This window comes from Cnephaeus nilssonii (genome assembly GCF_951640355.1).
Source record: "Cnephaeus nilssonii genome assembly, chromosome: 5".
NCBI classification, from domain to species: Eukaryota; Metazoa; Chordata; class Mammalia; order Chiroptera; family Vespertilionidae; genus Cnephaeus; species Cnephaeus nilssonii.
This window is the reverse complement of record NC_137076.1, coordinates 26,602,567-26,668,581: the sequence shown is the minus strand read 5'-3', so window position 1 is coordinate 26,668,581 and position 66,015 is coordinate 26,602,567. Positions and strand designations below refer to the sequence as shown.

Here is a 66,015-nt window from a genome sequence, read left to right as displayed (position 1 = left end):
TACCCTCTTAAAAGGCCAATCCACAAAACCGCATTCAAAGACATTCACCCTGGTTTATGAAGGAGGGAGAGCAGATTGTAGTAGAATCATATGAGGAGAGACTGGGGTTTGTGGCTCTGGAAGAGAATTAATGGGATAGCAGCTGGGACCCCTGTACTGAGTCACACTCCTACACTGTACACACCATCTATCTAGGGTGCAACATGCTCATCCATGTGGTATTAGCATGGGGAAAAGCAATAGCCTGTATCCTCTGGACTCATTGTTACCCCACCCTGTGGAGGTCACACCCTGCTGAGGTGTCATCTACTGGGCTGGAGTAATAGGTCTGGGCAGAAACCCAAGTTTTCAGTGACTGAGTTGTGTGTTCTCGGGGGTGGGACCATACCCCACACTTTCCCGTGAACCTGACTGGCACCTTCACTGCATGGGACATTCACTAGCCCCACCCTAATAATACTCAGTGGCCCCAACCTTCTGAGCTTGAGCTTCTGACAAAATCTGGCATAGATTGAGTTGTGTGGCTCTAGGATGGGGGCTATTTTTTTCCTTGTAAGCCAAACCAGTGCAGAACCCCCACTTTACATGGCAATATTTTGGTCTGTGTGAGCCTGATTAACTTTGCTGGTCTTACCTTGATGACTCCATGAGACTCCATCCCACCACCAAGGTTTGTGGGCATACATCAAGAGACTAGTTCTGGTATACCCTGGGACTTTTGTTGAGTGGCCTCAGACTGAGCACTAGCACATAGTTAGACCTGCATCAATCTGGTGCACACTACTTGTTCCTACCTGGTGACTAACTGAGTACCTACTTCATGCAATTCAAGTATTGCCAAAGGCTCTTTCAGTGAGTGAGCCTAACAGAGAGCTGGACATGTGCCTGCCGGGGTCGTTCTCAGCATCTAGAAAGGTTCAGGAATCTGTAGAAGGGCTACGAGTAAATTAATAAAGAGACTAGACATGAAATATAAATATGGAATACATGGGGGAGCCAGGGAAGGCTTAGCTGTAGTAACAAAGTTCTGTCTTCAAATCTCCGAACCAAGGGCTTTTTTTTCACACACTAGAGGTCCGGTGCATGAAATTTGTGCACTCTTGGGGCTCCCTCACCCCGGCCTGCACTCTCTCACAGTCTGGGAGCCTTCAGGGGATGTCTGGCTGATGGCTTAGGCCAGTCCACCATGGGGAGCTGGCCTAAGCCGTCAGTTGAACATCCTGAGTGGTGCCGCAGAGGCAGGAGAGTCTCCTGACACTACTGCTGCACTCGCCAGCCATGAAACCAGCTTCTGGCTGAGCAGTGCTCCCCCTTCGGGAACACACTGAACACCAGGGGTCAGCTCCTGCATTGAGCGTCTGCCCCCTGGTGGTCAGTGCATGTCATAGTGATGGGTCGTTCTGCTGCTGAGCCAAAACCAGCTCTCTGACATCCCACAAGGGGTCCCGGATTGTGAGAGGGCGCAGACCCGGTCAAGGGACCCCACCAGTGCAGAATTGGGGCCAGGGAGGGAAACAGGAGATTGGCCAGCTGGGAGGGGCTGCGGGAAGGCTCCAGGGCATATCTGGCCTGACTCACTCAATCCTGATCAGCCAGACCCCAGCACCAAGCTAATCTACTGATTGGAGCATCTGCCCTGTGGTGGTCAGTACATGTCATAGTGACTGGTCGGCTAGTCGACTGTCTGCCCCCTGGTGGCCAGTGCACATCATAGCGGGCGTTTACGTAGCCTTAGCATATCATAATCATATTATGCTTTGATTAGTTGAATGGCTGACCGTACGACTGGACACTTAGCATATTAGGCTTTTATTTTATAGGATTTTTGCCCTAAAGCAAAGCAAACACACATATCAAAGGTAAAGTTTGGTAAACAGTAAATTATCAGGTTGGGGGAACTGCTCTCGGCTGTTCAGCTGTTAGGCCAGCAGCAGGTAATAACATGTATTTTAATAACAGGTAAAAGTATTTTCATGTTTGAGGAAATACTTTCAGCTATTCCAGCAGGGAATAAATTGTATCTTCAGCCCTGCTGAAGCTTCACGGTCCACCAACCTTTTGATGAACTTCTTGCATTTATGACCTGCTGGAATTAGCCCCCAGCATGTGCCCTGACTGGAAACTGAACCAGTAAATGGACTGGTGAATGGACGGATGCTCAACCACACCAGCTGGGTGCCAAATAGATTTTTTTTTATACATTCAGAGCATTTCACCCAAAAGCAACCAAATATACATTCTTTTCAAGTGCATATGTAACATTTTCTAGAATAGACCACATGTTACACACAAAACAAGTCTCAATCAATTTAAGAAGATGAAATCACATCAAGCATCTTCTCTGTCCATATGGTATGAAACTAGAAACCAATTTAAAAAAAAAAACACTGAAAACCAAACGAAGATGTGAAGGCTAAATCACATGTTATCAAACAGTGAATGGATTAACAATGAGATACGCGGAGAATAGAAAGATACCTTGAAACAAATGAAAATGACAACACAACAATCCAAAATCTATGGGACCCAGCAAAAGCAGTCCTAAGATAAGGTGACCAGACGTCCCGCTTTTGGTGGGACAGTCCCGATTTTTTAACAATTTGTCCCGCGTCCCGCGGCGTTTTAAAAAAGTCCCGATTTTTGGAAAGAATGCACAACAAGCTAGGGAATGGCAGGAGAACGGGAAGGGAATATATGGTTTTCAGTGGCCATGTGGCTATTTAGCCAGGATATGAGTTTTATATTATTTTTGTTAATTTTATAATGTTAAACTTTAATAATAACAAATAATTGTTGAGAACTGATTATTGAGAACTGCTTATCAAAGTTCGCATTGTTGATCAGTTGTTAGAATTCGACCACCATTGTTTGGACTTAATGAACAATGGCATTTTTTGGGATTGGCAACGATGAAAACATTTTGTAACTGTCTCTCAGACGATACACATCGTACTGCATGCTAGTAAGCTAGTTAAACAAGTGATGTCATTACAAATCAGCTATTCAGATAATTTAGGTAAGTAATTTATTTATTTATTTCATAAATACATAAATTTTCTTGAATTTAGCAGACAGTACTTGTATTATTTATATTTTATAGTGGCGGCAAAAAGTCTAGCGCTGGCCTTGAAAGTGACACTTATGACTTACGTTACGGCAAATTCAGAGGAAAAATAATACAAGTTAGTATTGTTATTATTTAGAAAGAAATATAAGATTAAAATAATTTTTAAAATATAGTTACTTTATAACAATCAAATTAATTTAATTTATAAACTAACAATAAAATATGTTTATGTAATTATGTACCTACTTACTGTGTTTTTAAGCAATATGTATATAATAATTTATAATATAATTTTAAATTATTTTTTTTAGATTTTTAACATAATGAGTAAGAAAAGAGGATGCAAATTCAACGATGATCTAAGAAGTGAATTTCCTTTTATTAAAAAAAAACAAAAGCGATTACAATATAGACCAAATTTTTAATCAAGAAACCCCCCTCCCCCCCCCCCCCCCCCCCCCCCCGGGCCGAAACCGGTTTGGCTCAGTGGATAAAGCGTCGGCCTGCGGACTCAAGGGTCCCAGGTTCTATTCTGGTCAAGGGCATGTACCTTGGTTGCGGGCACATCTCCAGTAGGGGGTGTGCAAGAGGCAGCTGATTGATGTTTCTCTCTCATCGATATTTCTAACTCTCTATCCCTCTCTCTTCCTCTCTGTAAAAAATCAATAAAATATATTAAAAAAAAAAAGACACACCCCCCCCCCCCAGTCAATGGTGTCCCTCTTTACCAGTGTTAAAATCTGGTCACCTTATCCTAAGAGGAAATTCATAGCACGCCTACCTGAAGCAAAAATAAAAATTTCAAATAAACAATATAACTACACTTAAAGGTACCAGAAAAAGAACATCAAACAAAATATCCCAAAATGAGTAGAAGAAAGATAATAACCAAGATCACAGTAAAAATAAATGAAATGGGGTCTAAAAACAAATAAAAACAAAACAAAAAAACAACAATAAAAAAAATTAATGAAACCAAGAAATGGTTCTTTGAAAAGATAAAGATAGACAATCATCAAGAAAAAACAAGTGGACCCAAGTAAAGAAAGTCAGAAATGAAAAACAAGAAGTAACAACTGACTCCACGGAATTACAAGATATAATAAGACAATATTACAAACAACTGTATGGTAACAAATTCAACAATCTGGATAACATGGATAAATTCATAGAAACATACCATCTTCTAAAACTGAATAAGGAAAAATATGGAAATCTAAATAGATAGATAAAAGTAATGAAATTGAAGCAGTAATGAGAAAAGCTCTCAACAAGCAAAAGTCCTGGAACTGACGGCTTCACAAGTGAATTTAACCAAAAACATTAAAAAAGAACTAATACCTAACCTCAGACTATTCCAAAAACATCAAGAGGAGGGAAGACATTGAAGCTCATTTTACAATGCCAGCATTATCTTAATTCCAAAAGCATTTAGTGACATTACAAAGAAAGAAAATTATAGCCAATATCTCTGGTAAACACAGATGCTAAAATCCTCAACAAAATATTACCCAACTGAACCTAGCAATACATTGAAAAGTCTATGCATCATGACTAAGTGGGATTTATTCCAAGGATGCAAGGTAGGTACAATAAATAAAACAATGTGATACATCACATAAATTAAATGGGGTATAAAAATCACATGATCATATGAAGAGATAAAGAATAAAACATTTGATAAAATCTAACACCCATCTATGATATAAACTCTCAGCGAAGTGGAATAGAGGGAACATACCTCAACACAATAAAGGCTATATATGACAAAACCAGAGCCAACCTTATACTCAACAGGCAAAAACTAAAAGTGTTTCCCTGGAGATCAGGAAGAAGACAGGGATGTCCACTTTCACCAGTTTATCAGCATAGTACTGGGAGTCCTAGCCACAGCAATCGGACATGTAGAAGAAATAAAAGACATCTGAATTGGAAAGGAAAATGTAAAACTGTCATTATTTGCTCAACACATGATACTGTATATAGAGAAACCTAAGGATTCCACCAAAACACCACTAGAACTGATAAATAAGTGCAGTAAATTAGAAGGGGAAAATAAATATCCAGAAATCAGTTGCATTTTTATATATCAACAATGAACTATTAGAAAGGAAAACGAAGAAAACAATCTGATTTACAATTGCATAAAAAAATCCATAGGAATAAATTTAACCAAGGATATAAAAGACCTCTACTCAGAAAATTATGAGATACTTAAGAAAGAAATGGAAGAAGATACAAATAAATGGAAGCATATACGGTGTTTTGGGTAGGAAGAATTAAGATCATTAAAATGTCCAAATTAGCCAAAGCAATGTATAAATACAACATCATTCCTATCAAGATACCAATGGCGTAGTTCACAGAACTAGAACAAATATTTCCAAAATGTATATGGAAGAACAAAAGACCCAAATAGAGCAATCTTGATAAAGAAGAACAAAGTTAAAGTAATCATGTTACCTGATATAAACTTATACTGCAAGGCTATAGTAATCAAAACAGCATGGTACTGGCCTAAAAACAGACATAAAGGTCAATGGAAAAGAATAAAGAGCCCAGAAGTAAACTCATGCCTTTATGGTCAATTAACACTTCTTAGTTCTTGACAAAGAAGGCAAGGACATAAAATAGAATAAAGATAATCTATTCAGAAATGGTGTTGAAGAAATGGGACAGATACCTGCAAAAATCAAAACCAGACCTCCTTCTCACTTATACAGAAGAATAAACTCAAATTGATTAAGGACTTTAATTTCAGACTCAAAACCATAAAAATCCTTGAAGAAAACATAGACAATAAAATCTCGGACACTTTTTTGAGCAATATTTTTTTCTGATATGTCTCCTCAGGCAAGGGAATTAACAGAAAAAATAAATAAACAAATGAGACTACATAAAACTAAAAAGTTTTTGTACAGCCAAGTATATCATCAAGAAAATGAAAAGACAACCCACTGACTGAGAGAACATACTCACCAATGATAGGTCTGATAAGGTTTACTAACCAAAATTTATAAACAACTTAACTCAACAGCAAAAAGAAAACAAAAACAATCCAATTAAAAAACAGGCAAAGGACCTGAATAGATACTTCTCCATAGAGGACATAAGATGGGCGGTAGACTTGAAAAGATGCTCAATGTTATTAATCATCAGATAAATGCAAATCAAAACCACAATGAGTATATCACTTCACATCTGTCAGAATGACTATTATCAATAAATCAACAAACAATAAGTGTTGGCGAGGATGTGTAGAAAAGGGAATGCAGGTTGGTACAGGCACTGTGGGAAACAGTATGGACTTACCACAAAAAATTTAAACTGGAACTGTCTGATGGCCCAGTGATTCCACTTCTGGAAGTGTATCTGAAGAAACCCAAAACACTAATTTGAAAGATACTTATGTTCATTGCCACATTATTTACAATAGCCAAGACTTGGTAGCAGCCCAAATGCCATTAATATATGAGTGGATAAAAAAGCTATGGTACACTTATATAATGGAATATTACTCTGTTATATTAAAAAAGAAAAGGAAATCTTACCTCTTGGCTATTTTTTCTTTCTTTTTTTTTAAATAAATTTTTTTTTGTTGCTAGAGAGTATTATGCTAAGTGAAAAACAAGTACCATATAAGTCAGAGAAAGACAAGTAATTATATAATTTCACTTTTATGTGGAATCTAATGAACAAAATAAACTAACAAACAAATTAAGAACCTACTCACAGATATAGAGAACAGACTGACAGTTGTTAAAGAAGAAGGGGGCCAGAGGTGCGTGTGAAAAAGGTGAAGGGATTAAGAAAACAACAACAACACACAACCTCATAGACAGACAACAGAATAGTGATTACCAGAGGGAAAGCGTTGTGGGGGGCGGTAGAAGAGGGTAAAGGGTCCCGGCATAAATGGTGATGGAAGGAGACTTGACCTGCGGTGGTGAGCACACAATTCAATATACAGATGATGCACTACAGAATTGCACACCTGAAACCTATGTAATGTTATTAAGAAATGTCACCCCAAGAAATTCAATTAAAAAAAAAAAAGACACAATGACTGCAGCCCTACATTTAGAACAGGCATCTATAAAATTCCCTGCAGGATTTAAGAAAATTGTCAATTGGATATATCAAAATAGGTGGTTGTCTAATGTAACAACATCCATAATTTCTCCAGAAAAAGTAGAACTCTGGCTGTCTTTTAAAATAAGAAAAGAAAAACAACATCTCAACACGTGAAATCCAAAATTTCTTGTAGAAAAAAAGGAGGGAGTTTTTATTTAGAAACATAAATCTTAAATGACAAACTAGAAATTAAATATTATCCTTGGTATAGAAAACATAGTTATCCCTACATAGAATGATCAATTCAATGAATCTGTAGACATACAAATACACATTGCATTCGTTAATTGAAAAAAAAAATTGTTTGAGTTTATAAAATCTCTGCAATTTAGATGTTGGAAATGAGAAGTACAGGGGAGCTTTCTCCTTAGAAGAGGAAGGGCCCAAACCCGTAAAAAGTACATTCCCTTTTCCTCTTCTATTAACAACAGCAAGTCCTCAGAGATTGGGATAACCCGGACCCATTAGACTAATTATGAGCTCTGTGCATTGAGCTCCCAGGGCCATGCAGCAGTTGATAATCAGCTGTGCCTCCAGCCCTTCAGCTTCCCGTCTCAGTCCAGGGGCTTCACATCTGAGTCTTCTCCTCTCGCATCCACTGCACCAGGAGCCCATGACTAACTCTGACGTCCTTCCAGTCTTGATGGAACCTGAACCTTCATTGCTTGCCAGGCAGGATAGGGGCAGTAGATTCCCACTCCCTGGTCAGACTCCAGCAGAGACAGACCTGCCCAGTGAGTACTGTGGAGGCGATGGATGGAGAAGGGACTTCAGAAACTTACTTTTTTCATCATTAGGACAAATAGGAGAGTTGGGACAAACAGCTGGGAGGGCACCCATATAGAAAGGTTCAGGTATTTTTGACCTTATAGGTAGAATCTGAATAGCTGGAGGGCAACAACTGAGTCTCATTCATTTCTGATCCCCCAGGGCCTAGCAGAGAACAACAATCTCTGCTAAATATTGAATAGACTCTTCTTTGGATCTCAGAAATAGTGCGTGGGTGATAAGGCTTCCACCTGCCCAGTGCTTTCTTTTCAGTAATTTCCCCCCTTCCAGCAATGCCTCCTGGGGCTAGCAGAAGATAAAAGTGTTTATATGCATCTTTGTCAGGGATTGTCTAAGAAACCTCTCATTTTCCATTTAATAGAATCAAGAGCATTTAAATACAAATAAAAATGGTGGAGATTTTCATAAAAGTTAAAAAAAAGAGAGAGAAAAAGAGAAAAGGAAGTAAATCTTATTGTGTGGACTGAGACACATTTCAGGATTTCCACTCATTCCATGAGTGAATTACCTGGGACGTGATAGGCTTCTACCTCTCTCTGTTGTATCTACAATAATAAAAGCATAATATGCAAATCGACTGAACGACTGAACAGCAGGATGACTATCTGGACAACCTTCCAGACGACCACGCTATAACACGCACTGGCACCAGACCAGCCAAGGCAGGTGCAATGAGATTGATGGGGGGCCCGCCATTGCCCCACAATGGCCCCGGAGAGGGAGACCCAAACCACTAGCCAGTGGGGTGAACAATCAGGGGGCTCTGCCATCACCCCAAAGAGGGAGGCCCAGGCCACCCTCTGCAGGGTGATCGATGGGGAGGTGGCTCTGCAATCGATCGCCCAACAGAGGGAGGCCCATGCCACTGCCCGGGGGGTGATCAATCGGGGGGACTCTGTGGGGCAATCATTGGGGGGCTCTGTGGAACCGGGGAACCGGGGGTGTGTGGTGGCGGACGTGGGCAGTGCCAGGCCAAGGTGGGTACAGAAGGGGGGTGGGGCTGGGAAGCACCAGGGCTGGGAGGCAGCCGGGGCTGTGAAGGCCTACCCTTGCACAAATTTCATTCATCGGGCCTCTAGTAATAGAATAAAATGTCATCCTTCAGCCTTTCTTGGATTGTTTTTCATCAACAAACCCACTATTCCAATCTGATTTAAAAATTGTCAATGAACGTTTATTAAGGGCAAACTATTTGGTGCCACACATTTGCCAGAGATGGGTGATATTCTTCCATTTCTATGTAAGAGATACCAGCACAGAGAGGTGGAAGGATTTACATACACTTTCCATTTAGTGGGTGACAGCTGTGGGACTCAGACACAGGCCTCCTGATTCCCAGCCCAGGCTCTGTCCCCTCCACTGCAGCACAATGATTGTTTCTTTCCAAACAAGGGCATCACCACCAAGTACTTCTCTTGGGATTTGGCAAGTTCATCTGTGGTTTGCAGGGACCTATATTGCATGAATGTTGCGGATCGAAGGGTTTCCTATAGATAGTAATGCATTTTTCAGCACTTTTTGTAAACCTGAGATATGAAAACATCATTCCCTATAGAAGATGGGTGTTTTCATGGCTCTATCATGAAAAGACTATTGTTAGTCAGACTTTTGGGAACTTCCTAATTTTATAACTTGGCAATCAGAGCATGGAGTTGATTTTGTGTAATTATTATATTGGGAAAACAAGTGTAGATAATTAATAGTAAAGTTGCCCATATGCCAATTTTTTCAACTTAAACAATTATCTTTTATGCATATGTCTTTAGAAAATTCTCACTTGTGTGATATGGAGAAGAGGCTTTAGAATTTTCTTAGTGCTGTCATAATAAAAAATTGAAAATAAAATGAAGTTTATTCCTCAGGTGACACTAAGCATCACTTAAAGTGCTGAAATTGAAGTATGTATTTCACAGAGACTTGAAAGCAATGCTGTGGTAAATGAGAACTTAGGCAATAGTATACGTAGGATGAGAATATTTAGGTAAGTTTTTAAGAAAACTGTTCATGAATACATAACTCAATACTAATGTTATGAAAATATTGAAAGGAAAATGCATCCACCAAATGACAGTGTTTGCCTTTGGACAACTAAGTGCAGAGGAAGATCATGCAGGGATAGCAAAATACCCTCAAGTTTTATCAATGATAAATGAGTTCCTCAGCACGTATTATTAAATATTCATATTTTAATATGGGTAGTGGGTAATATGGTATTGATAGCAATTGATAACATTAATACATCATTTATTAATAGCCTGGCAATGGTTCCCTGCATTGGCTCTATGTTAGTAGGCCCAAAGGACTTATGTAAATTTTAAAGGATGCATTTTAAAAGGTAATTATAATAATCAACTAGTATTGATAACCAATGTTTAAGTATTTTTATACTTATAATTTAATTTTACTTCTTACAGCAATCCTATAAGGTCAGTTGAATTAATATAACCATTTTACAGATGAGCACACTACCTAGGTGTTTGTCATAGTAGTCTTTGTTCTTTTTTCACTTTTGATTTTTCCCAAATTACATCATTTTTAGGCGAAAAATAGTTTATTATGATATGGCTTATGTAAAGTTAGGTAGTATTACAAAATAGAAATGATCAGATATATCCATAGGAATCTAGCATGTCACACAAAGGAATAACTATTTTGACAAAGTAATTCCTCAGTAATTGCCTCATATTTTGACCTGTCAAGAGAAATAACCCAAGTTGCCTTCAGGAGACTGATTTAGGAGAAATGCAATCCCTCTTTAAGGAAGAACTGACCTGGAAAGCTCTTAAACTGGCATAAGAAGGACAACTTAAGGTTTGAGGTCTTGTTTGGTCCTCAATTTCTCAACTGTTCATTGTAAAGTTGGTTTTGATGAGAAATCAATTCTTCAGAAATGTTTGTGATTAGAGACAAATTTAAGAAGTATTACCAATACACTATAAACCAAAACAATAAGTACAAACTCAAGCTCAAATGTTTCTCTGAGATTGTGTATCACTTAATTGGAAATAACTTTTCAAAAATAAAAGTAAGTACAGAATTTTTATTAATTATTATTTGATCATTGGTTATTGTAAATTAATACCATCTTCAGGATCAGTGGTGCTTTATGATTTGTGCATTTAACAAAAACATGCTTTTCAAAATATGAAGTCTACCAAGGTCAACTATTTATAATTTGAATTATATTTGAGAGGCTTTGACCAGACAACCCACATATTTGAGTGAGCACTTATCTCTATGGAAGATTGATGTCATAAAACCAAATAAAGATGTAAACCCTTCAATATAATTGCCCTGTAAATCTGATTATGAACATTTTATTTTAAGTTAGAGTACAGTTAATGTGGTTTTAATTCTTCTCGATTACATTCCAAATTAAAGAATTTCTTATACTGCATTTGGGTAAGGTAAAGTACTTTCAATTGTTTCTTAGTGTCTTTCAATTGGAATGATTTGTTTTTTAGAAAAGAATATTTCTCATTCCATATTTTCCTTCAAAGGTAGAAGGGTGATAGTTTATTCTGTTTATGGATTTCTTATTTCAAAATGTCATTTCTTCTCTAATATTCTGTGACCAGTGACTCTAAAGTGGGTATATATAGAAACAGATGAATAGCCCAGACATCAATAAGGAAAGAGTTCTAAAAAGAATTAACGACTGAGACATGTTGCTGAAGGTAATGGGGCAATTGTATGTGATCCTCAAGTGTAAATAATGTGTGAATTGCTTGAATCCAATATATGGATGCCTCTAGACTTGTTTCAGTTATTTAACTCTCTCTCTCTCTCTCTCTCTTTTTCCAAAAATGTGTCCTATCTGCATAGAACCACAGAATCAAACAGGTGATTCAGAATTCTTCCTCCTGGGACTCTCAGATGATCCAGAACTGCAGCCTCTTCTGTTTGGGCTGTTCCTGTCCATGTACCTGGTGACCATGCTCGGGAACCTACTCATTATCCTGGCTGTCATCTCTGACTCCCACCTCCACACACCTATGTACTTCTTCCTTTCCAATTTGTCCTTGGCTGACATCAGTTTCAGCACCACTACAGTTCCCAAGATGCTGGTGAACCTCCAGACACATAGCAAATCCATCACCTATGCAGGCTGCCTAATTCAGGTTACCCTTTTTCCTCTTTTTACATGTATGGACAGTCTACTCCTGGCTGTGATGGCCTATGACCGGTTGGTGGCCATTTGTCAGCCCCTACACTACCTGGTCATCATGAGCCCTCGCCGCTGTGGCTTGTTGGTCCTGCTGTCATTTTTCTTCAGCCTTTTGGTCTCCCAGCTGCACTACTTGATGGTGTCACAACTTAGCTTCTGTGCAGATGTGGAAATCCCTCATTTCTTATGTGAACCTTCTCAACTCTTCAAACTTGCCTGTTCTGACACCTCCACCAATGACATATTGATCTACTTTATTGGAGCCATCTTTGGTGGTGTCCCACTCTCAGGGGTCCTTTTCTCTTATTATAGAATTGTGTCCTCCATTCTGAGAATGCCATCATCAGGTTCAAAATATAAAGCCTTCTCCACTTGCGGCTCTCACTTGTCAGTTGTTTGCTTATTTTATGGAACAGGCCTTGGTGTGTACCTCAGTTCTGCTGTCTCATCTTCCCCAAGGAAGGATGCGGTGGCCTCACTGATGTACACTGTGGTCACCCCCATGCTGAACCCCTTCATCTACAGCCTGAGGAACAGAGACATCAAGAGTGCCCTATGGAGGATGGTCCAAAGAATAGGCTGATCTCAATGCTTGTGCTATCATTTTGGTTCACAGGACTGGGAAAAGCAGCAAAATCAAACATGTGCAACCAGAAATTCTGAATCAGCAGTCACACAGTGAAGTTGTGTCTATATGAGTCTTTGCTTTCTGTTTACACACTTTTCCCTCTTAGCACAGCTGTAATGAAATTGGGAGATTATTTTGAACTCCTACTTAAGTTGTAACCCCTCCAGGATTATGCATAGTACATAGGTATAGCCTTCTCACTTTCCTTATGCATTACCCAGGACTCTCGGTCATAAGGAGTCTTGCTTCTATCATTATAAATAGAGAGCAAGTAAACAGATATGGGGGGCATATTGGTGGTGTGTGTGTGTGTGTGGTGGGGGTGGTTTGAGCAAAAAAGAGGGAGAACTCATTGACATGGACAACAATGTGGAAAGTATGTGGTGAAGGGGTGTGGATGGAGATGATAGAGTGCATTTGGGGGATAAGTGCTGATGGAAAAAATAAAAGAAATGAAAAAGAAAAAAATCATAGCTCTCTCTTTCTTGTTATTTATTCTTTCTATACTTTCCTCATGATTCTTCTCTCTTCTTCCATATTTTTCTTCCTTCATGATCTTGGTCATATCCTTGAGAAAAATGGGATGTCTATTTAATTTCTTGTCCAAACCATGGTATTTTTAAATTAAAATGGGACAGCATCAGTAGTGAGTTTGAATAAATAGTTATCAACTGGGACTTTCTTAGCAAAACTGGGATATATGATTCCTAATATTCCTTTTTCCTATTCCATCTAACATCTTCTCAATCAATTACATAGCCAAGCATGAAAGGACAAATGCTGTATACTTCCACTTATTTGAGGCACCTAAAGTAGTCAGATTCATCCTATCTAATAAAGAGGGAATATGCTAATTGACCCTCATGCTGTTGCAAAGTTGGCAGCGCCCACAGCCAATAAAAAGGAATATGCTAATTGACTGTCATGCCCCCAAAGATGGCGACACCCACAGCCACAAGATTGCGGCGCCCAGTCCCCTCAGCCCCCCAGCTGCCCAGGGCCAGCCCGAGGCACAGGCAAGCCTACGATGGTGTCTGCCCAGCTGCCCAGGGTCAGCCCTAGGAGCAAGCAAGCCTTGGATGGTGGCTGCCCAGCCACCCAGGGTTGCCTGAGGCTCAGGTAACCAAGGGCAGCTGAGGCTTGTGCTGCAGAAGTGGCAGCAACAGAGGTGTGATGGGGGCATTGCCTTCCCCTGATTGCCAGGTCACCTCCCGCCCCTGAGGGCTCCCTGACTGTGAGGGGGCAGGCAGGGCTGAGGGACCCCCACTCCAGTGCATGAATTTTCATGCACCGGGCCTCTAGTAGAGACATAAAGTAGAATGGTGGTTGCCAGAGTTTGGGAGATGAAGGGAATAGGGAGTTAGTGTTTAATTGGAAAATAAAGAGTTTCATTTTTGTAAGATGAAAAGAGTTCTGGAGATGGATGGTGGTGATGGTTTCACAGCAATGTGAATATAGTTAATACCACTGAACTCAACATTTAAAATGGCAAATTTTACATTAGATTATTTTCCACAATAAATGAAAACATATCCTATAGCAGTGATGGGCAACCTTTTGAGCTTGGTGTGTCAAACTTCACCAAAAAACTGAGCATAACTTGGGTAGTGTGTCACTTTGAGGAAAAAACATTATTTCGCAAATGTTTCATCCTCAGGAGCAGCAAATGTTTCATCCTCGGCATGTGGCTGCCTCAGCGGCTGCGTGTCATCAGAAATGGCTACGCGTGTCAGTGCTGACACGCGTGTCATAGGTTCGCCATCACTGTCCTATAGGAATGAGGGACATGTTGCCAGATGTTGAGTATACCACTTCGCCCTCAGCATAAGCCCCCACAGGGATCTGCCTCAGCTGCAGAGACCCAACTTAACCAAGGTCATATCTACTTCTGGAACAGCCCACTACTATGACATATGCCCCCTTGTCACCAATTCCAGAAAATACTACAAGATCATCCTAGATCCAGACCTTCCTGGTGATTTTAGGAGGCCTTTGATGGATTTCAACTTGGCTTGACTTCCACTAGCCTTCCTTGCTATAAAGAGTTTGCCAAACCACAAAGTCTGAGGGAAGAGACCCTGTAAGACTGTCTTCACTTCAGACACCAGCCACAAGTTCAGGAGTCCCCAGGGCCACCTTTACTTCAGACCAGTAGGCCCTAAATTCAGGGACTGCCTCACATTAAAAAAAATTTGCTAGAATGACTCACACTGAGGCAATTTCTTCAGGTTCAATAATTCACCTGGATGAGTCACAGAACTTAGGATAGTGCTATACTTATGATTACAGTTTTATTATAGCAAAATAAAACAAATTAGGACTAGTCAAAGAAGATACACATTGGGAAATAACTGAAAGGTCCCATATGTATAACTTGTTGTACTCTCCCCATGAATTTCTGATCCATTACCTCCTCCTGGCCACAATGTGACACAATACTCAGAGTCTTGCCAACCAGGTAGCACACCTGAGATTCAATGTCCAGAGTTGTTATTGAGGGTTCATTACATAGGTTTGACTAATTGAATTATTGCCCATTTTGTTAAATTCATATTACAACTCTCCTGCCCAGGGATGACATCAATTCACCTAAAGCTCTGTCAGAGCCAGCAAGAGCCCTGCTCAGCACTGTTGCTCTGTGTTGCTCTGAGTTCATGTATTCCTCTAAATTCTTCCTGATCATCATTAGGTGTTTTCTTGAACCCTGCCCACTGTACTAACTGTTGGGAACTTAGTCCAAGTTCCTCCTTTATCCTCTGCTCAGTAGTTACAGGTGTCGGATCCAAGCCCCTCTACCTAGGGCTGGACCTCCTTGGCAGCCGGGTCTTATATGAAGAAGCCATGAGAAGTTGTGGGTGTATAAGAATGAGTCTTTATTGCAGAAGCTAGTGGCCACATAGCCATCAGACAAGACAGTCTTTTATAGCAGTCCTATTCAGGCAGGCAGTGTCCCAATGAGACAGGAAGCTGGACACAGGCTGGTTAACAGGTACATCTTTCCCACAAAGCAGCATTAGTCTCTGCACCCACAGCTATTATCTGAGCAGCCAAACGCTACCCCCTAGACCTGTGGTCAGCAAACTGCGGCTTGCGAGCCACATGCGGCTCTTTGGCCCCTTGAGCGTGGCTCTTCCACAAAATACCACGGCCTGGGCGAGTCTATTTTGAAGACGTGGTGTTAGAAGAAGTTTAATTTTAAAAAATTTGGCTCTCAAAAGAAATTTCAATCATTGTACTGTTGATATTTGGCTCTGTTGACTAATGAGCTTGGCAACCACTGGCCTAGACTCACCGCCTTACATCGTAGCTGTACCTAAGCTTTCTGCCTCAGCAGCTTCTCTAGCCTCTCTGGCTCAGCAGCTTCTCCTATCTCACCTGCCCAGCACACAGGCTGGTCTCTGTAGCCTCACATAGTAACCACCTCCGAGCTTGTCTCCCAGCACACTGGCTAATTAACATGGTAGCTATATCTGAGCTCTCTCTGAGCTCTTAGCCTTACATCATAGCAGTATCAGCTCTTAGCTGCATCTGAGCTCTCCTCTCTTCTGCACACATGGGAGCTACATTCTCTGTGCCATCAGCCTCTGCTTCTCACACTAGCTGGTCAATAATGTATATTACCACTTAGACAAAGAAGGCTGGTTGTCAACAGTGACATCAATCATTTGACTATAGAAGGGCACAATGCACTGTGAGATCGCTGTGGCCTTGCAGCTATGTATGGTATCTTAGCCTAGGCACAGAGTGGCCTTGGACAGTCCGGTGTATTGACAACAAGGCCTCTGTGCTTTAATTGGCCTTGACTATCAGGCACCTCTGGCATGGTTCCCACAAGCTCCATCTCTCCATTTACATGGTTGGGCTTTTTGGCATGACCAATCCCCTTTTTCAGACATCTCATTAGCATAAACTCTCAGCTATGCTCCATGGGGCCCACCACAAATAAGCAATCAATAACTCCTATCACTAGGGAAATTTCAAGGGCTTAAAAGTTACTTCCATGGACCTAAGATGAAGGTCATATTTCTCTGTAAGTGGGGCCAAATTCATGACTACTGATCTGCTCTTCCACAGGTGTTGATTCCAGGAGCACTGGCTGGTAAACGCCCTGCATGCTAATCACTGTCACAGAGTCTGCTGTGCAAGGAAGCCACCTTGGGATATCTTCTTACTAATAAAATTATTTGGGGTAAATTTTAAAGACAATTCCACGGAGTTCTTTAAACAGTCAGAAATGATCTGCAAATTACAAACCTAAAGTTGGATCAGTGATGGGAAATTTCAAGGCGAAGAGATGAAGTATTGAATTTGGGGCAGTAGAGAGGTCACCATAGAAAATCTTAATGAATTTACTCATCCAACCTCAAAGATGTTAGAAAGAAAGGGAGTGAAGAGTCTGAAATAATAAAGTAAAATAACATCTGCATGAGTATAATACTTCAAAAATTTTATTTTAAAATATGAAACCCTAGAGTGTAAATAAAATATGAGTCAAGAATGATAATTTATTTGGCCTCTGTCATCCTCTTCAAACTTCTAGATGCCCTATGGTCCAATCATAAGCACCCGCCTGCCCCTGATTTTTTGTTACAAGTTTGACCAGGTTCCCTTGATTCCTCTGTGGTATAGATTTGGAAGTCACTGAGAACAGGGTTAATGACACTGTGTAATACTAAAATTATTCCTGTCATCCTGAGAAGAGGAGGTTTCTGAACAATCGAGGAACATTCCAAAGCTCGTCCATTAGAACATAGAGATACGCAGAAAGGTGACGTCAGCTAGTGGAAGGAGCTTTAACTGCGCGCTGGCAGTCATCCTATTTAACTCTCTTCTTGTTTCCACGGTCAACATTCACTAGCATATTGCTGCTCAGATTTTCAGGTGAGAAATAATCTGCTCTCTTCAGACCACTCAGGCCCCCCAGATTTTGTCATTTTAGCTGTCCCCCATACCAAAGCAATAAATGATCTGAGCAACATTGCCTTAGTTATATGATTTGCTTGTCCCATTCTTCAAAAACAGTTCATATAAACATTTTGTTCTTGCAAGAGTGTCCTAAATGGCTTCTCAATGTTCACTTTCTCCCCCTTTACATGGCAGCCAGATTGATTTTTTAGAAGTAATCAGAACTTGTGACTTCTCTGCTTAGAACCTTCCAACCATTTTCTGTTAGTCCTAGAATGAAATTTGAACTCCTTGCCAAGGTCTCTAAACCCTTCATAATCTAGTCTCTTCTATCACTTTCCAACTCCCTCACTGGTCCCTGGATCAACAATGTAGCATCACTTGGGAGCTTATAAATGCAAATTTTCAGGCCCTACTCCACCTGCTAAATCAGATCCTCTGCAGCTGGGACCCATTATGGGTGATTCCATTGCATGCTAAGTTTGTCTAGACATATTGGCTTTCTTGTAGTTCTTCAAGCAGACTTCTTTGTGGCCTGAAGATCATTAATCTTAATTATCAACGAATAGAATGTTCTTCCCCTTTCTTGATTAAATTTCCACTTAAATAACAGCACTTAAAGATGCCTGACCACCCACCTAAATTCTCCTGATGTTCTATCCATCAAGTTAGTCTCTATTCCTCTTTTATTAGCATGGCCTTCTGAGTGAACGCACAGAATTTGAGTGTTATGAAAGACAATCTCTGTACCAGGCTGTCTGGACTATTCTGTCTCAAGTTAAACTGATACATGTCATCAAGAAAGTGAGCTTTGCTCCTCTTCTGGTGCCATTTTTTGTGTGTGTGTGAAATGTTATATTATTGGCATAAACAAGCAAGCCATTGGGCACTTTTACTGCCAAAAAAATACTTAGGTAGAAATTTGTTATAGAGAAATTTCTAGAAAAGCTGTTGATTATGGCAAAGAAAAATTTCACGAGACATACTCAAACAGGTCAACTGTAGGAAGCAGTTATAGGGTTAAGCCTTGGACTGACCTGCTGGCAAAGTCACAAACAAGTCCTAACTTGGAGGGCACAGTCCTCTAAGCATAATTAAGCTTGATCTTGTAACTGCTCCCTAGATCCTTCCTGGGTAGCTAGTGGACTGTGGGAGGGGCAGCAAGTGCTGCCAAAACACGTGTAACTTACAAGAACATTGTCAATTGCCTTGTTTGTCCCTGATTATAAATAAAGCACCAGCTTTGCAGTCTGGATCTGTCTGTGGCCTCATCAAGGCACAGAAGATCCACCTAGACCCAGCTTTTTCTATTTGTCTATCATTTCTCCATCCTTCATTGCTCCCGCTCAGGGTCCCCGAACCCTTGGCTGTGCTGGCGTGGCTCAAGTGGCGCCCAACGTGGGGCTGAGTGCAGGTCAAGTGGTGCCCAACGCGGGGCTGAGTGTGGAACAGTAAACAATACTTTATTTAAAATTATTGCAATAGGGGTTAAAACTATTGCAATAAGGGAGAGAAATTGAACTGAGCTCCACTGAGAGAGACAGGAAGGTTTTTTTAAATTGTATGATTCCATTTATATGAAATATCCAGAATAGGAAAATGGGTAGAGACAGAAAGTAGATTTATAACTGTGAGGAGATGTGGGTGTGGGGAATAGGGAATGACTTTTAAAATTTTTTAATTACAGCTGACATTCAATATTATTTTTATATTAGTTTCTGGTGTACAGCGTAGTAGGTAGAAGTTTATATAATTTATAAAGTGATACCATAATTTACCATATATAGTTATTACAATATTATTGACTATATTTTCTATGCTGTACATTATTCCTTCCTGACTATTTAATAACTACTGATTTGTATTTCTTTTTATTTTTAATATATTTTATTGATTTTTTACAGAGAGGAAGGGAGAGGGATAGAGAGCTAGAAACATTGATCAGCTACCTCCTGCACACTCCCCACTGGGTATGTGCCCACAACCAAGGTACATGCCCTTGACCGGAATCGAACCTGGGACCCTTGAGTCTGCAGGCCGACGCTCTATCCACTGAGCCAAACCGGTTAGGGCTGATTTGTGTTTCTTAATCTCTTTACATTTTTCACCAAATCCTCCAACTCCCCTCCCATCTGGCAACTATCAGTTTGTTCTCTGTATCTATGAGTCTGTTTCTGTTTTATTTATTTATTTTGTTTCTAGGTTCCACATATAAGTGAAATCATATGGTATTTGTCTTTCTCTGACTGATTTATTTCACTTATCATAATACCCTCTAGGTTCATCCATCTATTTTATTGCCAAGTAATATTTCATTGTATACAGGGTGGGGTAAAACTAGGTTACAGTTGTGAGTATACAAAACTCAGAGTTTATTCTTGTATTGCTATTTACTAATTATTGTATTATTTTACATCTGAACAACTGTAAATCTACTTTTGCCCCACCCTGTATATGTACCACTTCCCCTTTGTCCAATTGGTCTATTGATAGGCACCCAGGCTGCTCCAAATCTTGGCTATTGAAAATAATGCTGCAATAAACATAGAAGTGCACATGTCTTTTTGAATTAGTGTTTTGGATTTCTTCGAATAAATACCCAAGTGGAATTATTGGGTCATAAGGTAGCTCTATTTTTAATTTTTGAGAAATCCACAGACTGTTCTGCACAGTAGCAGCACCAGTTTGCAATCCCAACAACAGTATACAAGCGCTGCCCTCTCCACATCCTTGCCAGCTCTCATTGTATATTTATTTCTTGATGATAGCCATCCTGACAGGTGTGAGGTGAATCTCATTGTGATTTCAATTTTCATTTCTCTGATGATTAGTGACGTTGAGCATCTTTTCATGTCTATTGCCCATCTGTGTGTCCTCTTTGGAGAAATATTTATTCAGGTCCTCAGCCTATTTTTAATTGGATTGTTTGTTTGCTTTTTTTAAGTTGTAGGAGTTCTTTATAAATTTTGTATATTAACCCCTTATCAGATGCATCTTCTCCTAATAGGTAGATTGTCTTTGCATATAATTGGTGGTTTCCTTTGACATTCAAAAACTCTTTATTTTGATATAGTCCCATTTATTTTTTCCCTGTGTTTCCCTTGCCTGAGGAGATATATCAGAAAAAAAAATTACTAAGAGCAATGATGGAGAGTTTACTGCTTGTTTTCTTCTAGGAGTTTTATGGTTTTTGGCCTTATATTCACATCTTTAATCTATTTTTAGTTTATTCTTGTATATAGTGTAAGAAGTTGGTCTAGTTTCTTTCTTTTTGTTTTGCATGTATCTCTCTAATTTAAGGCAGGGGGATTTTAAAAATATATATATATATATATTGATTTCAGAGAGGAAGGGAGAGGGAGAGAGAGAAAAAAAAAAACATCAATGATGAGAGAGAAACATTGATCTGCTGCCTCCTGCACACCAACTCTGGGGATCGAGCCTGCAACCCACGCATGGTCCCTGATCAGGAATCGAACTGTGATCTCTTGGTTCATAGTTCAACACTTTACTACTGAGTCATGCTAGCCGGTCATAGACAGGGGTATTTTTAAAGATAGAGTGAGCTAATAGAAAAGTATTGGAAGCCCTGGCTGGTGTCGCTCAGTTGATTAGAGCATCATCCCATGCACCAAAGAGTAATGGATTCGATTCCAGGTCGGGGCATGTACCCAGTTTGTGGATTTGATCCCTGTTTGGGGCACATATAGGAAGCACCAATTGATGGTTCTTTCTCTCTCTCCCTCTCTATTCCTCTCTCTGGGATCAGTGAAAAACATATCCTCGATTGAGAGCTAAAAAAACACACAATAAGAATAGTGCTATGAGATGTTAGCAGGAAGTTTGTTAATATGATTAGGCCATCTCTATTTGCTAAGTGCTACTTATTGAATTTCGGCTCTTACTCTCCTGCAGAAGATGGGAGACAGGAATGTTACTTTTCTTGATGATTACATTTCAAAGGGAAAACTCTCAGGTATTTAAGATGTTCCTAAATGCATTTACATTTCAAAGTGATACCATTGTAATTAGCTACTTATTAATAATAGGAAAGAAGCAAAGGGAAGGCCAGACATTATAGGCATGTCACTTGGGCAGCTTCACCAGGAAGCTGCAACTTTACACTCCCCAGGGAACCACCTGCCCCTTCCCTGCCAAATCACTGGGGAGGAGGAGCCAAACAATGAGAGACACATGCACAATGAAGTTGAGGTGACTAGGGAAGGCCTGTCAGTCAAGCTTGGAGAATCCTGGTTGGGCCAGAATAAGTAAAGTCAATGCAAGTCTGCAAAAATTTGGAGATACATAATCCTCTAAACAAAGGAGATCACTCTAGTCTAGGCTCCTGACTTGTGGCTTACTCTGGGCTTCCTTGCATTTGTCCGTGTTTCCTTCATAGCCATGTGTCCTTAAAGACCCCACATGCAATGGACTAATGGACTGTAGTGGGGAACACAAACTAGGCTAGCCTGATGTTGCAATGGACTCTGCCTTAACATGAAAAGGAAACTCTGGACAATGGTTCATATTCCAGCCCTATTGAAGCCACAGATACATTCTTTCTTGGTGGGACAAAGAGAAATGGGACTTTGGAAACTCAGGGGTGTGATCCTGGTAATGGGGAAGGGCATGGAATAAGAATAGAACCACAGTTGTCTAATAACTATTCACCTCACTACCTATAGATAAGAAGTTTTCTTACAGACCCTGGGAAACTGGAGGATGAAACAAGGCTGTAGAAAGATAGGATGCCTCGATGGGTCCATTACTCAGAAAAGAAATACATTTTTGAGAACAGACCAAGGACAGGACACTCTTTGATTTGGTTGCTGTGCCCGGACCCTGACCCCTTTGGGGAGTTTTTCTCAGGAACTGACCATTCTCCAGTCCCAGGAATGGGCTGAGCTGTTTGTAACATCATAGAAGATTAGCCACCTTGTTATTGGACTTTGAGCACCTGAAGGCTGGACTGCCGTCTCTATCCTCCCTTTTCCATGTTACACTTGCGACTCACAGCTGCATTTAGCTATCTTCTCCCTCCTGTGTATATAATCAGCCTACTGGTGAGGGGGGTCAGAGCAGAATTTCCAGGGTGACCGACTGCTCTCCCATACTGCCGGCATTATTGGCATTAACTCTCATATGTGATTCAACTCTGTCTCTTTAATTTGGCTCAAGTAGTGACAGGCGGCCTTGGACCCATTGTGTTTGGTTTCAGTTCCACAGAAATAAAACTTTCTATGATACCTCATCTTCCCATGGGGGCCTCTGGAAATTCTTATTTCAATGGTACCCTAGGACCTACTTCCACCAATAACAAAAGGGGCATGAAAAGAATCTGCAATGATACGTTTTCTAAAGTAAATGCTTTTAAAAAGAGAGCTCAGGGGCCTAAATCAAGGAATAAATTGGTTTCAAGTTTAGCTAAGCTGAGGTAAATGTTAAATCAATTGATATGCAAAATTTCTACTGTTGTTTTAACTTTGTAATTCTTGTGGGTTTCTTTTTTTAAATATGGTTCCATTAATGAATCTCCATACCAAAGCAGAGGTTTTAAATTATGTTTACAAGTTTCTTGAGTTCTAAAATAAAATGGCAGCAATAACTGTGAGAGGCAAGGTAGATAAATTATTGAACAACAAATCCACAATGGCAACTGGGGTCCAAGAACTACAGGGATCTGTGGTGGTGGCAACATATTATAGAGGAGCAGATATCGAAAGTATTTTTTAACTGAGAGAACCAAAAATATCAAGGGCAGAAAAAAAAAATCACATGGCAGCTATCACAATTGAAAATTATTTATTCATCTTCCAATTTCCAAACCCAAGTCTGTTTTCAGACTCAAATCCTGGAGATCAATGGGGATTTTGTTCCTGCATTTTGGAAGCCAATTATATGGTTCTTTGAAATGGTAATATCCCTCAAGGACACCACTTGGGGGTAAGATGATTCCGTTAGACTCATTCCATTCTGGAGTGGGCAGTGATTCATCTTTACCGAGATGAATATTTACACATTTTTGTTTGTTTTTCCTGTCTGCATTCCTTAGCAAACACCACCACCCAAAGACTTAAAACATCCAATTTCTTTATGGTGAGGAAGATAGGCAAATAAACATGACATATCAGGAGATCCACATGTCCTAACATACTCTGTATCACCAAAAGCCTCTCAGCATCATATACATAGATTGGCAATTCTATGGCTCAATTATTGCTCTTCTCAATTATTATTATAATACAGTGCTCTATCCTGAAATCATACTTAGAGATATGTCCCTTTCAGCCAGATTTTGTCTTGGTGAATTCACCTAAAAAATTAGACTAGACTGAATAACTTACTAGCACCTGATCAAATATAATATTCTGGATCCTATAGTTTTCCTATCTTCACTGATACATTTTTATAGCTTATTTTGGAAATGAACTAAGTAAACATATGGAGAAAAGTTCAACCTCACTAATAACCAAATAAATAATGAATCCACCAGAATATTTTCTGTTGGACATATAATGTTATATGATAAACTCTGAGACATGATTTAAGTTCTGTGAGGGCAAAGTTTTAATCTTTTTGTTTTCTTCACTGCTATATTCCCAACACCTACAACAGCATGGCACACCAAAAGTGCCCAATAATTATTGTTGAATGAGTGACTGTAGTAAGAATTAACAATGGTTCTCAATAAAATGCACTATGTTGTAATTCTTATTCAGCTGTTCCAAGTTGATTTCTGAAGTGGCTGGTCTCGACCTGCAGGGCTGGAAATCCAAGCTGAGGTGCAATAATGGGTAAGTAAAAGGAAAGCATGAGCCAAAACCAGTTTGGCTCAGTGGATAGAGCTTTGGCCTGCGGACTGAAAGGTCCCAGATTCGATTCCGGTCAAGGGCATGTACCCTGGTTGTGTGCACATCTGTGCAGGAGGCAGCTGATCGATGTTTCTCTCACATCGATGTTTCTAACTCTCTATCCCTCTCCCTTCCTCTCTGTAAAAAATCAATAAAATATATTTTTTTTTAAAAAAATTTAAATTAAAAAAAAAAGGAAAGCATGAGGAGAGTAGAACTGAGAATAACAGAGGAGTCACCATAAGAGGTTAAGGCAGAGCTTAAAAGGCAATTGTAACCAAAGTCACTTACAGAGAATTGGATGAGAGGCAAAATCCAATGTGATTAAGAGGTGGAATTTCTTTAGCCAACTGCTGCTACCACTGTCAGCCTAAAATCCCAAGACGAATGTTCCCATTTATTGAACATAGAATGTTCTCCCAAGAACTTTTTGCAGGGCCCTCTTAATGTCCCTGTTCCGCAGGCTATAGATGAAGGGGTTCAGCATTGGGGTGACCACAGTGTACATCACCGAGGCAATCATGCCCCTCCAGGAAGATGCATTAGAACCAAGATACACACCAAGGCCTGTCCCATAGAATAAAGAAACCACGGACAGGTGGGACCCACAGGTAGAAAATGCTTTATATTTCCCATCTGCTGATGGGATTCTAAGGATTGAGGAGACAATTTGAATATAGGAGAAAAGGATGCCTGAGAAGGGAATAATGCCAAGAAGGCCAGTCACCATATACAGTATGATGTGATTGATGAGTGTGTCTGAGCAGGCAAGCGTGAGGGCCCAAGCAAGTTCACAATAAAAGTGTGAAATTGCCCGGCTGGTACAGAAAGACAGCCGCAACATCAACAGACTCTGGATCAGGGAGTACGTTAAGCTGATGAACCAGGACACAAGAACCAGCTGGCCACAGAGACGGGGGTTCATGATGACTGGGTAGAGTAAGGGGTGACAGATGGCCACAAACCGGTCATAAGCCATCACAGTGAGGAGAAAAGTGTCCATACCTCCAAAAACCAAGAAAAAATATATCTGGGTGATGCAGCCTGTATAGGTGATGGCTTTGCTCTGTGTCTGGATGTTCACCAGCATTTTCGGGACGGTGGTGGAGGTGAAACAGATGTCAACAAAGGACAGGTTGGAGAGGAAGAAGTACATGGGCGTGTGGAGGTGGGGGTCAGAGCTGACGGCCAAGATAATGAGCAGGTTCCCGAGCATGGTGACCACAAACATGGACAGGAACAGCCCAAATAGGATGGGTTGATGCTCTGAGTCTTGGGAAAATCCCAGAAGTAAAAAATCTGAAACACTTGTTTGATTTCCTGGTTCCATGTTGCTGACACATCAGCTAGATGCTTGAGGAAAGAAAATAACATGAAATAGACACTGGACAGACTCTAGATTGCTTCTGCTTAATTTTTTTTTAAGTAAATGACGGGCATAAAAGCCTTACCTACAAAATTTAGGCATTCATTATTCTGCTATTTGTTACATGCAATATTTTGTAATGTGGATCAACTCTTGCCCATTATCCTCTGGAACACTCATACATCTTCTTCATCTCTGGCTTAGCATTATCTCTAAACAGTTAAGAGCAACTTTGGGCCTTAGAGAAGAAATGGTTGTCCTCACTCTAACACAAATTGTGGAACATGAGGTCTGGTGAAGCTCAGTAACTAGATCTGGGTTGTCTGCCTTCTCTGGGACTCAGAAAAGGGTCCATGTCTCAGAGGTAAGAAAATTTGATAGTATCTCAAATATCTGGACAGAGTATTGAAGGACGAGTAGATTGTAGGTTTACTTCTCAAAGGAAAAGAAAAAAGAGAAACAAAAGAAAATATTTTTACCAAATAAGAAACCATGTTCACAAATGCTTAATGCTTAATCTACCAGGGACCAGTCACTCCTTGTAGGAACAGGGCCAGATGCTTCCTGGACATTTGTCATTTGACCAAATACCCTTCATCTGTGAAGTTAAGAGATTGGTTAAAATGCCCAAAGAAAGAGCAGATTTCAAGGCTTAAACCATTGCAGGACCCTAAGACACAACTACAAAGGTCATGTAATACAGAATTTTGAGTCATGTTATCTACAATGTTCATTGAACACTGAGGGAAGGATAAATTGCACCAGGATTTTCACATACGAGCCAGAAAGGATGAGATTCAGATTTGGCACACACATGGTGGTGATGCTTAGAAGGGGGCTGGGAGCATGGGGACACTCATCTAGAGCCCATCTACCTTCTGACTCTCTTCACAAGTCCTAAGGGTCTTGTAACCAAGAAATGGGTCCTGTAACCAGGGACAAGGAACTGCATAACAACCATACATGGATCTTCAGTGTTCTGTTTTACCTTGTTATAAGTATTTTTCTACACTTGCTATTCCGTAATTCCCCTAACCACAATAGAGATCACCATTGGCTGTCATCACTGTCAGTCTTCTTTAGTATAAAAATCAAAGTGGGAGGGCAGGGGTTCAAAAGGGACAAACTTACTGTACTGCATTTTTGAAAGTTACTAAAAGAGTAGATCTTAAAAGTTCCCATCACACACACACACAAGAATGTTTGTAACTATTTACGGTGAAGAATGTTAGCTAGACTTATTGTGGTGATCATTTTGCAACATATACAAATAATGAATCATTATGTTATATAATGTTACATGTCAATTATTTCTCAGTTTTTAAAACCACAAAGCAGGTAGTGTCTCTAGGTGGTATAAAAATGGCCATATCAGATGCAAAGTTTTTTAGCAATGGATGAATATCTTTGTTTGACCCTTATTGGGTGGTTTGCAATAATCTCTGGCAGTTTCTGATCAATTGAGAGCAAGTTGTAATGACACATTTCTAAAGTATTAGTGCTTATAAAAGGTTCTCTTGATTTTTGCTAAGTGTGGCTTGCTGTCTTGCATTGATTTTTTTTTTTTTTTGAGCAGAATAGGAGTGAGTGTGTGGGAGCTTCCTGGGATTCTGAATATTCCCTTGACTATGCTGTGGGTTAAAAGCATCAACTGCATTGGAAAAGAGGAAACTATTTCATTTCTTACTAGCCTATTACAGGGGCTTCCTTCCTGGTCTCCAGTTTCACCTTACATTCCTCCACACAACTGTCTGACTGAGATTTTCATATGAGAAATCTGATGGTGTCACTCCACTGCCTAAAATATTTAGAATGCCTTTGTGCCACCTTCTGAGAACATACAGACTCCTTGGTGTATCAGGGCTCCAATCTGATCCTCCAGCCTTATTTCTCACCATTTCTCAGCTTTTTAAAATCATCATTATTATTGTTTAAAGTATTACAAATAGTAGCACATATGTCTCCTTTTACCCTCATTGACCTCCCCCTGGCCGCCCCCAACCCCTGGCACATGCCCTCACCCCCCTCCCCTGCCCCCCAGTGTCTGTGTCCATTAGTTATGCTTATATGCATGCATCCAAGTCCTTCGGTTGATCTCTTACCCTCCCCTGCCTTCCTGCACATCTCAGCTTTTATACTAAACTAGAGGTCCAGTGCACTGGTGGGGTCCAGCAGGCCTGCCCTGATGGGGGCTATTGGGGGTCAGCTGGCTGAGGTTGGGGGGGCTGATCAGGGGTAGGGCTGGCCAGGGAGAGGGGCCGAGAAGGGGTTTGCAGGTGGGCCTTGCCCCATGATCAGGGTGGGGGAGCCTATTGAGGGGTGGGCCAGCCAGAGGTAGGGGCTACGGGCATTCCAGTCATTCTATTGTTCAATCTATTTGCATATTACCCTTTTATTATATAGGATTCTGATCATTCTGAAAAGCTTTTCTTTGCCCAGATGGGCCATATTCCCTTATGTCTCTGAAACTTTTCAAGACCTTCTCCCTCTGCCTAAACCTCACTCTAGCTGGTGCTTTTGATTTCTTACCTACTTAGGTAACTCCCAACCGCCTCATTCTCAACACTAGTGAGTTCTTAGCACAATAGGGAGTCTCCATGTTGGTTGGTGGCAGATTTAACAAATGGATGAGCCTACAAGCCAATATTTTCCCATTGCTGCAGCTTATCATGTAGTCCCTGCATGTGCATTACTCTATAAACTTTATCACTTCTTACCCTCAAACAAGTTTCTATGTGGAGAGAGGATAAGATATTGATGGAGAAAGGGTAGAAAGGGAGACAGAAAAGGAACATAAAGTTTCTGCTCATTAATTTGCCAGGTCCTCTTCTCAGACCTGGGCAATATTCATTCCCAATGTTGACCATCCAGGTCCCAATTTTCTCTTGTTCTTACATATCACCTGGGATCTTTACCCATAGTTGCATCAACAACTGTTTTTCCACAGCCTTTGTCTGAAATACCTACATATACATTCCTGGCTTTCTGTCATAATTATCCAGAGGCACAAACAGAAGGTGACTGAGAGACTAAATAGGGAAATGACAAGTGTACAAACATGTCACAAATAATTAATTGTCATAGTTATTTTTCTGGGATTATAAATGAAGACATTCATCATCTTCTAATTCCCTTCCTGGAAGTCCCTCAACATTCCTACTCTCAGTCCTTTTACTTGCATGCGATACTGCTAACCACTCTTCATCCCTGTATGAGGAGCCATTGCCTCCTGTGTGCTCCCTCCTCAAACAGTTGAAGATACAATTTGCAAGAGAGAGCTATACAGGAAAGTGAATAACAACACCCATTCTTTTACCTCTGATTACAGGACCCCCAGGGCCTGGGAACGAGAGAGCCAGAAGATAGGCAGACATTGGCAAATGCCCCCTTTCTCCATTTTCTCAGTGTTGCTTTAAGCATACCTCATGTCTGACCCTCATCCTTTTGGACTGATATGCAAACATCCTGGTGCAATTTCTCTCTTCTTACAAGTACACCAGGTCCTCAAATAACATTATTTCATTCAATGTTGTTTTGTTATAACATTGACGAGATGCTATAGGAACTTAACTCTTGTTTGTAGCAATTAGATTAGCCTGTGTTAAAATTGGTGTTGTTACATGTTGCTTCTTCACAGTCCAGGAACCTATTGAGAAAATTAAGAGAGGACTTAGTGTATTTCATGAGCACCATGGAGGGTAGTATTAAAATTCTTTCCTTTGCTGATTTGAGGAATGGTTAAAGAAGGGGTCATCCTCTGAAGCTGGAATGTGTTCTCAGATGCTCATTGCTTCCTTGGAGGAAGAGATGAATGGCTCATGGGAACCTTCCAGGTTTAAGAAAGATGTGTGTTTGATGAAGGGAAGAATGTAATTATTTGGCCAAAGAGATTATTTTATGCCTAGGATTGTAAAATATTGCTTCTTTGAGCCAAATAAAGAGATTGAGACAGTGAAAGGTATCCAATGAAAAAAATCATGGGAATGAGGGAGAGAAACTAATGAGAATGCATCTTATTCTAATGGACAAAGCTGGGGTGGGGGTGGAGGAACTGGATGCTGCAGGGTTTTTTCTTAGGTTCTGGAATTCAAATCCACTACAATGATTTTTCCCCCCATATGTCCCACCTGGAGTTGCAGAAGCAACTGAGTTATGATTTAAACGGGTCATGAAACGAGTAATCACATTCATCTTAAGAAAGAGTTTCCCACACAATAGAAACCTTTTACCTTAGAGCCAGAGGTTAGAAATCAGAAGTGGAGAATACAGCCATTTTTCCCTTACACGCTCCTCTTCACTCATGCACCAAATACATATGTCCTATTCTGTTTCTAGAATCTAATGTCAGTGAGCAATTCTGTTGAGTCATTCTTGGAAGTAGAGAACTGAACCAGGCTGATTGTCAGTCACTGAAAAACGTCTGGAAGCCACTTGGCAAGGAGGGCTTCTTTGGGACATGGTCCCTATCCCCAGGGAGCCTGCCTTCCAGAGATGAATGCACAAACAGGTCATTGTAATACTGTGAATCAAATGATAAGGTGAAGGCATCAGGAGAGTATAGTACCTAGAGGAGTCCCAAATCCAGCCTGGACTGATGGAGTCAGGGAAGAATTCCTAGAGTAAGAGATCCCTGGGCAAGTAGTTATACAGGTGGATTATTGAGTAGGGTCTTTCCTTGCAGAGAAGAGAGCAAGGGGGAAAGTCTATAAGCAAGAAGCAGCATGGGACAGAGTGCTTTTAACAACTTTCTGAAGCACACAGTGGGAGATGGGAACAGTGAAGAATTAGGTTAGAGAGGTGACCTGGGAACCTTGAAAAGAAGAATGAATAAGGAATGGGGGTTGTGGGGGAACTGCAACCAAAGGAGTGATGTGATTTGTGTCACAGTTTTCCTTTGTGTCTTGAGTGAAAGATGGATTTAAAGCCAACAAAACTAAGGGCATAGGGAATAGGTTGGGGAACTCTCACATCATTAGAGTTAAAGAGCCAACTCACTTGTTTTAAAGAAGAGGAACAAAGGCCAAAAGCGGTGAAGAAGTAATTCTGATCTTGCTAATGTTTCCATATCTCTGATTAAGAATGAGACCTGATACCCAAATAGAATCAAGGGGAACTATGGGAAAGGGACATGTGAGTTTTAGTGTTTCCTAGAATTCCCAGAGCAAAAGGGTAAGATGTCAATAAGGGATTAGATGTTGGACTTTCCTACATCCTTTCCTTTTCCTCTCTCACCCACCGCACCCCAGTCTGTATACACTGTGGTCCTAGATACCAGGGACCTCAGACCCTTCCCTCTGGAAGGTCCCTAATAATAGCAAGGATAAGGGTGCATGTGGGAGGATGGGAAGGAAAGATCATTTTTTAGAAACAGGAGCTGTTCCCAAGTAAAGGAGGTGGCAAAGAAGAATTATGAAAGATTTGTCTAGGCTGAGTGAAGATGAAGGCTCTGGAGCTCTTGGAGCAGGTAACAAGAGAAAAGAAGAGATCTAGAGGCTATAAAGAACCTAACTCTCTATCCGCACCTGGGGCATCCATTTGTAAAACAAACACTGGTAACTATGCCAATATACAGTGTGTTTCTGAAAAGTGCTATGGCGTCAGAGTGGCCTCTTCCTCCCCCTTCCCATAATTTCCACCAACCATCTAACCAAATATCATATACCGGTAACTGAAATAAACACTCCTCATGCAATGGTAACGTCAAACAAGGAGTCTAGCCATTCACCCTCTCAAGCAAGTAACCTCTAGAGCTCATTCTCCATAGACAGCCCTTTGTTTAATAACAGTCAATACACTATCCACTCCACCACCTCATTTCCCTCTTTCCTACAACACTTACTGGGCTCTGCAGGCTTGGCAATGCAGAACCAACACAGGGGCCAACTCCTCTGAATCTTGTTCTTTTATGGAAGTTGGTGATGAAGAAAAAAGGAATACAGAGCCAGCCTTGTGGTGTAGGGATTTGCAGGTTCCTTCTGGAGAAGGCATCAGTGTCTTGGGTGTGGCACATTAGAGCCTTGGTTACTATAAGCTGATGTTACAGGTTTGTTGCCCTGGGGGCAGAATCCCCTCTGAAGCTTGTTAGACAAATTGATCAATGGACCTTTGATTCCCTTATCAGGTTGACTCTTCAGGAACAGGGGTCACAAAGGAAAAGGTCTCTGTCTTGCCAATTCCTTGTCCCTGGAGATAAACAAATGGACCAGCTCTGATTTTTTTTTTTTTTATTTGGATTTCTTTTCTCTGGAAAGAATTACTCTAGTCTTTCTTGGATCTCCTCTTGGGAACAAGTGTCATCATTTTCGGACTTATAGTTTCCTCACTGGAGAGATGTTTGAGTAGCAAAGGGTCCCAGGATTCATTAGGGTAATGGTTCTCAATCATTAGCTTACACTAAGATGACCTTGAGGATTTGTTAGACAGATTTCAGACTTCCATTCCCTAATTTCTGTCTTGGTAGACCTGAGTTTGGATATGATAATTAGGAATTTTCACAACCAAATTTTGCTGGTCCCTATGACAATCCACTGAGACCCATTGCCCTGGAGTAATGTTTCATAATTTTAGCTTTATCAAAACTATCAATTGAGACTCTTGTTAATATATATCTTCCCAGACTTATACATATCCTCAACTCATCTAGTTAACATCTCCAGGTGTAGAGTCTGAAATTCTACTTTAAAAAAATTGCAATGGTTTACTTTATTTTATTTATGATATATATATATATATATATATATATATATATATATATATATATATATATACACATATACACACACACACTAGAGGCCCAGTGCATAAAATTCATGACGGGGGTGTGTGTCCCTCAGCCCAGCCTGCACCCTCTCCAATCTGGGACCCCTCGAGGAATGTCCGACTGCCTGTTTAGGCCCGATCCTACAGGGCCTAAACGGGCAGTTGGACATCTCTCTCACAATCCAGGACAGCTGGCTCCCAACTGCTCGCCTGCCTGCCTTCCTGATTGCCCCTAACCGCTTCTGCCTGCCAGCCTGATCACCCCCTAACCACTCTGCTGCCAGCCTGATTGATGCCTAACTGCTCCCCTGCCAGCCTGATTTCCCCTAACTGCCCTCCCCTATAGGCCTGATATATGAAAGATAATGTCTCCCTCCAGGAGCAAAAGTTTGACAGGTATGTTTGTGGCCCCTTTAATGGTTGTGGTTTCCTAAGCCTGGGTTTCCTCAGCTGTGACAAATGCACTTCATGCACGGTGTCCACGTGGGTCTGTTTGGTTTCACTCCCATGGGCTTGTAAGTAACCTCTAGAGCTCATTGAGGGAAAGGGAAACTGCCGCAGACATCAAGCTCACGCAGCGTGGGAGTAATAAAGTCCTTTGTCTCTGACCCAGGAGTCTTGTGCCTTCTGCTGGCGTCTATGACTCTTGTCAGGCTAATGTGTTAGCTTGAAAGCAGGGTTAAGTCTTAACCTTCTTCCCCTATCTGACTTGTTTAAATAGATCTCAGTAACTTTACCTCTAAATTAGGCATAATACTATTCTCTAACACTCTACCTAACAACATAGGGCTGTGATGCAAATAAAATAATGCATGTGATGTTCTTAGTATGATTCCTTTAATATTGACTATTAGTGTTATCGTCATGGTAATCCTGCCTTAATGTGCTCTAGTTTGTCAAAATCCCTGGCACACCAGGGCAGTCATCAATAGACAGAACTTTGATCACTACCAAGGACAGCATGTATATTGCTTCCTTTGATCTCCATGCAGCAATTTTACTAGAATATAATTCAAATACCAATGGCAGACTTTCAGAAAACTCCTACCAGGATTATGTTAATTCAATGTAGGCTGTGAGAAAGTGGACTAAAAAGATAAAAACACAAAAATAAGAATACAGCCCAGCTGACATGGCTCAGTGGTTGAGCGTCGAACTATGAACAAGGAGGTCATGGTTCATTCCCAGTCAGGACACATGCCCAGGTGCAGGCTCGATCCCCAGTTGGGCTCTGTAGGAAGCATCCAATCACTGATTCTCTCTCATCATTGATGTTTCTATCTCTCTTCCTCTCCCTTCCTTTCTCTGAAATAAATAAAAATATGTTTAAAAAAATTTTTAAGAATACAATAGTTAGAATAATAAAATTCAAGTATTAAATGGGGAAGTATAATCTAACTGTAAAATTAATGGAATTAATTATCAAGGAATGGATTGATAGAAGATTGGACTATCTTAATAATAAAAGCCCAGGATTGTAACAACCACTCACGACTAAACGCTGACCATCGGCAAGTCAGTGCTGGGTTGCCCAGCTGCAGCCTGGTGACCCAGCACTGACTGCCCAGGTGGCTGAGACCCAGAAATTAAGTCAGGGTCTGATCTGCAGCCTCAGTGGAAGCTGTTGATCAGTGTATTTCCCTCTCTCTTTCTCTCCCTCTTTCTTTCTGATCTTCGCCAGCAGCCAGGCTTTTCTTTCTCTGCCAGCCTGATTGATGTCTAACTGCTCCCCTGCCAGCCTGTTTACCCCTAACTGCCCTCCCCTGCAAGCCTGGTCACCCCTAACTGGCCTCCCCTTCAGGCCTGGTCACCCCTAACTGCCCCCCCCCCCCCCCCCCCCCCCGGCGACCCAAGCGGAGGCCCTGGTATCTGGGATTTATTTATCTTCTATAATTGAAAATTTGTAGCCTAAAGTGGAGGCCAAGGCAGGCCAGGGCTGTGGAAACTTGGCTTCCTTCATCACCTGGGGCAATTCAAGCCTTCTGCTCTCTCTAGCTCAGTGGCTGCCGCCATTTTTGTTGAGATTTATTTATCATCTATAATTGAAACTTTGTAGCCTTAAGCGGAGGCCAAGGCAGGCCAGGGTAGGCGGAAAGCTTGGCTTCCTCCATTGTCGGGGAAACCCAAGCCTCCTGCTCTCTCAGTGGCCACAGCCATCTTGGTTGGGTTAATTTGCATACTCGCTCCTGATTGGCTGGTAGGCGTGGCTTGCGGGTGTAGTGGAGGTATGGTCAATATGCATATTACTCTTTTATTAGATAGGATAATAAAAGTCTAATATGCTAAGTATCCGAACATTGGTTCGACCGCTTGGTGAGTCGCTATGACACTCACTGACCACCAGGGGCAGACACTCCGGTAGGTTACCTTGCTGCTGGAGTCCTGCAATCAGTAGGGTGAGTAATCTTGGGAGGACACATGTGCTCACATTGTACTCTAGGCAAGGGCATCCAGGGATTAAGATTAAGGATTCCAGTAAACACCCGGGGGTCTAAACTCACACAGACTTGTTTGAAAAGTCAAGGAATAATTAGGGGCACCGCCTTCCACACTCCCCTAAATCTCCTTTAGGTGGGAATGCCAATAAACAGATCAGGTGGCCTTCCACACACTTCCCTTTTATCAGAAGGTCCTCCTTACAACTTTCCAACCAAGTCTCTTGTGCTCACAACAAATTGGTACATGTGCAATTTAACTAACGCCTAAATGACAGTATTTCTTATTCCAATACAAAAATCCTTTTCTATTAACTACATCATTTTATTATAAGGGTATGCATTTGAAAGTATCCTTGAAGTCTGTTTTATAATAACCACTCCAGAGAGCTCCACATGAAATTTTCATCTTCATAGCAATTTTTTTCCATTTTGGATTTCAAAACTGGACTGTACAATGCATGACTATTTATAGAAAACCATAAAATCCACAATGTTTGTGACATTATGGCTCCTGTAAATCACTGACACATTTCCTAATTCACAGGTGAACTCACTGGACCAAAAGGGGATAAATTAGTTCTTCTCCCTTCCTTTCCATTGGGGACCAAGTAGGTTTGAAAGAACCACTCCTTAGCTAAAGTGGAGGTGATAGTGCCCTGGTGCGGGAATAAGGAGATCCATTTTTAGTCCTGAATCTTTCATGCCCTCCATGTGGAGTGTGTGGAAATCTCAGAATCGCTGTGCTTGCATTCCTTCTTAGAAATGGCCAGTCAAACATTCATCTCTAGACCATGTGTGGGACCTAAGGGAAGTTTGGATGTCAAGAAAGTTTTGATCATTTTTTAACAAAGGATTTCAATCAATATTAGGATAGTGTGCTTACTAATAAAAAAGAATTCCAAAAATGTAATGCCATTTTATGGCGGAAAAGGTGAAGTCCCTCCTGTCTCAATCAAGACAAATATGCTAATTATGTGTGTCTTCCTAAATGGCAGAGGAAAACTTTGGTGATACCAAATGACCAAATGACAGGAGTATAGGAAAGTGAACAAGGAGATCTGAGTGTTGGCACATTTAAGAATGCTATGGTAGAAGGAAAAGTATAATAGTAAACTGAGCCAATTAGATACTCAATTCACTGTAGTGAAGCTGGTAGGCTATATAGTGTAGTGGTTAAATTAAATGAGTTATTGGATAGTTTCTCAGAAAGCTCAGACTTCTACCTCTGCAAAGATGTATAGTATCTTTTAAGAAACAATTGATATGTACAAAGATACCTAAGTATCCTATGTAATAAAAGCGTAGTATTCAAATTACCCCGTCAACCAGGAATTCAATCAGGTGGTGGGGCTGCCCAGGGGAAGGGAGGGAAGTGCTGGCCAGCAGCCGGCAACTGCTACGGACCCTACCAGTGCATGAATTTTGTGCACATGGCCTCTAGTATAGAATCAGAAAATAGGAGATCAAGGACTGATTGTCCATGATTATAGAGAAGGAATGATGGTTACATGGTGGAATACTAAGGACACAGTTACCAGTGAAAGGAAAAATGTACCCTTTGCTGAAGACATGGTCCTTTGCTATTCCTGAGTAATGAAAATGAAAGCAAAGTTAAGTTCATTCATAATGACTTGGGAGACTTAACAATCTACAGGCACAATTAGAATCACACAGCCACTGGAAATATCATACCACTATTTTAAACCTCAATTGTATGCCCCTGACCCAGACATAACATTTCAATTACCTTTTGTTCCTGAGCTCACTTTAAATTCTTCAATTGTATATTACACCATAGCTTTATTCCCCATATTATGAGTTTATCAGTGAGGGTTCAGTAAGGAGAGAGTAGCCACACTAGTCATTTTTAATGGAAATAGTTTAATATAGGTATGATTAAATAGTTTTTGAAAGATGTAAGGCATAAATGAAAAAAATATGGTAATATAGTGTTATAACTGCAAGATGTAGTGACAACCACAAAGGATAAGGGGCAAAGGAAATGCTTATTGACAATTACTGGAAGAATGTAAAGAGAAGCCAGGTGGGAAATCAGAGGCCGCAACACAGAGTAACAACTGAAAGAGTAAATGGGTAGGTTTGGACCAGAAAAACTATAGCTTAATATCAAGTACCTAGAGACAGCTGTGGAGTGTGGAGGGAGAAGATATATAAAAAAAGATATTACCCAGAGTGTGAGTGGAGGAAATCACATTGACTGTTACCAAGGGAAGCTCTTTCATATCTGCTTCTTCTGAGCTCTGATCACTTTAAGATCTTAACTATCTGATAATGAACAGTAAAGAACCGAAGACATACAAGTCCTTTTTTAATAAAAGGTCAGACAAAATTCAGTAGTTCTCGGCCGTATCTAAATACGCATTAGACCCAACTGGGATACTGTTAAAAAATATTATACTCTTTTCACTCTCCAATTCAGCTAAATCTTAATGTATGATTATTGGACTCAGGCATGAAGATTTTTAAAGTTCATCAGATGCTTCCTAGATTAAAGATTAGTGACACACATTCTCTCACACACCTGCAATAATAGATTTGATTAAAGCCAAAATTTTATGAAAAATAGCACAGACGCAAAAAATAGCATGGACAGTGAAATGGTTGAGAATCATATGTAACATACACATTAAAAAAGAGTTGAGAATTTCTAAAGGATGCCTGAGTCATAGGTAACAAATACAGAAAATTCCATATTGTAATAGAATTCAATTGGGTGGTGATTTTGACATACATAGGATCCCAGAATACTTCGTTAATCCCATCAAGGATGTGCCCAAATAAACTATTTTTAGACATGATAGATCAAGTGGAATGAAAACCATAAGCGGCAAAAATTGTCTAATAAAAAAGGTATGTTTGCAAACTACCAATGTTTGGTTTTGAGTCATTTCTAATCCACTGACAAAATTAATTATAAATAAATGAATAAGAAAAACATCTCCAATGGCCCAGGTATTGAGACTAGGCTATTCTGTTGAGGAATCGCTGCAAGGCCCTCTTGATGTCCCTGTTCCTCAGACTGTAGATGAAAGGGTTCAGCATAGGGGTGACCACAGCATACACCACAGAGGCCCCTGCAGCCTTCCTGGGAAAGTGTGAGACAGCGGAACTGAGGTACAACCCAAGGGCTGTCCCATAGAATAAACAAACAACTGACAGGTGAGAACCACAGGTGGAGAAGGCTTTATACTTTCCACCTGACGATGAGATTCTCAAAATGGAAGAAAAAATTTTGTAGTAAGAGAAACAGATTCCTGAGACTGGAATGCCACCAAAGATCACTCCTAAAAAATAGAGTAATATTTTATTAGTAGAGGTATCATTACAAGCAAGCTGGAGAAGTTGAGGAGGGTCACAGAAGAAATGAGGAATTTCCATGTTTGTGCAAAAGGAAAGCTGTGAAATCGTCAAGCAGTGCAGTTGGGAGTCCAAAAGGCTGATCAAAAAGGACAGCAGAAGCAGCAGGCTACAGACACGGGGGTTCATGATGTCCAGGTAGTGCAGGGGATTACAGACAGCAACAAACCGATCGTAGGCCATCACAGTGAGGAGTGCACTGTCCAAACATGCAAAAAAATATAAAGAAGACAACTGAGTCAGGCAGCCAGCATAGGAGATGACTCTGCTATGAGTTTGAATGTCCAAAAGCACCTTCGGGACGGTGGTAGAAGAAAAGCCAATGTCAGCCATGGACAGGTTGCAGAGGAAGAAGTACATGGGGGTGTGCAGACGGGAGTCAGAGCCGATGGCCAGGATGATGAGCAGATTCCCCAGCAGAGTGACCAGGTACATGGCCAGGAACAGGCTGAACGTTAGAGGCTGCAGTTCCGGATCCTCTGAGAAGCCCAGAAGGAGGAATTCCAATGCACCTGTTAGATTCTGGGGCTCCACATAGCACAGACACCTTTTAGAAAATAGATAAGAGTTGGTATAAAGGAAACAAGCACATTAGTGTGTCTATATTTGGAATTTAAGCAATTCATAGTTTTCACACTTAAGGACCATGCCCCTTTAGTAATATTCCTTGGTTATGACAGACATTCTTTTTAGAACTCTTTGCATGTTGCGTTTTGCTCCATGAGCCTATTACTGCATTCTTCACTTTGGAAAGGATGGGCCAAATAAATGAGAGTAGGGTTATTTAGACCTTTATAAACCCATAAGCACACACTAGCCTATCATTTCCCTCCTAAGAAAGAAAAAAAAAGGAATGAGAACTAGCCATCTCTCCTAAAAAATGCTCTTTATTATTGTCCTTATTAGTTCAAGGACACTAATATGCAGTTAAATGTACTTTGTTTTATTCAAATGGAGTGTGATTAATTAATTTGATTTCTAGTATTAATAACTCGCTATAAGAACTATGTGATAAACTATCTGAGTCCATTTTTTTGTGTGTGATATTTGGCTGCTAACAGTTTTTAAACCATTTCTCTGTCTTCTCCTTCTGTTCACAGGCTAGCTGATACAAAACCTGATGGTGAGGATGTGGAGAAAAAGGAACCCTAGTTCATTATTGTTGGGAATACAGATTGGTGCAACCACTATGGAAAGTATTGTGGAAGTTCCTAAAAAAATTAAATTGTCTTATGACTCAACAATTTCAATTCTGGGAATATCTCTAAAGAAACTTGAAACACTAATTTGAAAGAGTATTCATACCTCTGTGTTTATTGCAATGTTATTTACATTAGTCAAGATAAGAACTATGTAATAACTGTATGAGTCCATTTTTTTGTGTGCAAAAAAGAATGATATCTCACCTTTTGTGACAGAATAGATGGACCTACAGGGTATTATACTAAGTGAAATAAGTCAGACAGAGATAGACAAATACCATATGATTACACTTGTATGCAGAATCTAAAGAGCAAAATAAACAAACAAAATAAAAACAGACTTCAGTCCAACTTAGCTACAAATCAGAAGTTCTCAAAGCCCCCTCATCAGTTTCAATTAGTCATTCTAGGAAGGGTGCTTGGAGGGAAATGACGACTATCATTCATTCTTTAGTCACAAGACATCCCCAGAAGTGATGAAAGCCCAGGCAGAAAAACCGCCAGTGTGTGTCACCATATGGAATATGCTGTGTTATTATCCACTAACAACATGGAATCAATATGTAACAGATTGTATAAATGTTTTTGTTTGTTTTAGTTCCCTACTCTGTGCCAACCACAGTGTGGGTGCTGGGCAATCAGAAATAAATGAGACTCAGTTGCGTCCCCACAAGCATGCTGCCTGCGGTGATGTGGAAAGAGAAAGGAGAGACTGAGTAGGTTGACAAGGAGGTTTTTTTGGTTTATTTTAATTTTCATATTTGATTTAACCCATTATACCAAAAACATAGTTTTACCAATATACACAATTGAGATATTTTACAATCTTTTCTATACGTCTTCAAAACCCGGTGTTTTACTAGTATAAGGACAGCCCATCTCAGTTGGGACTAGCCACATTTCAAGAGCTCAATAGCCATGTGAACCTAAATTGTAGGGAAAGACATCGTTCTGCACCCTGTGTCCTGTGAATAGTGTCTCACTATCCAAATCTGACTCCACCCTTTTTAACCAAGGACCTGGGCACAAATTGAATAGGAATATTTTGCTCTTTTCTCAACTCTAAAATAACAGTAGTTGTATACCCTGATATTGAGGGTATTATGCAGCTGACAATGCAAGCTACATAACACAGAGCTCTGAATCTGGCACAATTCTGATTGATTGCAGAATTCTGAATGAGAGTTCTAAAATCCCCAATGGAAAAAAATAACATAAACTTCATACACCTCTGAGCTGTAACTTTGCTTATCGATGCCCTCCCATCTGGCTATCTCAGCTGTCCTGCTGCCTTGATAATGAGGAAACAAGTTTCTTCATAATTCCCCCTCCATCCACCATATCCCTTGCCACTCACTGGTTTGTGCTGTCTCTCTGCTGAGTCATGACCTAGGAGTTTGGATCCACTGCTGTCTCCTGCCAGGTAATGAGAAGGCTGAGGCTCTGTTCTCAGGACTGGCATGAAGACAGATTCAGCCATAGATCTCCTGAAGCAGGTCTCAATTCTGGGAGGAAGAGCCACACACCTGACTCTTAACTGGGACTGGCAGCCTGTATGGCCTTTGTGCTCAATGCACAGAGCTCATAATTAGTGAAATTGGTCCATTGTTTTCCTAACCTCGGAGGACTTCCTAATATTAACAAAGAGGAAATGGAGAATAGTGAATGTACTTAGGAGGGTCTGGGACTTCCCTCTTCTCAGGAGAATGCTCATCTATACACTTTGCTTTTGACTTCCAGATTCAAGAATCTTAACATAGAATGCAAATTCTTTTCAATTTATGACTTTTTGATTTTGACATCTGCAAAATCATTGTATTAATCATGTAAATTAGGGACGATTAGGCCTTCTCTAACAAGAACCTATAACTATTTCCCTTTTCTTTGTTAAATTTTCTATTTTTAAAAGGAAAAGTCTATTTCTATTTTTTAGGTTTTACTTTTAATAGACATAAGTATTGGGGTTTACTGTGTGCAAGGTGCTCTTTGCAGCAGTATGTATTTCTGATCTCTTTTTTCACTTCTTTTTTCTTTTTGAACTTATTGGGGATGACACTGATTAATACAATTATATTGGTTTCAGATGTACTATTCTATAATATGGCACCTGTACATTGTATTGTGTGTTCAGCACCCAGAGTCAAGTAAGAGATTGTTTGCTTATTTAAATGACAGTCTAAGTTCTGATTTTTCTTGTTCATTGATGTTTTGGGTACACTAAAACACAACTGACTTTCTCTTAAATTAAGCAGGGTACCCAACAAGAGTGCAATCAAAGTTTTAGCAAGGGCTGCAGGCCCCTCAAAGTTTGACTGGGGTTGATCTATTTCGAATCCCACTCACTATTGGAAGGAGGGAGTTCCTTGTGGGCTGTGGGACAGAGCCTTTCCTCAGTCCTCTGCCTAATGGGCCTCTCACAGGGAAGCTCATGCATGGCTGTGGCTCCCATGAGGACAGGTTACAAGAGACAAGAGCCAAGAATATAAAGCCTTTTTGTACCCTAATATCAGAAGTGACATCTCATCAGTTTTGCCATGTTGTGTTGATTGGAAGCAAGTCACTAGGCCCAAGACACACTCAACAGGATACGTCTCCACAACAGCGTGTACACAGGAAAAGATGTCATTGGGAGCATATTGGAATCTGCCCACCATGCAGGCCTCACCTCTATCAGGACATTGGTCTCTAAGCACCACAACACTGGAGAGATGGCTCTGCTTCCCAGATAGCCCACAACCCATCACACCACAATGCTCTCAGCAAAATTTCTGCAGATAAATGGACAAATGAGTAGAAATTGCCTCTGTTTTGGTGTTTCTGCAAACCCCACCATGTTCCCTCAGGAAACACAGTTAAAAAAAGCCAGCATGGTTTCCCTTCCATCACCAGGGTCCCTCACATCAAGCTGCAGCCATTCTGTGTCCAGATTCAACAAATGTTTCCAATGGCTTCTGATTTCTATCAGTGAGAAGAGCTTAACCTATTCCAGGATGAATTTTTCTTTAGCTTTGTGTCCACAGATCCTAAAATTTATATAGTGTGTTTGGGGCCTATTTCTTTGTTGTTATTTTTTTCCAATTGATAACATGAGTATGGGAATGATGGTACTTTGCAACCTCCCACATCCTACTCATGCAGTCCTCCTGCCTCAGAGAACTCTGGATGGGGAATTTAGAGATCAGTCTGTCATTCACTGATAGGAAGAAAATGTGGCAAAACCACAGGCAGACACATTTGATGAATTCCTCCAACTGCCCAAGTCATCAGTATTTATAAAACTCCCCAGAGGATTCCAATAAAATCCACAATTAAAAACCAGTGAACTGCATCCTCAGAAATTACCTAAATACAGAGATTAGACAAATGCAAATGTGTATGGAAAATACCATAAAGCCATGGGGAAAGATGTATCATTTAAGTATTTACCAAGAGAATTGTACATTTCACCTGGATATCAGAGTCAATGGATACCAGAGTCAATGCATTTATTATGCAATTATTATGATGTATAAAGTATTCTAGGTTACTCTGCAATTCAATTAAAGGCAAATCAAAAGAAGTAAAGTTCATATGTGAAGCATGGAGAGGAACATGGACCATGCGACTAAACACATGTTTGGTTTTACTAGATTTTTCAAAAACACTCCAAAGGGATTGCAGAGATATTAAGAGTAGACTGTTCTGCTGTAGAGCCTCCATAGGGCACTCTTTTTTTAAAAATATATGTTATTGATTTTTTCAGAGAGGAAGGGAGAGGGATAGAGAGTTAGAAACATTGATGAGAGAGAAACATTGATCAGCAGCCTCCTGCACACCCCCCACTGGGGATGTGCCCACAACCAAGGTACATGCCCTTGACTGGAATCAAACCCGTCTGCAGGCTGACGCTCTATCCACTGAGCCAAACCAGGCAGGGCTCCATAGGGCACTCTTAATGTCCCTGTTCCTCAGAGTGTAAATGAAAAGGTTCAGCATGGAGGCGTGACTACAGTGTACATGACCGAGGCCACCTCATTTTTCCTGGGGGAAGGCAACAGTGCTCATCCAAGGTAACCTCCAATAGCTGTTCCATAAAATAAGCAAACAACTGACAGGTGAGAGCCATAGGTGGAGAAGGCTTTATACTTCCCATCTGTCGATGTAACTCTTAGAATAGAAGAAACAATTTTATAGTAAGAGAAAAATATCCCTGAGATAGGGAGAAAACCAAAGATGGCGCCAACAAAGTACATGACTATGTTATTGGTGAAGGTGTCAGAGCAGGTAAGATGAAGGAGCTGAGAAGTATGACAGAAGAAATTAGAAATGTTTACATCTTTGAATCAGGTAAGTTGTAACACAAAGTATGCAGCTGGGAGTCTAAAAGGCTGATGAAAAATGGCACCAAAACTAAGAAGCAGCAGAGGCATGGGCTCATGGTGGCTGAGGAGTGCAGAGGGTGACAGATGGCCACAAACCAGTCATAGGCCATGACAGTCAAAAGCATGCCATCCATACATCCAAAAAGAATCAAAAAAGACATCTGTGTCAGGCAGCCCCCATAGGAGATGACTCTGCTGTGAGTCTGGATGCCCACAATCATCTTTGGAACACTGATAGAAATGAGACCGATGTCAGCCAAGGAAAGGTTGCAGACGAAGAAATACATGGGGGTGTGCAGGTGGGAGTCAGAGCTGACAGTCAGGATGATGAGCATGTTCCCCAACACGGCAACCAGGTACATGGACAGGAAGAGCCCCAAGAGCAGAGGCTGCAGTTCCAGGTCATCGGAGAGACCCAGGAGGAAGAATTCTGAGACACGTGTTAGATTTTGTGGTTCTATGTAGTCAGGGCACCTATAGAAGAGGATTAGGGAAAGGAAAATAAGTAAATGAGCACACAGCATTGTATGTATATTCTATATTCAAGCTATTCACCCCTGAGGTCATATACCCCAGTACCTTTTACAACATTTCTCAGTGTGACAAACCCTATTTAATTAGAAGTGGTTTTTTTGTTTTATTTTTATAAATGTACCTTTATTGTTGAAAATATTACAGATGTACCCTTCCACCCCCCCACATTGACCCTTCCAGCCTGCCCCGCCCCCAGACCTAGGCCTTCACCACACTATTGTCTTTCTTTATTGGTTTCCATGTTATTCACCTCTTTCTATATACACTTTATTGTCCAGAAACTCCATTGAAAAGTATCAGAGGAGCAGGAACATTAGAGATAACAAAGCCATAATCACAGGAAAACACAGCTACTTCTTTTATATATATATTTTCCCCTTTAAGGAAAAAATCATTCTAATTTTAAGAAATTAACAAGGAGCTAAATATACCTTCTTTTATTCAAATACAATGCTAGCTAGATAGTTCCTTTATTTAGAGTATTTTCAACACTGCCTAAAAGACAGGATTGTGTAATCGGGATTCTAAATGAAAGTTGAATTTTCATAATCTGAAAATATTTTTATGTGATCGCTATCTTCAGGACTTTTACCATTCTTTGGTTTTCGGTCTCTCCTTCATAGAAATAAGTGATTACTCAAGCATGAGAGTTGTCCTTAAAAGTCATTTGTTAGTTCTTTTTCAATTAGTACTAGTTTAGAATTTTTTGAGGAGCCTCCATATTGTTTATTACAATGCCTGTAGGATATTTATTCACACCAACAGTGTACCAGGGTTCCCTTTTCTTCACATCCTCACCAACTTGTTACTTTCTTTTCGTAATTTATCTTTATTGTTAAAAGTATTACAAATGTCATCCTTTTGTCCCGATTGACCCTCATTCCCCCTAGACCCCTTTCCCCCTCCCCAGGCCTTCACTACACAGTTGTCTGTGTCCATGGGTTATGCATATAAATTATTTGTTTAATCTCACCCCCACCCCCACCCCACCCCCACCTTCCATCTGAGATTTATCAGTCTGTTTCATGCTTCTTTGTCTCTGGATCTATTTTGTTCATCAGTTTATTGTGTTGATTAGATACTACATATTTTCTTGTCTATAATAGCCACTCTGATAGGTGTGAGATTATGTACTATTGTGATTTTTATTTGCATTTCCCTGATGGATAGTGATGTTGAGCACTTTTTCATATATGACTGTTAGTTTTGTTTTTCTGATCATAATCCCTCCTATTTATAGTTGAGGAGTTTAGCATTGGGGAAGTCCCACTGCCAGGTTTAAGACCAAGACTTCTTATCCTGTATAATAAAAGCCTAATATGCTAAGTCTGTGACTGTTCTTTCAACTGTTCAACCAGTCACTGTGATACGCACGGCCACCAGGGGGCAGGTGTTCTGACTGGTAGGTTAGCTTGCTGCTGGGGTCCTGCAAATCGGGACTGGGCGAGATGAGTCAGTCATGTCCCAGAACCCTCCCACAATCCTTCCCTGGCCCCAATCATACACCAGTGGAGTCCCTCAGCCTGACATGCACCCTGTCACAGTCTGGGACCCCTCGAGGGATGTCAGAGAGCTGGTTTTGGCCAGATCCCCACAGGCCAGGCCGAGGGACCCATTGGTGCACAATTCTGTGCACCAGGCCTCTAGTGCCTAGATAATAGATTTTCATATCAATTGTTTCTGACACAGTGATTGAAATTCTCTTTCTTCAGCTACCAGAAAGTTTATTATTTTGGGAGATCACATTATGACTCAATTGACAAAAGATGCAAAAAAGAACCATGTAAATATATCTGGGCAGTCTCCTCAGGTGTAAAATTGAGTTAATAACTGAAGCTACCTTTAAGGATTATTGTAAGAAAGTTTTAAAAAATCACTTCAGTTGCTTAAAGCAGTGATTCTTATTTCCAGTTGATTGATATATCTGCCTGTGGTTATTTAAAAATATACAGAGTCTGTGGCCTCAGCCTAGAACCAATTTATGCAGCAGCTCTATATGTGAGATTCTTGGTTGTCCTGATGTGTATCCAGGATTTAGAAACACTGCCTTAGAATACTGCCCAACACTTAGGTGATACTCCATTGATATTACCTATGATTACTGTCATTAATACCCACAACCCACATTACAAATATAAACATTTAACAATATTTCCTTCTGATCTCATGTTGTAGAGAGATTTGAAACATTACCGATAAATTTTTATTTTTTTTGGTACCTTAATTCAATCCCATTTCTACATATACTCATTGCCCAAAGGCAACCACTGTCATTGGTTTGGTGGGAATGTGTTGTTGTTTTTTTGTCAATGTTGACTTATGTACCCATAAGCAGTTTTCTTTTTTTTTCTTTCTTTTTTTTATTGATTTTTTTACAGAGAGGAAGAGAGAGGGATAGAGAGGTAGAAACATCGATGACAGAGAAACATCAATGAGAGAGAAACATCGATCAGCTGCCTCTTGCACACCCCCTATGGGGATGTGCCTGCAACCAAGGTACATGCCCTTGACCGGAATTGAACCTGGGACCCTTGAGTCCGCAGGCCGACGCTCTATCCACTGAGCCAAACCGGTTTCGGCAATAAGCAGTTTTCTTAAAACCTTGCCTAACCTGTATTCTGTACATGTTATCACTGAAATGTTCTTCCTTACCACAACATTGAGTTTAAGTCTCTTTATGCAGTACATACATTGACCTTAAACATTTTACTGATGCACATTATCATGTGAGGCAAGACTTCATTTTATTTGGTTTATAAATTTATGTCTATACATTTTAATATAAATTTGATGAATGTAAAATATATATTTAACATATATTTATAACTTAATACATTTTATTTTTATATTAACTATTTATTTTACATTATATATTTTATATTTATGTTATAATATTCTTTATATCAGTTTCTTCATACCACAATTCTATGAAAATTCTTACATCTTTCTAGATTTCACACAAGTGAGAATTTGTATGGATACGTTAGTGGTGATTAATATTTCGACTTCTAATAATTGGTGCTGGGCTAATCAGCAGCCCCTGAACAATGGATGAACAGATTACTCTGACACAGTTTGACAGTGAAAGGGAGGGCTAAGGGGCTCCCTGGCTCTAGTGGCCAGAGCAGCCTCTATTGCCTGCCTCATTAGGCTTTTATTGGAAATTTTATCTTTAGATACAAGCATTAGGGTGAGTAATCTTGGGAGGACACATGTGTTTTACATTGTCCTCTAGGCAAGGACATCCAGGGATTAAGATTAAGGATTCCAGTAAACACCCGGGGTTCTGAACACACACAGACTTGTTTGGAAAAGTCAAGGAATAATCAGGGGCACTGCCTTCCACACTCCCCTAAATCTCCTTTAGGTCGGAATGCCAATAAACAGAGCAGGCAGCCTCCCACACACTTCCCTTTTATCAGAAGGTCCTCCTTACAACTTTCCAACCAAGTCTCTTGTGCTCCCCAACAAATTGGTACATGTGCAATTAATCTAATGCCTAAATGACAGTATTTCTTGTTCCAATACAAAAATCCTTTCCTATTAACCACATTCTTTTATTATAAGGGTATGCATTTGAAAGTATCCTTGAAGCCTGTTTTATAATAACCATTCCAGAGAGCTCCACATGAAATTTTCATCTTCATAGCAATTTTTTTTCCATTTTGGATTTCAAAACTGGACTGTACAATGCATGACTATTTATACAAAACCATAAAATCCACAATGTTTGTGACATTATGGCCCCTGTAAATCACTGACACATTTCCTAATTCACAGGTGAACTCACTGAACCAAAAGGGGATAAATCAGTTCTTCTCCCTCCCTTTCCATTGGGGACCAAGTAGGTTTGAAAGAACCACTCCTTAGCTAAGGTGGAGGTGACAGTGTCCTGGTGCGGGAATAAGGAGATCCATTTTTAGTCCTGAATCTTTCATGCCCTCCATGTGGAGTGAGTGGAAATCTCAGAATCTCTGTGCTTGTGTTCCTTCTTGGAAATGGCCAGTCTAACATTCATTTCTAGACCGTGTGGGACCTAAGGGAAGTTTGGAAGTCAAGAAAGGTTTGATCATTTTCTAACAAAGGATTTCAATCATTATTAGGATAGTGTGCTTACTAATAAAATGCAATTCCAAAAATGTAATGCCATTTTATGGCGGAAAGGGTGAAGCCCCTCCTGTCTCAATCAAGGCAAGTTTGCTAATTATGTGTGTGTGTTCCTAAATGGCCAAGGAAAACTTTGGGGATCCCAAATGACCAAATGGCAGGAGTATAGGAAAGTGAAGAAGGAGATGGGAGTGTTGGCACATTTAAGAATGCTATGGTAGAAGAACGACAGATGGGGAGGAGCCAAGATGGCGGAGGAGGTGAATGGCTGATCTGTTGCCTCGCATGGCAGTTTCGGAAATACAACTAAAAGATGGACTGGTGACCGCGGCGACTCCTGCTCGCGTCTCCCCAGGCCAGGCGGCTGCTCCTCTTAGTCAGAACCTCAGCCGGGGCCATGAGCTCGTGAGCTGCCGCGGCAGCTGCTGTGGCGGCAGCCGTGGACTCGGTGCAGTGGCTCTCGGTGAAGGAAGAGACCATCTTTCTGCAGGACGGGCCCATCCGCGTCACCGACCTGGCCGAACTGCCCAGTGAGATCCTCGGGGCCCTGGTGGCTGCCGACACCGACTTAGAGGATTTTTAGAATTTCCCGTCTTACATTCAAGTCCTTTAGCCATTTTGAGAGAGGAGAACCAAGAAGGCAGCAAAGTTAAACAAATGAACTTCGCCGCGCACAGCAATTTCAAAAATACAACTGGAGGACAGAGCGTCTGCCACCCAGAACCACAGGAGAGCTGGCTGAATGGTGGATATACAGCTAAGAGGGAAGAGGAAAGAGCTAACTCGGAGGGGATAAGGTGCGGAGGCGCATGGGTCGGGCTGGTGGCGGGGGAAGGGTCGTGAAGCTTTTTTTCCAACCCTAGGGGAGATTAGCTCCCCATCACCCTGAAATCCAGCTTCTGGGGACTCGCAGGAGACCCAGACGCCTGCAGGAAGAGGCTGGACTCTCGGCCTTCGTGTCAGAGAGTGGGAGTAACTTCCTTGCGGAGGTGCGCCCAGCAATCAGTGTTTGCTGCACTGGAGTGTGGAATGAGGGGGCTTAGAAACGTGGAAGGCAGAAAAAGCAGACTTGCAGCCATTGCGGTTCGCCACGCCATGGCCTGGTGGTTCCCTGAGACCCCGCCCTGCCTTGAGACCCGCCCCGCCCTGGGACCCGCCCCGCACGTTTTGCAGACCCGCCCCGCACGTTTTGCAGGCCCACCTGGGCTCCAAGTAGCGGCTTTTGCATGTGGGTGGCCTGCCCTGTGGCAGCTTGACCAGATAAACTGCGGTTCTAGTCGGACTGCTCCAGGGCCGCTCAGACAGGAGGAGGAAACTGCAGTTTTTGCTGTAATTCATGCTGAGTGGCCTCAGGCAGTAGCTGACCTACACTCCATTGGAGACCCAGAAATGAGGGCATCTAGTGGTCGGTGTGAGATGACACCAGATTTCAACCACTCGCATAAGGGACACATTCAAGAGGCAGACTCAGTGAGCGCCAAAGCCTTGCTGCACCAAGACCCGGCCCATAAATGTGTCTCCTGCACAGCAACTCTTCCTTTATAGACACAGAGGGTCCTCACGGCCAATTGGCCTGGAGGACAATTCCTCCCAGTGACACCAACAACAATCAAGACTTAACTATACAAAGGAGGACCAAGATGGAGGCATAGGGCGGAAGCCTGATGGTTGCCTACCACAACAATTTTGAGACTACGACGGGAGAGCAGAGCAGACACCATGCAGAACCACCGGAGGGCTGACTGAGCAGATGCTCTACAACTAGAATAAAAGAGAGGGGTACGCGGGATGATGTTGATGCCGGTGACCCAAAGATCACACTTTAAGAACTACGGCTCAGGCGACACAATGGTGGCCTGGAACGTGCTCGGCGCAGTTCCCCCAGCGGTCTCCGGCTGAGGGGACGGCTCCACTCGCTGCCGAGCACGGACAGACGAGTCCCTGAGAGACATGGGGTGGGAGACTCCACGCTTGCTGACCTCCGAGTCCTTCAAGAACCTCAACGCCCCGGAAGCGGTCAGGTGCGCATGCTCGGCGACCGGCCACCGCTGCAGACCCAAGGGCCGATGCAGCCACCCCGGACCAGCCCGCCGCCGCGCACCGGGCACACTGGAGCTTCGCCGAGCCCGTCGCCCAACGAGTTCTGCGGCAGCCGCCCTGGAGCTCTGAGAAAATGGCCAAAGGAATTGCTGAGAGGGAATTGACCAACAGGAATTGGGATCAAGAAGACGAAACCCCGCTGGGTCCCGGGTTCAGGTGAGGCCGCGCGCCCCTGGGTCCGGGTGAGGCTGGCAACTGGGTCAGGGTGAGGCTGGGTCCCGGGTCCGGGCGAGGCAACATGCCCCTGGATCCGGGTAAGGCTGCACGCCCCTGGGTCCGGGTGAGGCTGGGTCCTGGGTCCGGGTGGGGCCTCCCCTGTGGGTCTGGGTGAGGCTATACGCCCCTAGGTCCTGGAGAGGCTGGTACCTGGGTCCGGGTGGGGCCATGCGCCCCTGGGTCCGGGAGAGGCTGGGTCCCGGGTCCGGGCGAGGCTGCACGCCCCTAGGTCTGGGAGAGGCCACGCGCCCCTGGGTCTAGGTGAGGCCTCACTCCCCTGGGTCTGGGTAAGGCTGGGTCCTGGGTCCGGGTGAGGCCTCGGCCCTGGGTCCGGGTGAGGCCGGTTCCCGGGTCCGGGAGAGGCCGCGCGTCCCTGGGTCCGGGTGAGGCTGGGTCACGGGCCCCGGGTGAGGTCACGCCCCTGGCTCCAGGTGACGCCACACCCCTGGGTCCGGGAGAGGCTGCGTGCCCCTGGGTCCAGGTGAAGCTGTATGCCGGGTCCGGGTGAGGCCGAGCACCCCTGGATCCGGGTGAGGCCATGCGCCCCTGGGTCCGGGTGAAGCCGGATCCCGGGTCCGGTTGAGGCCGTGTGCCCCTGGATCCAGGTGAGGCCACGCAACCCTGGGTCTGGGAGAGGCCATGCGCCCCTGGATCCGGGCGAGGCTGGGTCCCGGGCCCAGGTGAGGCCGTGTGCCCCTGGGTCCGGGTGAGGCTGGGTCCCGGGTCCGGGTGAGGCCGTGCGCCCCTGGATCCGGGTGAGGCCATGCGCCCCTGGGTCTGGGAGAGGCCACGCGCCCCTGGGTCCGGGTGAGGCCACGCGCCCCTGGGTCCGGGGGAAGCTGGATCCCGGGTCCGGGTGAGGCCGTGTGCCCCTGGTTCCGGGTGAGGCTGGGTCCCGGGTCCGGGTGAAGCCTCACGCACCTGGGTCCCGGTGAGGCCACGCACCCCCTGGGTCCGGGTGAGGCCACGTGCCCCTGGGTCCGGGTGAAGCCATGCCCCTGGGTCCGGCCGAGACCAAACCAGAGGGAGTCAGACCTGCATTACCACCATTTGTCCACCATCCAGAGCTGAGGGGTCAGTGCCGACATGTACACATAAGGAACTGGTGGACATTGATATTGGGTCTCAAAAGAACTGTTGGTCCAGAAAGAAACTCACTACAGACTGATTCATTTGCCTGTCAGCATAACTATTATTGCTCGTCTCACATTCAGTTCTTATAAGAATATCTCTAGTGACACATGATCTCGCTCATCTAGGGGAAATGATGAACAACATAGACTGATGAACAAGAACAGAACCAGAAACAAGGAGGCATCGATCGGACTATCGGGCCTCAGAGGGAGGATAGAGGAGGGTGGGGGGAGGGGGGAGAGATCAACCAAAGGACTTCTGTGCATGCATATGAGCCTAACCAATGGTTAAGTTCAACATGGGGTTGGGGCATCCGTGGGGAGGCGTGTGGTATGGGAATGGGGGGATGAGGACAAATATGTGACACCTTAATCAATAAAGAAATTAAAAAAAAAAGAATGCTATGGTAGGAGGAAAAGTGTAATAGTAAACTGAGCCAATTAGATACTCAATTCACTGTAGTGAAGCTGGTAGGCTATATAGTGTAGTGGTTAAATTAAATGAGTTATTGGATAGTTTCTCAGAAAGCTCAGACTTCTACCTCTGCAAATATGTATAGTATCTTTTAAGAAACAATTGATATGTACAAAGATACCTAAGTATCCTATGTAATAAAAGCGTAGTATTCAAATTACCCGCTCGACCGGGAATTCAACCAGGTGGTGGGGCTGCCCAGGGGAAGGGAGGGAAGTCCTGGCCAGTAGCCAGCAACTGCTGCGGACCCTACCAGTGCATGAATTTTGTGCAATTTTCCTCTAGTATAGAATAAGACAAAAGGAGATCAAGGACAGATTGTCCATGATTACAGAGAAGGAATAGTGGTTTCAAAGTGGAATACTAAGGACTCAGTTAAGAGTGAAGGGAAAAATGTCCCCTTTGCTGAGGACATAGTCCTTTGCTATCCCTGAGTAATGAAAATGAAAATAGAGTTAAGTTCATTCATAATGACTTGGGAGACTTAACAATCTACAGGCACAATTAGAATCACACAGCCACTGGAAATATCATACCACTATTTTAAATCTCAATTGTATGCCCCTGACCCAGAGATAACATTACAATTATCTTTTGTTCCTGAGCTCACTTTAAATTCTTCCAATTGTATATCACACCATAGCTTTATTCCTCATATTATGAGTTATTGGTGAGGGCTCAGTATAGAAAGAGTAGCCACACTAGTCATTTTTAATGGAGATAGTTTAATATAGGTATGATTAAATAGTTTTTGAAAGATGTAAGGCACAAATGAAAGAAATATGGTAATACAGTGTCATAACTGCAGGTTTTAGTGACAACCAGATGGGATAAGGGGCAAGGGAAATGGTTGGAAGAACCTTTCCTCTTGTTGACAATTACTGGAAGAATCTAAAGAGAAGCCAGGTGGGAAATCAGAGGCCGCAACACAGCGTAACAACTGAAAGTGTAGAAGGGTAAGTTTGGACCAGAAAAACTATAGCTTAATATCAAGTACCGAGAGACAGCTGAGGAGTGTGGAGGGAGAAGATATGTAAAAAAAGATATTACCCAGAGTGTGAGGGGAGGAAATCCCATTGACTGTTACTAAGGCAAGCTCTTTCATAGCTGCTCCTTTGGAGCTCTGATCACTTTAAGATCTTCAGTATCTGATAATGAACAGTAAATAACCCAAGACATACAAGTCCTTTTTTAAGAAAAGGTGAGACAAAATTCAGTCGTTCTCGGCCATGTCTAAATATGCATTAGACTCACCTGGGATACTGTTAAAAAATATTATACTCTTTTCACTCTCCAATTCAGTTAAATCTTAATGTATGATTATTGGACTCAGGCATGAAGATTTTTAAAGCTCATCAGATGCTTCCTAGATTCAAGAGTAGTGACACACATTCTCTCACACACCTGCAATAATAGATTTGATTAAAGCCAAATATTTATGAAAAATAGCATGGATACAAAAAAATAGCATGGACAGTGAAATGGTTGAGAATCATATATAACATGCACATTAAAAAAGAGTTGCGGATTTCTACAGGATGCCTGAGTCATAGGTAACAAATACAGAAAATTCCATATTATAATAGCATTCAATTGTGCTGTGTTTTTTACGTACATAAGATCCCCCAATACTCCCTTAATCCCACCAAGGGTGTGCCCAAATAAACTATTTTTAGATATGATAGATCAGGAGGAATAAAAACCATAAGCTGCAGAAATGGTGTGAGCAAAAAAGTTTGATTGCAAACTACCAATGTTTGGTTTTGAGTCATTTCTAATCCACTGACAAAATTAATTATAAATATATGAATAAGAAAAAAATCTCCAATGGCCCAGGTATTGAGACTAGGCTATTCTGTTGAGGAATCGCTGCAAGGCCCTCTTGATGTCCCTGTTCCTCAGACTGTAGATGAAAGGGTTCAGCATAGGGGTGACCACAGCATACACCACAGAGGCCGCTGCAGCCTTCCTGGGAAAGTGTGAGACAGCGGAACCTAGGTACAACCCAAGGGCTGTCCCATAAAATAAACAAACAACTGACAGGTGAGAACCACAGGTGGAGAAGGCTTTATACTTTCCACGTGACGATGAGATTCTCAGAATGGAGGAAACAATTTTATAGTAAGAGCAAAAGATCCCTGAGACTGGAATGCCGCCAAAGATGGCCCCAATAAAATAGAGTAATATTTTATTAGTAGAGGTATCATCACAAGCAAGAACGAGAAGTTGAGGAGGGTCACAGAAGAAACGAGGAATTTCAATGTTTGTGCAAAAGGAAAGCTGTGAAATCATCAAGCAGTGCAGTTGGGAGTCCAAAAGGCTGATCAAAAAGGACAGCAGAAGCAGCAGGCTACAGACACGGGGGTTCATGATATCCAGGTAGTGCAGGGGATTACAGACAGCAACAAACCGATCATAGGCCATCACAGTGAGGAGTATACTCTCCAAACACCCAAAAAAATTTAAAGAAGACAACTGAGTCAGGCAGCCAGCATAGGAGATGACTCTGCTATGAGTTTGAATGTCCAAAAGCACCTTTGGGGCGGTGGTAGAAGAAAAGCCAACGTCAGCCATGGACAGGTTGCAGAGGAAGAAGTACATGGGGGTGTGCAGACGGGAGTCAGAGCCGATGGCCAGGATGATGAGCAGGTTCCCCAGCAGAGTGACCAGGTACATGGCCAGGAACAGGCTGAACGTTAGAGGCTGCAGTTCCGGATCATCTGAGAAGCCCAGAAGGAGGAATTCCAATGCACCTGTTAGATTCTGGGGCTCCACATAGCACAGACACCTTTGAGAAAATACCTGAGAGCTGGTATAAAGGAAACAAGCACATTAGTGTGTCTATATTTGGAATTTAAGCAATTCATAGTTTTCACACTTAAGGACCATGCCCCTTCAGTAATATTTCTTGGTTATGACAGACATTCTTCTTAGAACTCTTTGCATGTTGCATTTTGCTCCATGAGCCTATTACTGCATGCTTCACTTTGGAAAGGATGGGCCGAATAAATGAGAGGAGTAAGGTTATTTAGAGCTTTATAAATCCATAAGCACACACTAGCCTATCAGTACCCTTCTAAGAAAGAAAAAAAAGGAATGAGAACTAGCCATCTCTCCTAAAAAAATGCTCTTTATTATTGTCCTTGTTAGTCAAGGACACTAATAAGCAGTTAAACGTACTTTGTTTTATCCAAATGCAGCGTGATTAATTCATTTGATTTGTAGTATTTATAAGCAAGCTATAAGAACTATTTGATAAACTGTCTGAGTTTATTTTTGTGTGTGTGATGTTTGGATACTAACAGTTTTTAAACCATTTCTCTCTCTCCTCCTTCTGTTCACAGGCTAGCTGATAAGAAAGCCTGTTGGTGAGGATGTGAAGAAAAAGGAACCCTAGTTCATTGTTGGTGGGAATACAGATTGGTGCAACCACTATGGAAAATATTGTGGAAGTTCCTAAAAAAATTAAATTGTCTTATGACTCAACAATTTCACTTCAGAGAATATCTCTGAAGAAACTTGAAACACTAATTTGAAAGAGTATGCATACCTCTGTGTTTATTGCAGCGTTATTCACAATAGTCAAGATAAGAACTATGTAATAAACTGTATGAGTCCATTTTTTGTGTGTGCAAAAAAGAATGATATCTCACCTTTTGTGACAGAATAGATGGACCTAGAGGGTATTATACTAAGTGAAATAAGTCAGACAGAGATAGACAAATACCATATGATTTCACTAGTATGCAGAATCTAAAGAGCAAAATAAACAAACAAAATAAAAACAGATTTCAGTCCAACTTAGCTACAAATCAGAAGTTCTCAAAGCCCCCTCATCAGTTTCAATTAGTCAATCTGGGAAGCGTGCTTAGAGGAAAATTATGAATATCATTTATTTCTTTAGTCACAAGACATCCCCAGAAGTGATGAAAGCCCAGGCAGAAAAACCACCAGTGTGTGTCAGCCATATGGACTATGCTGTGTTATTATCCATTAACAACATGGAATCAATATGTAACAGATTGTATAAATGTTTTTGTTTGTTTTAGTTGCCTACTCTGTGCCAACCACAGTGTGGGTGCTGGGCAATCAGAAATAAATGAGACTCAGTTGCTTCCCCACAGGCATGCTGCCTGGGGTGACCTGGAAAGAGAAAGGAGAGACTGAGTAGGTTGGCCAGGAGGTTTTTTTGGTTTATTTTCATTTTCATATTTGATTTAACCCATTATACCAAAAACATAGTTTTACCAATATACACAATTGAGATATTTTACAATCTTTTCTTATACGTCTTCAAAACCTGGTGTTTTACAAGTATAAGGACAGCACATCTCAGTTGGGATTAGCCACATTTCAAGAGCTCAATAGCCATGTGAACCTAAATTGTAGGGAAAGACATCGTTCTGCACCCTGTGTCCTGTGAATAGCGTCTCACTATCCAAATCTGACTCCACCCTTTTTAACCAAGGAATGGGTACAAATTGAATAGGAATATTTTGCTCCTTTCCCTAACTCTAAAATAACAATAGTTGTATACCCTGATGTTGAGAGTATTATGCAGGTGACAATGGAAGCGATATAACACAGAGCTCTGAATCTGGCACAATCCTGATTGAGAGCAGAATTCTGAATGAGAGTTCTAAAATCCCCTATGGAAAAAATAACATAAACTTCATAGGCCTCTGAGCTGTAACTTTGCTTATCGATGCCCTCCCATCTGGCTGTCTCAGCAGTCCTGCTGCCTTGATAATGAGGAAACAAGTTTCTCCATAATTCCCCCTCCATCCACCATATCCCTTGCCACTCACTGGTTTGTGCTGTCTCTCTGTTGAGTCATCACCTAGGACTTTGGTTCCACTGCTGTCTCCTGCCAGGTAATGAGAAACCTGAGGCTCTGTTCTCAGGACTGATGTGAAGACAGCCTCAGCTATGGATCTCCTGAAGCAGGTCTCAATTCTGGGAGGAAGAGCCACACACCTGACTCTTAACTGGGACTGGCACCCTGTATGGCCTTTTGTGCTCAATGCACAGAGCTCATAATTAATGAAACTGGTCCATTGTTTTCCTAACCTCGGAGGACTTCCTAATATTAACAAAGAGGAAATGGAGAATAGTGAATGTACTTAGGAGGGTCTGGGACTTCCCTCTTCTCAGGAGAAAGTGCATCTGTACACTTTGCTTCTGACTTCCAGTTTCAAAAATCTTAATATAGAATGCAGACTCTTATCAATTTATGACTTTTGAGTTTGACATCTGCAAAATCATTGTATTAATCCTGTAAATTAGGGACAATTAGGCCTTCCCTAACAAGAACCTATAACTATTTCCATTTTCTTTGTTAAATCTTCTGTCTTTAAAAGGAAAAGTCTATTTCCCTTTTTTAGGTTTTACTTTTAATAGACATACATATTGTATATTGGGGTTTACTATGTGCAAGGTGCTCTTTGCAGCAGTATGTATTTCTGACATATTTTTTCACTTCTTTTTTCTTTTTTCTTCTTGAACTTATTGGGGATGACATTGATTAATACAATTATATTGGTTTCAGATGTACTATTCTATAATATGTCACCTGTATATTGTATTGTGTGTTCAGCACCCAGAGTCAAGTAAGGGATTGTTTGCTTATTTAAATGACAGACCAAGTTCGGATTTTTCTTGCTCATTGATGTTTTGGGTACACTAAAACATACTGACTTCCTCTTAAATTAAGCAGGGTGCCCAACAAGAGTGCAATCATAGTTTTAACTAGGGCTGCAGTTCCCTCAAAGTTTGACTGGGTTGATCTATTTCCAAGCCACTCACTTTTGGAAGGAGGGAGTTCCTTGTGGCCTGTTGGCCAGAGGCCTTGCTCAGTCCTCTGCCTAATGGGCCTCTCACAGGGAAGCTCATGCATGGCTGTGGCTCCCATGAGGACAGGTAACAAGAGCCAAGAGCCAAGAATATAAAGCCTTTTTGTACCCTAATATCAGAAGTGACATCTCATCAGTTTTGCCATGTTGTGTTGATTGGAAGCAAGTCACTAGGCCCAACATACACTGAAGAGGATGGGTGTCCACAACAGCATGAATACAAAAGAGATGTCATTGGGAGCATATTGGAATCTGCCCACCATGCAGGCCTCACCCTCTATCAGGACATTGGTCTCTAAGCACCACAACACTGGAGAGATGGCTCTGCTTCCCAGATAGCCCACAATCCATCACACCACAATGCTCTCAGCACATGAGTAGAAATTGCCTCTGTTTTGGTGTTTCTCCAAACCCTACCATGTTCCCTCAGGAAAAACAATTCAAAAAAGCCAGCATGGTTTCTCTTCCATCACCAGGGTCCCTCACATCAAACTGCAGCCATTCTGTGCCCAGATTCAACAAATGTTTACAATGGCTTCTGATTTCTATCAGTGAGAAGAGCTTAACCTATTCCAGGATGAATTTTTCTTTAGCTTTGTGTCCACAGATGCTAAAATTTATATAGTGTGTTTGGGCCTATTTCGTTGTTGTTGTTTTTTTCCAATTGATAAAATGAGTATGGGAATGATGGTACTTTGCAACCTCCCACATCCTACTCATGCAGTCCTCCTGCCTCAGAGAACTCTGGATGAGGAATGTAGAGATCAGTCTGTCATTCACTGATAGGAAGAAAATGTGGCAAAACCAAGTTGGCAATGTAGGAGACACTAGCCTCCGTTGTCCCATCAAGATCAACAATCAGATCCATGAACAACAGCAGATCTGGGATAGCTCAAGGGTCCACTTATGGAACGTCATCAACACAGTGGAACAAAACACCTGAGAATAACCACACAAAATGAAGCAAAGAGCAGTGTCATAGTCCCTGCATCATGCCATCACCCAGGCCTTGCTACTCAGCAAAAACAGGCAACTCCAAGCTTGAAAGAGTTGTTAACCTGGTGGAAGAAGGGAGAGTAGAGTGAGCAACTAGTTTCCCAAGCCTTTTAGTGCCATATAGGAAAGACCTGTTTTATTTCACTCCACCCAGAGAATGGCAAAGCTTAGAAATAAAGTCACAGCTAAAAGCTAAGAAGAAGAGCAGAGATTGCCACAATGGGATGTAGGAATGGATTAAAAATGGACACAGAGACCAATCGTACAGAATCTAGGGCCAGAAATAAACCACTGCATGCACAGGCAACTAATATTTGACAAGGCAGATTCCGTTGTTTCTCAATCTAAGGAACTTCCAGGTGAAATATGAATCAGCCCTCTTGCAATGAAAGCAGGGAGAGTCCAAAGAAAGCTCACTACAGATCGGGAGGTGGCAGTTTTCTTAAATTAGGGAATTTATAGTAAGTCTTTTCTTGGGCGGCTTCAAGATAAGTAGATCGATATACCTGTCCAACAAATCTTAAAAGTTTATATACAATAAAGGCCTTAACTGTGTTCAGTGATGGATCACTTCTAGGTGGTCTCAACAAAACATAACTAGCTCGAGGTTATATCCTTGGGCCATCTTCTGGAGAAGGGTAGGCAAGTGAAATGAACATTCCAAGGAAGAGTCTCTGATTCCCTAGGTCCATCTCTTGGGTCCACAGGCAGACGCATCTTGATGAATTCCTCCAACTGCCCAAGTCATCAGTATTTATAAAACTCCCCAGAGGATTCCAATAAAATCCACAATTAAAAACCAGTGAACTGCATCCTCAGAAATTACCTGAATACATAGATTTGACAAATGCAAATGTGTATGGAAAATACCATAAAGCCATGGGGAAAGATGTATCATTTAAGTATTTACTAAGAGAATTGTACATTTCACCTGGATAACAGAGTCAATGGATACCAGAGTCAATGCATTTATTATGCAATTATTATGATGTATAAAGTATTCTAGGTTACTCTGCAATTCAATTAAAGGCAAATCAAAAGAAGTAAAGTTCATATGTGAAGCTTGGAAAGGAACATGAACCATGCGACTAAACACATGCTTGGTTTTACTAGATTTTTCAAAAACACTCCAAAGGGATTGCAGAGATATTAAGAGTAGACTGTTCTACTGTAGAACCTCCATAGGGCACTCTTAATGTCCCTGTTCCTCAGAGTGTAAATGAAAGGGTTCAGCATGGGGGGTGACTACAGTGTACATGACCGAGGCTACCTCATTTTTCCTGGGGGAAGGCAACAGTGCTGATCCAAGGTAACCTCCAATAGCTGTTCCATAAAATAAGCAAACAACTGACAGGTGAGAGCCACAGGTGGAGAAGGCTTTATAATTCCCACCTGTCGATGGATATCTCAGAATGGAGGAAACAATTTTATAGTAAGAGAAACATATCCCTGAGATAGGGAGAAAACCAGAGATGGCGCCAACGAACTACATGACTATGCTATTGGTGAAGGTGTCAGAGCAGGCAAGATGAAGGAGCTGAGAAGGATCACAGAAGAAATTAGAAATCTTTACATCTTTGAAGCAGGTAAGTTGTAACACAATTAAAGTATGCAGCTGGGAGTCCAAAAGGCTGATAAAAATGACATCAAAACTAAGAAGCAGCAGAGGCATGGGCTCATGATGGCTGAGTAGTACAGAGGGTAACAGATGGCCACAAACCAGTCATAGGCCATGACAGTCAAAAGCATGCCATCCATACATCCAAAAAGAATCAAAAAAGACATCTGTGTCAGGCAGCCCCCATAGGAGATGACTCTGCTGTGAGTCTGGATGCCCACAATCATCTTTGGAACAGTGGTAGAAATGAAACCGATGTCAGCCAAGGACAGGTTGCAGAGGAAAAAGTACATGGGTGTGTGGAGGTGGGAGTCAGAGCTGACAGTCAGGATGATGAGCATGTTCCCCAGCACGGCAACCAGGTACATGGACAGGAAGAGCCCCAAGAGCAGAGGCTGCAGTTCCAGGTCATCTGAGAGACCCAGGAGGAAGAATTCTGAGACACGTGTTAGATTTTGTGGTTCTATGTAGCCAGGGCACCTTTAGAAGAGGATTGGGAAAAGGATAATAAGTAAATGAGCACACAGCATTGTATGCATATTCTGTTTTCAAGCTATTCACCCCTGAGGTCATATACACATGTGTTTTACATTGTCCTCTAGGCAAGGGCATCCAGGGATTAAGATTAAGGATTCCAGTAAACACCCGGGGTTCTGAACACACACAGACTTGTTTGGAAAAGTCAAGGAATAATTAGGGACACCGCCTTCCACACTCCCCTAAATCTCCTTTAGGTCGGAATGCCAATAAACAGAGCAGGCAGCCTCCCACACACTTCCCTTTTATCAGAAGGTCCTCCTTACAACTTTCCAACCAAGTCTCTTGTGCTCCCCAACAAATTGGTACATGTGCAATTAATCTAACGCCTAAATGACAGTATTTCTTGTTCCAATACAAAAATCCTTTTCTATTAACCACATTCTTTTATTATAAGGGTATGCATTTGAAAGTATCCTTGAAGTCTGTTTTATAATAACCATTCCATGAGAGCTCCACATGAAATTTTCGTCTTCATAGCAATATTTTTCCATTTTGGATTTCAAAACTGGACTGGATAATGCATGACTATTTATAAAAAACCATAAAATCCACAATGTTTGTGACATTATGGCCCCTGTAAATCACTGACACATTTCCTAATTCACAGGTGAACTCACTGAACCAAAAGGGGATAAATCAGTTATTCTCCCTCCCTTTCCATTGGGGACCAAGTAGGTTTGAAAGAACCACTCCTTAGCTAACGTGGAGGTGACAGTGCCCTGGTGCGGGAATAAGGAAGTTGATTTTTTGAGTCCTGAATCTTTCATGCCCTCCATGTGGAGTGTGTGGAAATCTCAGAATCTCTGTGCTTGAGTTTCTTCTTAGAAATGGCCAGTCTAACATTCATCTCTAGACCACGTGTGGGACCTAAGGGAAGTTTGAAAGTCAAGAAAGGTTTGATCATTTTTTAACAAATGATTTCAATCATTATTAGGATAGTGTGCTTACTAATGAAATACCATTCAAAACAATGTAATGCCATTTTATGGCGGAAAGGGTGAAGCCCCTCCTGTCTCAATCAAGGCAAGTATGCTAATTATGTGTGTCTTCCTAAATGGCAGAGGAAAACTTTGGGGATCCCAAATGACCAAATGGCAGGAGTATAGGAAAGTGAAGAAGATGTGAGTTTTGGCATATTTAAGAATGCTATGGTAGGAGGAAAAGTGTAATAGTAAACTGAGCCAATTAGATACTCAATTCACTGTAGTGAAGCTGGTAGGCTATATAGTGTAGTGGTTAAATTAAATGAGTTATTGGATAGTTTCTCAGAAAGCTCAGACTTCTACCTCTGCAAATATGTATAGTATCTTTTAAGGAAAAATTGATATGTACAAAGATACCTAAGTATCCTATGTAATAAAAGCGTAGTGTTCAAATTACCCCCTCGACCGGGAATTCAACCAGGTGGTTGGGCTGCCCAGGGGAAGGGAAGGAGATCCTGGCCAGCAGTCAGCAGGTGCTAGGGACCCTACAAGTGCACGAATTTTGTGCACTTGGCCTCTATTATAGAATAAGACAATAGGAGATCAAGGACAGATTGTCCATGATTACAAAGAAGGAATGATGGTTACAAAGTGGAATACTAAGGACGCAGTTAACAGTGAAAGGAAAAATGTCCCTTTTGCTGAGGACATGGTCCTTTGCTATCCCTGAGTAATGAAAATGAAAACAGAGTTAAGTTCATTCATAATGAATTGGGAGACATAATAATCTACAGGCACAATTAGAATCACACAGCCACTGGAAATATCATACCACTATTTTAAATCTCAATTGTATGCCCCTGACCCAGACATAACATTACAATTACCTTTTGTTCCTGAGCTCACTTTAAATTCTTCCAATTGTATATCACACCATAACTTTATTGCCCATATTATGAGTTATCGGTGAGGGTTCAGTAAGGAGAAAGTAGCCACACTAGTCATTTTTAATGGAAATAGTTTAATATAGGTATGATTAAATAGTTTTTGAAAGATGTAAGGCACAAATGAAAGAAATATGGTAATACAGTGTCATAACTGCAGGTTTTAGTGACAACCACATGGGATAAGGGGCAAGGGAACTGGCTGGAAGAACCTTTCCTCTTATTGACAATTACTGGAAGAATCTAAAGAGAAGCCAGGTGGGAAATCAGAGGCCGCAACACAGCACAACAACTGAAAGTGTAAAAGGGTAAGTTTGGAGCAGAAAAACTATAGCTTAATATCAAGTACTGAGAGACAGCTGAGGAGTGTGGAGGGAGAAGATATGTAAAAAAAGATATTACCAGAGTGTGAGTGGAGGAAATCACATTGACTTTTACAAAGCAAGCTCTTTCATATCTGCTCCTTTTGTGCTCTGATCACTTTAAGATCTTCAGTATCTGATCATGAACAGTAAAGAACCCAAGACATACAAGTCCTTTTTTAATAAAAGGTCAGACAAAATTCAGTAGTTCTCGGCCAGGTCTCAATACACATTAGACCCACCTGGGATACTGTTAAAAAATATTATCCACTTTTCACTCTCCCATTCATTTCAATCTTAATGTATGATTATTGGACTCAGGCATGAAGATTTTTAAAGCTCATCAGATGCTTCCTAGATTGAAGATCAGTGACACAGATTCTGTCACACACCTGCAATAATAGATTTGATTAAAGCCAAAGTTTTATGAAAAATAGCATGGATACAAAAAAATAGCATGGACAGCGAAATGGTTGAGAATCATATATAACATACATATTAAAAAGAGTTGTGAATTTTTACAGGATGCCTGGGTCATAGGTAACAAATACAGAAAATTCCATATTGTAATAGGATTAAATTGTGGGTCGAGTTTGACATACATAGAATTCCAGAATACTCCCTTAATCCCATCAAAGATGTGCCCAAATAAATTATTTTTAGACATAATAGATCAAGAGTATTGAAATCCATAAGCTACAAAAATTGTCTGACCAAAAAAATATGTTTGCCAAGTACCAATTTTTGGTTTTGAGTCATTTCTAATCCACAGACAAAATTAATAATAAATAAATAAATAAATAAATAAATAAATAAATATATAAGAAAAAATCAACAATGGCCCATGTATTAAGACTAGGCTATTCTCAGTCATTGAAAGAAAAATACCACATGATCTCACTCATTTATGGATAATAAAGAACATTATAAACTGATGAACAAAAATATAGATAAAGAGACAGTAAAGCATCAAACAGACTCAAATTACAGGGGGAAGATTAGGGAGAGGTGGGGGAGATAAGAGATCAACCGAAGGACTTGTATGCATGCATATATGCATAACCAATGGACACAAAACTCTGGGGGGTGAGGGCATGTATGGTTGTGGGGTGGGGGGACAATGGTAAAATATGTACACATATAATACCTAAATAAAAAAAGGTGAAAAAAAAAAGACTAGACTATTCTGTTGAGGAATCACTGCAAGGCGCTCTTGATGTCCCTGTTCCTCAGACTGTAGATGAAAGGGTTCAGCATAGGGGTGACCACAGCATACACCCCAGAGGCCCCTGCAGCCTTCCTGGAAAAATGTGAGACAGCGGAACTGAGGTACACACCAAGGCCTGTCCCATAAAATAAACAAACAACTGACAGGTGAGAACCACAGGTGGAGAAGGCTTTATACTTTCCACCTGACGATGAGATCCTCAGAATGGAGGAAACAATTTTGTAGTAAGAGAAAAAGATACCTGAGACTGGAATGACACCAAAGATGGTCTCCAAAAAATAGAGTAATATTTTATTAGTAGAAGTATTGTTACAAGCAAGCTGGAGAAGTTGAGGAGGGTCACAGAAGAAATGAGGAATTTCCATGTTTGTGCAAAAGGAAAGCTGTGATATATTCAAGCAGTGCAGTTGGGAGTAGAAAAGGCTGATCAAAAAGGACAGCAGAAGCAGCAGGCTACAGACACGGGGGCTCATGATATCCAGGTAGTGCAGGGGATAACAGACAGCAACAAACCGATCGTAGGCCATCACAGTTAGGAGTGCACTGTCCAAACACCCAAAAAAATGTAAAGAAGACAACTGAGTCAGGCAGCCAGCATAGGAGATGACTCTGCTATGAGTTTGAATGTCCAAAAGCACCTTTGGGACGGTTGTAGAAGACAAGCCAATGTCAGCCATGGACAGGTTGGAGAGGAAGAAGTACATGGGGGTGTGCAGACGGGAGTCAGAGCCGATGGCCAGGATGATGAGCAGATTCCCCAGCAGAGTGACCAGGTACATGGCCAGGAACAGGCTGAACGTTAGAGGCTGCAGTTCCGGATCATCTGAGAAGCCCAGAAGGAGGAATTCCAATGCACCTGTTAGATTCTGGGGCTCCACTTAGCACAGACAGTTCCTGAGCTCACTTTAAATTCTTCCAATTGTATATCTCACCATAGTTCT

At 41.5% G+C, this 66,015-nt stretch overlaps 4 protein-coding genes and 2 pseudogenes across 6 annotated transcripts; 1 reads left to right on the top strand and 5 right to left on the bottom strand.

Annotated features, from left to right (window-relative positions):
• Positions 1-11,796: 11,796 nt before the first annotated feature.
• Positions 11,797-12,741, top strand: LOC307100597 (olfactory receptor 7E178-like; the record flags this gene model as incomplete). The annotated part of the gene is made up of 1 exon (XM_079773069.1): positions 11,797-12,741. The coding sequence occupies one exon, from the start codon at positions 11,797-11,799 to the stop codon at positions 12,739-12,741; it is 945 nt and encodes a 314-aa protein (XP_079629195.1).
• A 12,198-nt stretch (positions 12,742-24,939) lies between these two features.
• Positions 24,940-25,872, bottom strand: LOC307098920 (olfactory receptor 7D4-like; the record flags this gene model as incomplete). Its single annotated transcript, XM_079770057.1, has 1 exon — positions 24,940-25,872. The coding sequence occupies one exon, from the start codon at positions 25,870-25,872 to the stop codon at positions 24,940-24,942; it is 933 nt and encodes a 310-aa protein (XP_079626183.1).
• A 12,215-nt stretch (positions 25,873-38,087) lies between these two features.
• Positions 38,088-39,008, bottom strand: LOC307098933 (olfactory receptor 7E178-like; the record flags this gene model as incomplete). The annotated part of the gene is made up of 1 exon (XM_079770069.1): positions 38,088-39,008. The coding sequence occupies exon 1, from the start codon at positions 38,916-38,918 to the stop codon at positions 38,088-38,090; it is 831 nt and encodes a 276-aa protein (XP_079626195.1). The 5' UTR covers positions 38,919-39,008.
• A 4,541-nt stretch (positions 39,009-43,549) lies between these two features.
• On the bottom strand, positions 43,550-45,461 carry LOC307100596 (olfactory receptor 7E24-like; annotated as a pseudogene). Its single transcript has 2 exons — positions 45,379-45,461; positions 43,550-44,520 (listed from the first exon to the last, which is right to left on the bottom strand). The product of its transcript is annotated as an olfactory receptor 7E24-like (transcript).
• An 8,995-nt stretch (positions 45,462-54,456) lies between these two features.
• On the bottom strand, positions 54,457-55,377 carry LOC307098934 (olfactory receptor 7E178-like; the record flags this gene model as incomplete). Its single annotated transcript, XM_079770070.1, has 1 exon — positions 54,457-55,377. Exon 1 carries the CDS (start codon positions 55,285-55,287, stop codon positions 54,457-54,459), a length of 831 nt encoding a protein of 276 aa, XP_079626196.1. The 5' UTR covers positions 55,288-55,377.
• A 5,231-nt stretch (positions 55,378-60,608) lies between these two features.
• LOC307100595 (olfactory receptor 7E24-like) lies at positions 60,609-65,853 on the bottom strand (annotated as a pseudogene). Its single transcript has 2 exons — positions 65,048-65,853; positions 60,609-61,557 (listed from the first exon to the last, which is right to left on the bottom strand). The product of its transcript is annotated as an olfactory receptor 7E24-like (transcript).
• Between the last annotated feature and the right edge of the window lie 162 nt (positions 65,854-66,015).